A 72,089-nucleotide genomic window follows, 5' to 3' on the forward strand; every position below is an offset into this window, starting at 1 on the left:
TTGTGTTGCTTGATTCAGTTTTGTACTGAGTGGAGCTGTTTTTTCTTTTAATTAAAATGGCAGGCAAAAACTTTATACATGGAAGAGAAATGTCAACATTAGCAATGGTCAGTAAATGCTGTCAGGTACCTCCCAAACGTTTGCACATGAATCTACTCTCACGTCCATTTCTATCCAACTGCTTCAAAATCCACATCATTTCCCATCATAAATATATGTAGCTGCATGTGCATACATGAATATATTTTGATATGATATTCTTTCTTGTTTAATAGTCACATTAAATTTTAATTAAATTCAAAATTAAGTTAAATTGAATTCTTAAATAAGACTCAAAATTTTTCTAATATTTTTTCTTTATTTATAATATTCCAACTTAATTTAATTGATTTATGTGATGTTTGCGACTTATTTAAATACATGAAATAGTTGTGGTGATAAGAGAAGTAAGTAGGATGCCCCACTTAACAAAGCTACAAATGGAAGAGGAAATGTTATGATTGTGTGAAATATATGGTAGAAGTGACCTGAAATTCTTGTGCACACACGAGGGGGCTATAACTAAAACTAAAGCTCATGTCAAATCATTAATATCTAATAGGAAATAACAGCAAAATGTAGGAGAAAGTTGGGGGTTGGTAATGGAGTGGGGAGGATTGCTTAAACATAATTTCGATATATATTACTTTTTTATTATTATTATAGGTATGATATAAATATACATATGATCAGCATATCTATGACTTCAGTTCATATATATTATTGGAAAAATTAGCAAAGATATATAGATATATTAATCAGGTAATGGAAGGCTTTTCTTAGGGGGGTGAGAGGCTTTGTTGTTTTTGGTGCTTGCTCAAGAAGAAAGGAATTTGGAGGTTGGTGTTTTCCATTAGTAGGATTGACAGTAAGTAAACAAAGTAGATGTCAAAAAGTGTTTTAGAGAGAAGATTATAAAATCTCAAAAGAAATTTAAAAATAAAAAAATCACAAACGATTCATGTATTTATATTGTATCCATATTTAATAAATTTGTATTTTTTATAATATTAATAACTTCTAAAATCCAAAAGGAAAATTACAAATACAACTGTACCATATTGGTAGTGTTTTTGTAGTGTGTCAAAAATTCAAAATCACAATCAACAATAGAACCAAAATAATAATAATAATCATCACAATCAACACACATAAAAGTAGAAGTTTTGTTTTCGGAGTGCAAAAGTTGGATGTAAAAACATTCAAAATGTTTGAAGATTATTAAGGCCCTCATTGAGGTCATGACAGTATATAGCTCCTGCTGGAAAGATTGGTACTTTTTATAGCTAAATTTAAACAAATGGTGGCCTTCTAATTTTGGGTTTTAACTGTTCTCTGTCACTGCCGTGTTACAAGTAGTTAGTCATTAATTTGCAACTTACAATGTTGGGTGCAACATCTATGGCCTAAATCTAAAACTAGAACTTTGATTAAGTCAATAAGTGGTGTGTGCATTAACACAGAAGCACTACATCAACTGTGACAGCCCTAAATTGACCCTAGTCGGAAAGTGGTCTCGGGACCACTAAACCGAGTCATAAAAATAATTAGCCGTCATAGTTGATGCTCATTATATGTACATATGCATGTGTGAAAAATTCATGTTTGAATTTTGTTAATTGTAAGTGAATTTTATCAAATAGGACTTATGTGAGAAAATTTAGAAATGTGCTAGGCAAATGTAAAGTGGCCTATTAATGCATGATGTGAAAATGATGGGCTTGCATGTCAAATTTCCCTAGATTAAAGCCTAGTGGCTGGCCATGACAAAGGGGGATGGGCAAAACATGTCATAAAACATGTTGTGTAAGTGGTTTATGTTGGAATAAATAAAATAAGGTGTATGGGTAATAAAGAAATGAAAAAAAGGAAAGAAGGTGTGATCCCCCCATTGCCGTGAGTTGAAGAAAAGAGAAAAAATTTGTTCATCCTTTTCATTTTCTTTTGGCGAAAATTCTAAGGAAGAAGGAAGGAATTCTTGCTCCATGTTTGGTTTAGAAGAGGATTAGGAGGAGGTTCGCCATACTTGTATCAAGATTAAGGTATGTTTGATGTTGTGCCATGAGATTCATGCATGTTTTAGTTGCTAGCTTGATGTTCTTATTAGCCCATGGTTCAAATCTTTGCTATGTCATGGGGATGGTATTCGGCCAAGGTGGATTTTGTGTTGATGTCATTGCATGCTAAATGTGAAGCTTGTTAATGATGCATGTGATGGTGGATTGATAACTCTTGAATCTCCTTTTTAGCATCCTTGAGTGAGACATTAAGTTCCTTGTTCAACCATGACCAAAAATTGAAATGGTAAGGTGTTGTGATGCATTCGGCCATGGTGGGATATAGAAGAGAAATAAGGTTGTTGTTAGATGAAGTAGAGTCTAACAAATGAGCTCGTATGTGCATTGGTTGCTAGATGGAGAAGAATCGGCTAGCAAGTTGTGTGCTAAGGCCGAATGTAATTTGGCATATTATGGGTAATGCATGTGTTGAATTAGTGTAAAGAGAGAGGATGCTTTAATAGTGTATATATGTGTATTAGCCAAGTTTTGAACTTGAAACAAATGGTGTTTAGTCAACACAAGTGACCATACTTGTAGAATGTATTAAGTGTTGCAATCGGCCTTAGCATAGATGTGTATGTTCGGCCATTGGTAGCCTATTGATGGCTTTAGCTTGACTTAGAAAATTCGGCTAAGGGGAAATATTAGCTAGTATGTTGAATTCGATTCGTGATTTCGTACATATGTGACTCTAATGTCTAATGTATATATATGGGCTAAGTACCTTGAGCTTCTCTTTTGATGTTCGAATGAATTGTATTAAATTGTTGATGTGATTAAAAATGCGTATGATCATTGTGTATTTGAGCTAAAGGGTGGCCACATGACCTATCAAACTCGTTGTCATATTCGGCCATAAGCTAGCAAAATGAGACTTTGATAAGTTAAATTTGTTTGAATTAGCTCAAGAGCTTAGGGGACCATAGTTGGATAAGGGAAAGGAAAAAGTGATCGAATAGCCGTTGAAGCCGTTCGACAACATCCGAGGTAAGTTTTCGAGTAATGGAACTTAAATTATGATTCGATTAGATTATGTCTTAAGTAAATCAAAATCATGCCCTTTGTATGTGGCTATTGAGCCGAAATTGTAAATATGATAAGTGTCTTGTGTTGAGCTTTGGTAATGAAAATGAAATATGGATGTGTCATGATTTATTGATATATGTGTGCATGGTTCTTCGAATGATGTCCGGGCTAAGTCCCGAAGGCTTTGTGCTAAGTGACTAAATCCGAACTAAGATCCGAAGGCATTTATGCGAGTTACTAAATCCGGACTAAGATCCGAAGGCATTTGTGCGAGTTACTAAATCCGGACTAAGATCCGAAGGCATTTGTGCGAGTTACTAAATCCGGGATAAGTCCCGAAGGCATTTGTGCGAGCTACTATAATCGGGCCATGTCCCGAAGGTATTTGAACGAGTGGCTATATCCGGTTAAACTCCGAAGGTACGTGATTCGGGAATGAATGAACTTGCTGTAAAAATTTCAGTTAATACGCTTGTGAAATCCCGACAATGAGGTATGTTTCGTATGTGCTTTGAATTAGTCGAGCCCTTACAAATAAGTATTCGCTCAGTTGATAAATGAGCTACGGGCCTTTGGCTAAGTTTATCCTTTGTGTATGAGCATAAGGGTTGGTAATGTGAAGTAAGTATGATATTGAGAAATTGTGCATATGAAATTATCCGTTTAGCTATACGAATGCTATGCTTTTGTTGTGCTGGAATCCCTTGCTCAAAACTTACTAAGCATAAATTGCTTACTCCGTTTCTTTGTTTCTCTGTTTTATAGATTTTGGCTCGTCACCATCGGACTCGGGATATTTGGAAGTCCAAGTCTCCCACACTATCAAAGCCCCTTTGGTACAATTTTGATTGAACTTTGAAATGGCATGTATAGGACTACCCTTTTGTTGTTGGTCATGTACCCATGGATTTTGTGTAAATTTGGATAGCCATGCGAAAATGGCTTATATAATTTTTAGCATAGTACTATAATCGTTTTGTATGTTGATCACTAGGAGGTATGGAAATGTTTGGAAACGATTAGCCATTGGAATGGTTAATCATGATTATACTTTGTGCTATGTATGCAAAAAGGGCTAATTGAATCATGGAAACTATGAAATAGGTAAAGTCTACCTTAAAGGCAGATGCTGACAGCAGCAGCGATGTGGATGTGAAAAATCACTAAAAATAGTAGGAATGGAATTAAATAGTGAAAAAATTATGTAAATGAACCTTGATGAATCTACTTTCATATGGAAGAAACGAAACGGTCATATGAGTTGTATGTTAAGAGATATTTAGGTTTTCGTGAAACAGGGCTAGAACGGTTTCTGGATTCCCTGTTCCGACTTTGGAAATTAATTATAAATTAACCAGAGATAATTAGAAGTCATTCCATATATGTATAGACTCCTCTTTGAGTCTTGTTTCTATAGAAACAAACGGCATCAGTATTGAAGCCCTGTACAGGGAGATATCCAGGTCGTAATGCATGAAGGTCAGTGTAGTCGCACCCTGTAACAGGGGAGATTTTAACTAATAAACTGTACAAATTGGCCTGACCAAAAATTCTAGAAAAAAATATGTAGATGGACATATGAGTCTAGTTTCAGGGAAAAATTACGAAACTGATTTTTGAGCTTTAAAACTCAAGATATGATTTTTAAGGCGACAGTGACGCAGTAACCAGCTTGCCTGGAAATTTTTAAATGGACTGTGAAAATAATTAAGTTAAGTCTGTACGCACCTTGTGTTCGACTCCGGTAACGGACTCAGGTACGGGGTGTTACAATTTTATTGGTATCAGAGCTACGGTTTAGTCGATTCTAGGACTACCGTAATGCGTTGGGTTTAGCTATACATGCCATTTTATGAGATTATTTGATAGTGTGGTGATTTCTGACATTTGCAAATATGTTTATTTATAGTAATGGATCCCGATCCCGACCGAGCGATGGTGATGATCTTGAGAGTGTAGCGCTGCTCCCTTTGACAAGGGACAGCGCCATGGACTCTGAACCTAATGCTAGTAATCCAAACGATGAAGCTAGACAAGCTTTCTATAGCGTGATGAATGATTGGTTCAACCAATACATTCGAACTAATACTGGTGTTCCACAACCTCCATTCCCAACAAACACAACCCCGCACCTACAATGCCTCCGATGGCCCGACCAAATAAGGTGAAATAAGCCCCAGTTGATAGAATCCAAAACACGGGCTACTGAATTTAAGGCTACGGATAGTGATGATGCCGAGCAAGCTGAATTTTGGTTGGACAACACTATTCGGTACTCGATGAACTATCTTGCACACCGATGAGTGCCTAAAGTGTACTATCTCCTTGCTACATGATTACGCCTACTATTGGTGGAATACGTTGACTTCACAGTGCCTAGAGAGCAAGTAACTTGGGAGTTCTTCCAAACCGAAGTTTGAAAGAAGTATATCATCGAGATTCATTGACCAAAAGCGGAAGGAATTTCTTGAACTCAAACAAGGTTCCATGTCGGTATCGACTATGAACAAAATTTGTGAGGCTTAGCCAGACGCGATGCGAGAATGCATTTCTTCGAAGTGTGATGTGTAAACGCTCAAGATGGACTGATTGATGATATAAAGTCTGTATGTTGGCATTTTGAAATCAGAGTTTGTGGCTCTTGTCGAGCGGCGTGCAAAGCCGAGGAGCTCGAAGATGGAGAAAAGAAAAGTGAAGTGGGAGCAAGGAGTTTCAGAAGAGGTCTTGGGAAGCCCTTACCACGATCATCAAAGAAATTTAGAGATGGCTTAGGCCGTCTAGAGACACTTCGGCTTTTCTAGACGAGATCGCGATCGACCCCTGTGAGCACACGAGTCACTTGATCGCCGATGTTGGAAATGATCGTCGAGACGAATCGGAGTGCCCATATTGTGGCAAATGGCATTCTCGAGTTGTAGGTTCTGTGACCGCTCTGTTACAAGTGCGGATCGATCGACCACTTCATTAAAGATTGCCCGAGGTTGCTGAATGTAATATAAATCGAGTGGGAAACCGGTGCTACCACCGCCGAGGTAGACCATCTAGAAATAGGGGCAATGCTAGTGGTGGTCGAGAGGATCTAGAGATACGCAACCGGATCCGAGGCCCGTGCTCTGCTAGGGCTTATGCTATCTGCCGCGCGAGGATGCTTCCTCGCCGGATGTTATTACCGGTACCTTTACTCTCCTTGATACTAATGTGATTGCTTTGATTGACCTGGTTCTACTCATTCTTATATATGTGAAACCTTAGCATCTAGTAAGACTTTACCTATTGAGTCTCTCGAGTTCGTAATTCGTGTCAAATCCTTGGGTCGTTACGTGCTTGTCGACAAAGTGTGTAAGAAATGTCCCCTAGTAATTCGAGGTTCCTGTTTTCTGGCGGACTTGATGCTTTTTCCGTTTGATGAATTTGACGTTACCCTCGGTTTAGATTGGTTGACCTTGCATGATGCGGTTGTGAATTGCAAAAGCAAGACTATTGATCTGAGGTGTGCAAATAATGAGATAATCCAGGTTGAGTCTACGGACTTAAAGGGGTTACCAGCTGTAATATCAGCAATGTTGGCCCAGAAATATGTAAGAAAGGGGTGCGAAGCATACGTTGCGTATGTACTTGATGATAAGGAGTTAGAAATAAAACCCGAATCTGTGCTGGTGGTTTGTGAATACTCGGATGTTTTTCCTGAAGAATTACCGGGTTTGCCACCTGTTCGAGAGATAGAGTTTGGTATTGAGCTTGTACCTGGGACTACGCCGATTTCAATAGCTCCGTATCGTATGGCACCAACCGAGTTAAAAGAGTTGAAAGCTCAGTTGCAAGAATTGACGGATAGAGGTGTCGCTCGACCAAGTTTCTTACCTTGGGGTGCACCAGTATTGTTTGTGAAAAGAAGGACGAACCATGAGGTTGTGCATTGACTATCGTCACCGAATAAAGTGACGATAAAGAATAAATATTCGCATCACGTATTGATGATTTGTTTGATCAACTAAAGGGAGACTCGGTGTTTTCAAAGATAGATTTGAGATCCGGTATTACCGATTCTTGAATTCGAGATTCGGATGTACCCAAACCGCTTTCGAGCGAGGTACGGTCACTACGAGTTCTTAGTGATGTCGTTTGGGCTCACTAATGCCCCTGCGGTATTTATAGATTTGATGAATCGGATCTTGAGACGATTTTGGACCGGTTCGTAGTTGTGTTCATTGATGACATCTTGGTCTATTCAAGAGATGAGACCGAACATGCTGAACACCTGAGATTAGTGTTGCAAATTTTACGGGATAAGCAGTTATATGCTAAGTTCAGCAAGTGTGAGTTCTGGTTAAGAGAGGTTAGCTTCTTGGGTCATGTGGTATCTGCATCGGGTATTCGAGTCGACCCGAGCAAAATTTCAGCCATACTTAACTGGAAGCCTCCGAGAAATATTACTGAGGTTCGGAGCTTTTTGGGACTTGCCGGTTACTACCGACGATTTGTAAAAGGTTTCTTGATGATAGCCACACCCATGACGAAGCTACTTCAAAAATATGTTAAGTTTGAATGGACGGAAAAATGTCAGAAAAGTTTTGATCAACTGAAAACTTATTTGATGAAGCTCAATTTTAGTGCAGCCGAATCGTGCAAAGAGTTTGTCATCTATAGTGACGCCTCCCTACTTGGGTTAGGTTGCGTATTGATGCAAGAAGGTCGAGTTGTGGCCTATGCGTCGAGACAATTAAAGCCACATGAGGAAAATTATCTGACCCATGATCTCGAATTAGCTGCCATCGTATTCGCCTTGAAAATATGGCGACATTACTTATTTGGTGAGAAGTGCCATGTATTTCCGGATCACAAAAGTCTCAAATATTTGATGACTCAAAGAGACTTGAATCTGCGACAAAGACGTTGGCTCGAGTTGTTAAAAGATTATGAGCTTGTCATTGATTATCACCCGGGAAAGGCTAATGTGGTTGCGGACGCCTTAAGCCGGAAATCACTGTTTGCTTTACGAGCGATGAATGTACACTTGTCTATTCTATCCGACAATGTGTTAGTAGCCGAATTAAAGGCCAAACCATTATTGATTCATCAAATTCGTGAAGCTCAGAAAGTCGACGATGAGTTGGTTGCAAAACGGGCTGAATGTGTTCCGAATGTGGAATCGGAGTTTCAAATTGATGATGACGATTGTTTGAGGTATAGAAATCGGTTGTGTGTTCCAAGAAATTCAGAACTCATTTCGATGATTCTGAACGAAGCTCATTGTAGCCGAATGTCAATTCACCCGGGGAGTACGAAAATGTACAACGATCTGAGATGCCAGTTTTGGTGGCATGGTATGAAACGAGACATTTCTGATTTTGTTTCGAAGTGTTTAATATGTCAGCAAGTGAAGGCGGAACATCAAGTGCCTACGGGTTTACTCCAACCGATCATGATACCTGAATGGAAATGGGATCGAGTAACGATGGATTTTGTATCTGGGTTGCCAATGTCGGCAAGTAAGAAAGATGCGATTTGGGTCGTTGTCGATAGACTGACTAAGTCGGCTCACTTTATCCCCTTACGTACAGATTTTTCATTGGATAAACTAGTTGAATTGTATGTTTCTCAGATTGTGAGATTACACGGGGTACCGATTTCTATTGTGTCGGATAGAGATCCGAGATTCACCTCGCGATTTTGGAAGAAATTGCAAGAAGCTTTGGGTACCAAAGCGCATTTTAGCACTTTTCATCCACAAACAGATGGTCAATCCGGCGGATAATTCGATACTTGAGGATATGTTGAGATGTTGCATCCTCGAGTTTAGTGGTTCATGGGAACGGTATTTACCTTTGATTGAATTCGCACAACAATAGTTTTCAGTCAAGTATTAAGATGGCACCTTACGAGGCTTTATGCGATCGAAAATGCCGTCGCCATTGTTTTGGACCGAACTCGGTGAAAGTAAAATTTTCGGAGTGGACTTGATTAAAGATGCTAAACAGAAAGTAAAAGTAATCCGTGAAAGTCTAAAGGCAGCCGCAGATCGTCAGAAATCGTACGCAGATTTGAAACGAAAAGACATTGAATATCAGGTAGGAGACAAAGTGTTTCTTAAGGTCTCACCTTGGAAAAAGATACTCCGATTTGGCCGTAAGGGCAAACTGAGTCCGAGATTCATCGGGCCATATGAGATATCCGAACGAGTCGGTCCAGTTGCGTATCGTTTGATTTTGCCCCCTGAACTTGAAAAGATTCACGACGTCTTTCATGTTTCGATGCTTGACGTTATAGATCGATCCGTCGCACGTAATTAGTCCATCGAGGTTGAAATTTAAGCCAATATGAGTTATGAAGAAGAACCGATTCGTATCCTAGCACGTGAAGTGAAAGAGTTGCGAAACAAAAGGGTTCCGCTAGTGAAAGTGTTATGGCTCAAACACGGGATAGAAGAAGCTACTTGGGAACCCGAGAACTCTATGAAAAATCGATACCCAAACCTATTTACCGGTAAGATTTTCGGGGACGAAAATTTCTTAAGTGGGGGAGAGTTGTGACAGCCCTAAATTGACCCTAGTCGGAAAGTGGTCTCAGGACCACTAAACCGAGTCATAAAAATAATTAGCCATCATAGTTGATGCTCATTATATGTACATATGCATGTGTGAAAAATTCATGTTTGAATTTTGTTAATTGTAAGTGAATTTTATCAAATAGGACTTATGTGAGAAAATTTAGAAATGTGCTAGGCAAATGTAAAGTGGCCTATTAATGCATGATGTGAAAATGATGGGCTTGCATGTCAAATTTCCCTAGATTAAAGCCTAGTGGCCGCCATGACAAGGGGATGGGCAAAACATGTCATAAAACATGTTGTGTAAGTGGTTTATGTTGGAATAAATAAAATAAGGTGTATGGGTAATAAAGAAATGAAAAAAAAAAGGAAAGAAGGTGTGTGATCCCCCCCCATTGCCGTGAGTTGAAGAAAAGAGAAAAAAAAATTTGTTCATCCTTTTCATTTTCTTTTGGCCGAAAATTCTAAGGAAGAAGGAAGGAATTCTTGCTCCATGTTTGGTTTAGAAGAGGATTAGGAGGAGGTTCGGCCATACTTGTATCAAGATTACGGTATGTTTGATGTTGTGCCATGAGATTCATGCATGTTTTAGTTGCTAGCTTGATGTTCTTATTAGCCCATGGTTCAAATCTTTGCTATGTCATGGGGATGGTATTCGGCCAAGGTGGATTTTGTGTTTATGTCATTGCATGCTAAATGTGAAGCTTGTTAATGATGCATGTGATGGTGGATTGATAACTCTTGAATCTCCTTTTTAGCATCCTTGAGTGAGACATTAAGTTCCTTGTTCAACCATGACCAAAAATTGAAATGGTAAGGTGTTGTGATGCATTCGGCCATGGTGGGATATAGAAGAGAAATAAGGTTGTTGTTAGATGAAGTAGAGTCTAACAAATGAGCTCGTATGTGCATTGGTTGCTAGATAGAGAAGAATCGGCTAGCAAGTTGTGTGCTAAGGCCGAATGTAATTTGGTATATTATGGGTAATGCATGTGTTGAATTAGTGTAAAGGGAGAGGATGCTTTAATAGTGTATATATGTGTATTAGCCAAGTTTTGAACTTGAAACAAATGGTGTTTAGTCAACACAAGTGACCATACTTGTAGAATGTATTAAGTGTTGCAATCGGCCTTAGCATAGATGTGTATGTTCGGCCATTGGTAGCCTATTGATGGCTTTAGCTTGACTTAGAAAATTCGGCTAAGGGGAAATATTAGCTAGTATGTTGAATTCGATTTGTGATTTCGTACATATGTGACTCTAATGTCTAATGTATATATATGGGCTAAGTACCTTGAGCTTCTCTTTTGATGTTCGAATGAATTGTATTAAACTGTTGATGTGATTAAAAATGTGTATGATCATTGTGTATTTGAGCTAAAGGGTGGCCACATGACCTATCAAACTCCTTGTCATATTCAGCCATAAGCTAGCAAAATGAGACTTTGATAAGTTAAATTTGTTTGAATTAGCTCAAGAGCTTAGGGGACCATAGTTGGATAAGGGAAAGGAAAAAGTGATCGAATAGCCGTTGAAGCCGTTCGACAACATCCGAGGTAAGTTTTCGAGTAATGGAACTTAAATTATGATTCGATTAGATTATGTCTTAAGTAAATCAAAATCATGCCCTTTGTATGTGGCTATTGAGCCGAAATTGTAAATATGATAAGTGTCTTGTGTTGAGCTTTGGTAATGAAAATGAAATATGGATGTGTCATGATTTATTGATATATGTGTGCATGGTTCTTCGAATGATGTCCGGGCTAAGTCCCGAAGGCTTTGTGCTAAGTGACTAAATCCGGACTAAGATCCGAAGGCATTTATGCGAGTTACTAAATCCGGACTAAGATCCGAAGGCATTTGTGCGAGTTACTAAATCCGGGATAAGTCCCGAAGGCATTTGTGCGAGCTACTATAACCGGGCCATGTCCCGAAGGTATTTGAACGAGTGGCTATATCCGGTTAAACTCCGAAGGTACGTGATTAGGGAATGAATGAACTTGCTGTAAAAATTTCAGTTAATACGCTTGTGAAATCCCGACAATGAGGTATGTTTCAGATGTGCTTTGAATTAGTCGAGCCCTTACAAATAAGTATTCGCCGGTTGATAAATGAGCTACCGCCTTTAGCTAAGTTGATCCTTTGTGTATGAACATAAGGGTTGGTAATGTGAAGTAAGTATGATATTGAGAAATTGTGCATATGAAATTATCCGTTTAGCTATCTGAATGCTATGCTTTTGTTGTCTTGGAATCCCTTGCTCAAAACTTACTAAGCATAAATTGCTTACTCCGTTTCTTTGTTTCTCCGTTTTATAGATTTTGGCTCGTCACTATCAGACTTGGGATATTTGGAAGTCAAGTCTCCCACACTATCAAAGCCCCTTTTGGTACAATTTTGGTTGAACTTTGAAATGGCATGTATAGGACTACCCTTTTGTTGTTGGTCATGTACCCATGGATTTTGTGTAAATTTGGATAGCCATGCGAAAATGGCTTATATACGTTTTAGCATAGTACTATAATCGTTTTGTATGTTGATCACTAAGAGGTATGGAAATGTTTGGAAACGATTAGCCATTGGAATGGTTAATCATGATTATACTTTGTGCTATGTATGCAAAAAGGGCTAATTGAATCATGGAAACTATAAAATAGGTAAAGTCTACCTTAAAGGCAGATGCTGACAGCAGCAGCGATGTGGATGTTAAAAATCACTAAAAATAGTAGGAATGGAATTAAATAGTGAAAAAATTATGTAAATTAACCTTGATGAATCTACTTTCATATGGAATAAACGAAACGGTCATATGAGTTGTATGTTAAGAGATATTTAGGTTTTCGTGAAACAGGGCCAGAACGGTTTCTGGATTCCCTGTTCCGACTTTGGAAATTCATTATAAATTAACCAGAGATAATTAGAAGTAATACCATATATGTATAGATTTCTATTTGAGTATAGTTTCTATAGAAACAAACGGCATCAGTATTGAAGCCCTGTACAGGGAGATATCCAGGTCGTAATGCATGAAGGTCAGTGTAGTCGCACCCTGTAACAGGGGAGACTTTAACTAATAAACTGTACTAATTGGTCTGACAAAAAATTCTAGAAAAAAATATGTAGATGGACATATGAGTCTAGTTTCAGGTAAAAATTACAAAACTGATTTTCGAGCTTTGAAACTCAAGATATGATTTTTAAGGCGACAGTGATGCAGTAACCAGCTTGCCTGGAAATTTTTAAATGGACTGTGAAAATAATTAAGTTAAGTCTGTACGCACCTTGTGTTCGACTCTGGTAACGGACTCTGGTACGGGGTGTTACATCAACAGAATAGAATTATTAGAATGCCATCTCAATCTGGAAAAAATTAATCTTATTAAACCAAAAAAAAAACACCAGACCAGTATTGAAAAAGATGTCTAATTAAAGAAAAAGGCATGAAGGAATTAAGGCTTTACTATTAGTATTTTGTTTTTTCTTTCTTTTGTGAGAAGATTTGATGCTGAATTATTATTTTGTACACTAATTTATAAATTCCAAAATAAAAGTTGGCATGCCTTTTTATATAATAAAAGAATAAATCAATATAGTAAATAACTAAGTTAGAAAAACAAAATAGGACATGCATATTTAAGTAAGTTTAGTGTATGTTTAAGTAAGTTTCGGGAAAAAAGAAAAAGGTCGAAATGTTTGCATATTTAAGATATTTTATGTGCCAAAGCTATTTTGCTGGATAGTGTCCCTGTTATGTGCCAAAGTTTAAACCGCAATGTATTGATCTCAAGAGAACAAAATGAAGCTCTGAGAATTTGATTTTTTTCTTCTTTAATAATTAATCTTCTCTTTCTCTTTTTAAACTGCAGATATAGAAATTTTGAACGGTTGCATCGACATCTGAAAGAAATTCCCAATTATTCATTACATTTGCCCCCCAAAAGGATATTTTCATCAAGCACATAGGAAGCTTTTGTTCATCAGCGGTGCATTCATCTTGACAAATATCTGCAAGTACTTTATGTCCTAGTCTTTCATTTTTTTAGGATGGTTACTTTTGAACCTGTTTCTTCAACTAAGCCACCTCTTTACAGGATCTATTGTCTATACCCAATGTGGCTGAACAACATGAAGTGTGGGATTTTTTAAGTGTTTCCTCAAAGGTGCGTGTCTTCTTGGAATTGGGTGCTTCCTTATTTTCTATGGATAGAATGAATGACATCCAACACTAATTGTGCTTGTAATTTTCTTTTGAAGAATTACTCTTTCGGAAAATCCTCATCCCACGTCGCAGTCATACGGCCTTGCTAAGATTGTTGAGAAATTAGCTAATCGTTTGACCCCAGAGGAGTCCTTGTCCACCACCGTACGAGGTTGGCCTTCTTCCGAGTATTTCATCAAAGGTAATTTCAATTATCTAATTCTTAGCAATATGAATCCACCTTCCGCCTTTCAATTTTACGGTGGATTTGGATTTTTTTAAATTTGGGGGAAAAGTTTGCACTAACTGTGACAGCCCTAATATGACCCTAGTCGGGAAGTGGTTTCGGGACCACAAAACCGAGTCATAAAAATAATTAGCTGTCATCTTTGATGCTTACTATATGTATATATGCATGTGTGAAAATTTCATATTTGAATTTTGCTAATTGTAGGTGAATTTTAGTAAATAGGACTTATGTGAGAAAATTTAGAAATGTGCTAGGCAAATGTAAAGTGGCCTATTAATGCATGTTATAGAAGTGAAGGGTTTGCATGTCAAATTGCCCAAAAATTGAGCTAGTGGCCGGCCATGCTATGGGTCATAGCATATTTTAAGCATGGTGTGCTAATGTTCATGTTGGAAAGAATAAAATAATGAGTTAGTAATAAAATAAGGGGGATGAAGGGTGAAGGAAAGAAAAAAGGGGTATCACCTTGTTCTTCTTAGCCGTACAAGAAGAAGAAGAAAGAGGAGGGGGCATTCGCCTTTTGAATGAAGAGAAGGTTAGAAAATTTTGTTAATCTTTCTTTTGAAATCTTAGTTTGTTCAGGTTAATCATCATGTTTTTCTTACCTAGCCATACTAAAATTTTGAATTTAGAGTGTTGGATGGAACTTTCGGTTATAGTATGTGTGAGAAGAACTTGATTTTTTTTTTCTTACCTTTAAGTTTTGATGGATAAAGAAACAAAAAGATTGTTGATGAAAGAAATTAATGTGTTAAGTGATTATATGAAACTTATTCATGTTTATATGTGTTATATGCATTGAAAATGGTTGATGATTTTGGATGTGATTAGATTGAATCGGCCATGGTATATCCATAAGTATGATTTATGCTTGTTATGTTACTCACGGTTAAAATGATTCAGCTATGGTTCATGTAAAAATAAAATATACATGATTTGGTATTAAATGATATTAGGTTATATTAGAACATAGAAAGAGTTTATTTTGGTATGCTTATTACATGGTAGGTAAGATTTGTGTTTTGGATATATGTTTATATTTGGTTAATGATTTGTTCTTGTGAATTATAAATTTGTAACATGAATTGAGTTGGAAGTTATTATAATGTACTTGTGCATTCAGGTATATGATGAAAATATATGAGGTGGTTATAATCAACTTTGTGATTCGGCTCTTGCACATATATATATATATATATATATTTGCACATGATGTATTGGTATGACATATATATTATCTCAAGGTATATATTTATATATGATGGTGTTTCAGTTATGGAGTAAACGATGGATGCGTATTTAGTTATAATATGTAATGCATTAGTTAGTAAAATGTATGCCATTTATATGTGGTATTAAGTATATAATTGGCCTCAACATAGACTTGCATATTCGGCCACATGAGATGGATTGGTGTTGCATGTATTCGGTTAGAGGCAAGCATATTGATGCTTTTATCTTGGCTTAGATAATCAGCTAAAAGAGAGCGTTGGCTAATATGTTGAGTTTGATTCATGATTTCATACATATGTGACTCTAATGTCTAATGTATACATGGGTTAAGTACCTTGAGTTTCTCTTCTTGATGTTCAAGTGATTAAATCAATTTATTTGTTAAATTAATCTCAAGAGCAAAGGGGAACTAAATCCGATAAAGGGAAGGAAAAAGTGGTCGAATAGCCATCGAAATCGTTCGACAACATCCGAAGTAAATTTTCGAGTAACGAGACTTAGTTTACGATTTGATTAAGTCATGACGTATGAGCATAACAAATATACGGTGATATGATGATTCTACTTGAATTATATGTTGAGTTAATTAGTCTATACGTATGACGGGTAGTCGTATGTGCATAGAGATCGTGTCATAAAGAAAACTAAACCATGCTGTTTGTATGTGGCTAGTGAGCCGAAAATGAGATTGCTTAATACGTGACTTGTGTTTGAACTCTAATTATGAAAATGAAATATAGATGTGTCATGATTTATTGATATGTGCATGAATATTTGGATGATAAATGGACTAAGTCCCGAAGGCATTTGCACTAGTGACTAGTTCCGGGCTAAGTCCCGAAGGCATTTGTGTGAGTTACTATATCCGGGCTAAGTCCCGAAGGCATTTGTGCGAGATACTATATCCGGGCTATGCCCCGAAGGTATTCGAGCGAGTAGCTATATTCGGTGTACTTGGCTTGGGAATGAGCGACCTTGCTGTAATAGTTTCAATTAATACGCTCGTAAAATCCCAGCGATGAGGTATGTTTCGTGTAACACCCCGAACCCGAGACCGTCGCCGGAGTCGAACACGAGGTGTTAACAGACTTCAAACCACTTATTGATAATTTCCCAGACAAGCTGCCAATCTGCGTACTAGTCGCTTCAAAAATCATAACTTGAGTTTTACAACTCAAAAATCAGTTTCGTAATTTTTCCCTGAAACTAGACTCATATGTCCATCTAAAGATTTTTTTCTAGAATTTTTGGTCAAGCCAATTAGTACAGTTTATTAGTTAAAGTCTCCCATGTTACAGAGGTCGACTACACTGACCTTAGTGCGTTACAACTCGAATAACTCCCTGTGCAGGGCTTCAATACTGATGCCGTTTGTTTCTATAGAAACTAGACTCAAAGAGGAATTTATAAATATATGGTATGACTCCTAATTATCTCTGGTTAATTTATAATGAATTTTCAAAGTCGGAACAGGGAATCCAGAAACCGTTCTGGCCCTGTTTCACGAAAACCCAAATGTCTTTTAACATACAACTCATATGACCGTTTCGTTTCTTCCATATGAAAATGGATTCATCAAGGTTCATTTAAATAATTTATTAACTATTTAATTCCATTCCTACTATTTTTAGTAATTTTTCACATCCACGTCACTGTTGCTGCCAGCATCTATTTCTAGGGTAGACTTTCTCTAACACATAGTTTCTATAATTCAACCACCCCTTTTTCATATATAGTCCAAGATATAATCATGATGACCCATTCTAATGGCTGGTCGTTGCCAAACATTTCCGTGCTTCTTAATGAGCATATACATACCAAATGATTATAACATTATGCTCAAAACATTTATAAGCCATTTTCGCATGGCTATTCAAAATTTTACATACCAAGTTCAAACAAAACATAATAGCCTATACATGCCGAAATGTACTCCAAGACCAACTACGAAGAAAATACCAAAAGTTGTTAGCCGGTGTAATGACTTCGATGACGGTCCCGAATACGCAAAAAGTCGAGTCCAAGAAACCTAAAATAGGTGACAAGCAAACACCGAATGAGTATATAACTCAGTAAGTCATAAGCAATGCACTAACAACCATTAATAACATTATCGCAAGAGGAAACAAAATGGAACGAGGCTAATTACTCCATTCAAACCGAACTATACCATAGTTCCTTAGACCTTCGATTCAATCATACATCTACATGACCTTTCACTCATTCCGCGATAATTCTTATGTACGTGACTTCAATTTACATTGTCACATAGGTTCAAACTTACCAAGCTCGACCCCAAATATAAACATAGCGCCTATTAGCCATGAACTCAAGGTACTTACCCGATCCGCTGTCCGTGATGAACTCAATAGTGTTGCACACTCAGTGTCAATAGTGATTCAAAAGCATATAGTGAGTCCGCACACTTAGTGCTATATAATCAACCCGCACACTTAGTGCTACATGATCAAACTCGCACACTTAGTGCTGTACAAGTTTTAAACCCGCACACTTAGTGCCATTCTCATGATCACAAATGTTTATACCCGCACACTTAGTGCCGAAATCAACAACTCAATACATCTCACCTCTTTTCCTTCCATTCAATACTTCCATCACCACATACACACATGTATATAAATTCATCATTCCTTTCGGCATAATTACATAGACATTATGTCTATTCAAACCAACACAAAATATATGCTTAGTGACTTACCTTGTGTTGGGTAAAACAGTCCAAGTCGGCTACTCGACCTTCGTCTTTCCCTTGCTTGACTCTCCTTCTTTAACTCCTTGAGCTTAATCAATAAATTAACTAGTTTAACCATCTTGCTAAACATTCATAATTCAATTACACATGCATATGTATGTTTGTATATTCGGCAACCATCCTCACTTATTACCCATTTAGTCAATTATCTAAGCCAAGATAAGGCTTCAATACGGTTGCCTCTAACCGAATACATGCACACCAATCTACTTCATTTGGCCGAATATGCATGTCTATGTTGAGGCCAATTTTACACTTAATACCACACAAAAAAAACAGCATACATTTTACTAACTAACGATTACATATTGTAGCTCAATACACATCTCTCATTTACTACATAACCAAACATCATCACAAGCAAATATACACCTTGAAATAGTATATATGTCATACCAATTCATCATGTGCAAACACATATTCATGTAGGTGCAAGGGCCGAATCTCAAGTTGTTTATATCCAAATATAAACACATATCCAAAGCTCAAATCTTACCTACCATGCAACATGCATGAATCACACTTATGGATATACCATGACCGAATACATCACAACACCATAATTTTGGTCATGATTAAGCAAAGAACTTAATGTCTTACTCAAAATACTAAAAAGAAAGTCCAAGAGCCATCAATCCCCATCACATATACCATTAACAAGCTTCATATTTAACATGCAATGGCATTAACACAAAATCCACCTTGGCCAAATACCATCCCCATGATATAACAAAGATTTGAACCATGGGCTAATAAGAACATCAAGCTAGTAACTAAAACATGCATGAATCTCATGGCACAACCTCAAACATACCTTAATCTTGATGCAAGTATAGCCAAACCCTTCCTAATCCTCTTCCAAACCAAACATGAAGCAAAAATTCCTCTTCTTCCTTAGGATTTTCGGTCAAGAGAGAATGAAAGGATGATCAATTTTTTTTTTTTTTTTTTCTTCAATACACGGCAATAGGGGTTCACTCACACATTTTTTTTTTCATTCTTTATTACCCATGCTTATTTGTTTATTTCTTTTCTCCCTAATGCACCAACAAAACATGTCTATGACATGTTTTGCCTATCCCTCATTGTCATGGCGGCCACCTCTTATAAAAGAGGGATATTTGACATGCAAGGCCATTGTTTTGCATGCATGCTTTAATTAGTCATTACATTCCCCATCATACTTCCAAAGTTTTCTACTAGGTCCTTTCTAGTGAAATTCACATTTATAGCTCTAAATCAAAACATCAAAAATGTCACACATGAGTTAACAAATATTATAGGCAAAAAAATAAATATTAAATTATTTTTATGCCTCGGTTTTGTGGTCCCGAAACCACATTCCGACTAGGGTCGTTTTAAGGCTGTCACATTTCGTATATGCATGGAATTAGTTGATCCCTTACAAATAGTATTCGCTCAGTCGATAAATGAGCTACCGGCCTTTGGCTAAGTTGATCTTTTGTGTATGAATATAAGGGTTGGTAATGTGAAGTAAGTATGATATTGAGAATTTGTGCATATGAAATTATCCGTTTAGCCATATGAATGTTACACTTTAGTTGTGTCAAATTTTATGGCTCAAAACTTACTAAGCATTAAATGCTTACTCCGTTTCTTTGAATCTCTGCTTTATAGATTTTGGTTCGTCACCATCGGACTCGGGATTGTCAAGTCAAGTCGTCCACACTATCAAAGCCCCTTTTGGTACACTTTTGGTTGAACTTTGAAATGGCATGTATAGGACTACCCTTTTGTTGTTGGTCATGTACCCTTGGGTTTTGTATAAATTTGGATAGCCATGCGAAAATGGCTTATATACACTTTGAGCATAGTATTATAATCGTTTTGTATGTTGTTTATTAAGAGGTATGGAAATGTTTGGAAATGATTAGCCATTGGAATGGTTAATCATGATCATATTTTGGGCTATATATGCCAAAGGGCTAGTTGAATCATGGAAACTATGAAATAGGTAAAGTCTACCTTAAAGGCGATCTTGACAAAGAATAAAGTGATGTAAATTTGAAAAATCACTAAAATTAGTAGGAATGGAATTAAATAGTGAATAAATTATGTAATCGAACCTTGATGAATCTAATTTCATATGGAAGAAACGAAATGATCATATGAGTCATATGTTAAGAGATATTTAAGTTTTCGTGAAAGCGGGCTAGAACGGTTTCTGGATTTCCTGTTCCGAATTTGGAAATTCATTATAAATTAACCAGAGATAATTAGAAGTCATGCCATATATTTATAGATTCCTTTTCGAGTCTAGTTTCTGTAGAAACAAACGGCATCAGTATTGAATCCCTGTACAGGGAGATATCCAAGTCGTAGTGTGTGAAGGTAGAGTAGTCGAACCCTGAAACAGGGGAGACTTTAACTAATAAACTGTACTAATTGGCTTGACCAAAAATTCTAGAAAAAAATTTTAGATGGATATATGAGTCTAGTTTCAGGAAAATTTACTGAAACTGGTTTTCGAGTTTTGAAACTCAAGATATGATTTTTAAGACGACAAAGGACGCAAAGAATCAAATTTTGTCCGAAATTTTTAAATGGATTGTGAAAATAAATGTATTATGTCTGTTAGCACCTCGTGTTCGACTCCGAAAACGGTCTCGGGTACGGGGTGTTACAATTAAATTGGTATCATAGCTACGGTTTAGTCGATTCTAGGACTACCGTAATACGTTTGGGTCTAGCTATACATGCCATTATGTGATTATTTGATAGTGTGGTGATTTTTGACATTTGCAAATGTGTTTACTTATAGTAATGGATCCCGATCCCGACCGAGTGGTAGCTGATGATCTTGAGAGTGTAGCGCCTGCTCCCGCACAAGGGACAAATCGACGGACTCTCAACCTATTGCTAGTAATCCGAATGATGAAGCTAGACAAGCTTTCTATAGCGTGATGAATGATTGGTTCAACCAATACATTCGAACTAATACTACTGCTCCACAACCTCCATTCCCGACTAATACCACCCAAGACCTACAATACCTCCGATGGCTCGACCAAATAAGGTCAAATAAGCCCCAGTTGATGTAATTCAAAACACGGGCTATTGAATTTAAAGCTACTTGACAATGATGATGCCGAGCAAGCTGAATTTTGGTTGGACAACACTATTCGGGTACTCGATGTGCTATCTTGCACACCCGATGAGTGCCTAAAGTGTACTATCTCCTTGCTACATGATTCTGCCTACTATTGGTAGAATACGTTGACTTCTATTGTGCCCAGAGAGCAAGTAACTTGGGAGTTTTTCCAAACCGAGTCTCGGAAAAAGTATATCAGTCAGAGATTCATGGATTAAAAACGGAAGGAATTTCTTGAACTTAAACAAGGTTCCATGTCGGTTACCGACTATGAACGAAAATTTGTGAGGCTTAGCCGGTACGCGCGAGAATGCATTTCTTCAGAAGCTGTGATGTGTAAACGTTTCGAAGATGGACTGAATGATGATATAAAGCTGTATGTTAGCATTTTGGAAATCCGGGAATTTGTGGCACTTGTCGAGCGAGCTTGCAAAGCCGAGGAGCTCAGTATGGAGAAAAGAAAAGTTGAGGTGGGAGCAAAGGAGTTTCGTAAGAGGTCTTCAGGGAAGCCCTTCCAACAGTCATCGAAGAAATTTAGAGATGGCTTAGGCCGGTCTAGAGACACTTCAGGCTTTTCTAGACGAGATTGTGATCGACCCCCTGTGGGTACACGAGTCACTTCGATCGCAAGTGTTGGAAATGATCGTCGAGACAGAATGGAGTGCCAATATTGTGGTAAATGGCATTCGGGGAGTTGTAGATTCCATGACCGATCCTGTTATAAGTGCGGATCAGTTGACCACTTTATTAAAGATTGTCCGAGGTTGTCTGAACAGAATGTAAACCAGAGTGGGAAACCAGGTGCTACCACTGCTCGAGGTAGACCATCTAGAAACACGGGAAATCCTAGTGGTGGTCAGAGAGGATCTAGAGGCTACAACTAGATCTGAGGCTCGTGCTCTTGCTAGAGCTTATGCTATACGCGCACACGAGGATGCTTCCTCGCCAGATGTTATTACCAGTACTTTTACTCTCTTTGATACTAATGTGATTGCTTTGATTGACCTCGGTTCTACTCATTCTTATATATGTGAAACCTTAGCATCCATAGAAGACTTTACCTATTGAGTCTCATCGAGTTCGTAATTCGGTGTCAAATCCTTGGGTCGTTACGTGCTTGTCGACAAAGTGTGTAAGAAATGTCCCTAGTAATTGAGGTTCTGTTTTCTACGGACTTGATGCTTTTTCCGTTTGATGAATTTGATGTTATTCTTGGTTTGGATTGGTTGACCGTGCATGATGCGGTTGTGAATTGCAAAAGCAAGACTATTGATTTGAGGTGCGCAAATAATGAGATAATCCGAGTTGAGTCTACGGACTTAAAAGGGTTGCCAGCTATAATATCATCAATGTTGGCTCAGAAATATGTAAGAAAGGGGTGCGAAGCATACCTTGCGTATGTACTTGATGACAAAGAGTTAGAAAAGAAACCCGAATTTGTGCCGTGGTTTGTGAATACCGGATGTTTTCCAAGAATTACCGGTTTACCACTGCTCGGAGGTAGAGTTTGGTATTGAACTTGTACCGGACTACACCAATTTCGATAGCTCCGTGATCGTATGGCACCAACGAATTGAAGGAATTGAAAGCTCGGTTGCAAGAGTTAATGGATAGAGGTTTCGCTCGACCAAGTTTCTCACCTTGGGGTGCACCAGATTGTTTGTGAAAAGAAGGACGGAACCATGAGGTTGTGCATCGACTATCGTCACCGAATAAAGTGACAATAAAGAATAAATATCCGTTCACGTATTGATGATTTGTTTGATCAACTAAAGGGAGCCTCAGTGTTTTCAAAGATAGATTTGAGATCGGGTTATTATCGATTCATGAATTCGAGATTCGGATATACCCAAAACGCTTCGTAATCGAGATACGGCCACTACAAGTTCTTAGTGATGCCGCTTAGGCTCACTAATGCCCTCAGGTATTTATGGATTTGATGAATCGGATCTTGACACAGATTTGGACCGGTTCAGTAGTTGTGTTTATTGATCACATCTTGGTCTATTCAAGAGATGAGACCGAACATGCCGAGCACCTGAGATTAGTGTTGCAAATTTTACGAGATAAGCAGTTATATGCTAAGTTCAGTAAGTGTGAGTTCTGGTTAAGAGAGGTGAGCTTCTTGGGCCATGTGGTATCCGTGATCGGTATTCGATTTGATCCGAGCAAAATTTCAGCCATACTTAACTGGAAGCCTCAGAAATATTATCGAGGTTCGAGAGCTTTTGGGACTTGCTTTACTACCGACGGTTTGTAAAAGGTTTCTCGATGATAGCCACACCAATGACGGCTACTTCAAAAGATGTTAAGTTTGAATGGACGAAAAAATGTCAGAAAAGTTTTGATCAACTGAAAACTTATTTGACTGAAGCTCCAATTCTAGTGCAACCCGAATCAGGCAAAGAGTTTGTCATTTATAGTGATGCCTCCCTACTTGGGTTGGGTTGCGTATTGATGCAAGAAGGTCGAGTTGTGGCCTATGCGTCGAGACAATTAAAGCCACATGAGAAAAATTATCCGACCCATGATCTCGAATTAGCTGCCATCATATTCGCTTTGAAAATATGGAAACATTACTTATTTGGTGAGAAATGCCATGTATTTTCAGATCACAAAAGTCTCAAATATTTGATGACTCAAAGAAACTTAAATCTACGACAAAGACGTTGGCTCGAGTTGTTAAAAGATTATGAGCTTGTCATTGACTATCACCCGGGAAAGGCTAATGTGGTTGCGGATGCCTTAAGTCGTAAATCACTGTTTGCTTTACGAGCGATGAATGTACACTTGTCTGTTCTATCCGACAATGTGTTAGTGGTGGAATTAAAGGCCAAACCATTATTGATTCATCAAATTCGTGAAGCTCAGAAAGTCGATGATGAATTGGTTGCAAAACGGGCTGAATGTGTTCCGAATATAGAATCAGAGTTTCAAGTTGATGATGACGATTGTTTGAGGTTTAGAAGTCGTTTGTGCGTTCCAAGAAATTCAGAACTCATTTCAATGATTCTGAACGAAGCTCATTGTAGCCGAATGTCAATTCACCCGGGGAGTACGAAAATGTACAACGATCTGAGACGCCAGTTTTGGTGGCGTGGCATGAAACGAGACATTTCCAATTTTGTATCGAAGTGTTTAATATGTCAACAAGTGAAGGCGGAACATCAAGTGCCTACGGGTTTACTTCAGCCGATCATGATACCTGAATGGAAATAGGATCGAGTCACGATGGATTTTGTATCTGAGTTGCCAGTATCGGCAAGTAAGAAAGATGCGATTTGGGTTGTTGTTGATAGACTGACTAAGTCGGCTCATTTTATTCCCGTACGTACGGATTTTTCATTGGATAAACTAGCTGAATTGTATGTTTCTCAGATTGTGAGATTACACGGAGTACCGATTTCTATTGTGTCGGATAGAGATCCGAGATTCACCTCGCGATTTTGGAAGAAATTGCAAGAAGCTTTCGGTACCAAGCTACATTTTAGCACCGCTTTTCATCCACAAACCGATGGTCAATCCGAGCGGATAATTCAGATACTTGAGGATATGTTGAGATGTTGCATCCTCGAGTTTAGTAGTTCATGGGAGCGGTATTTACCTTTGATTGAATTCGCTTACAACAATAGTTTTCAATCAAGTATTAAGATGGCACCTTACGAGGCTTTGTACGGGCGTAAATGCCGTACACCATTGTTTTGGACCGAGCTCGGTGAAAGTAAAATTTCGGAGTAGATTTGATTAAAGATGCTGAACAGAAAGTAAAAATAATTCGTGAAAGTCTGAAGGCAGCATCAGATCGTCAGAAGTCATATGCGGATTTAAAACGGAGAAATATTGAGTATCAGGTGGGAGACAAAGTGTTTCTTAAGGTTTCACCTTGGAAAAAGATACTCAGATTTGGCCGTAAGGGCAAACTGAGTCCGAGGTTCATAGGGCCGTATGAAATATCCAAACGAGTTGGTCCGGTGGCATATAGATTGATGTTACCCCCTGATCTTGAGAAGATTCACAACGTTTTTCATGTCTCAATGCTTCGACGTTACAGGTCTGATCCTTCGCACATAATAAGTCCCTCCGAGGTCGAAATTCAAGCCGATATGAGTTATGAAGAAGAACCGATTCGTATCCTAGCAGGTGAAGTGAAAGAGTTGCGAAACAAAAGGGTTCAGCTAGTGAAAGTGTTATGGCTCAAACACGGAATGGAAGAAGCTACTTGGGAAACCGAGAACTCTATGAAAGAACGATACCCAAACCTATTTACCGGTAAGATTTTCGGGGACGAAAATTTCTTAAGTGGGGGAGAGTTGTGACAGCCCTAATATGACCCTAGTCGGGAAGTGGTTTCGGGACCACAAAACCGAGTCATAAAAATAATTAGCTGTCATCTTTGATGCTTACTATATGTATATATGCATGTGTGAAAATTTCATATTTGAATTTTGCTAATTGTAGGTGAATTTTAGTAAATAGGACTTATGTGAGAAAATTTAGAAATGTGCTAGGCAAATGTAAAGTGGCCTATTAATGCATGTTATAGAAGTGAGGGGTTTGCATGTCAAATTGCCCAAAAATTGAGCTAGTGGCCGGCCATGCTATGGGTCATAGCATATTTTAAGCATGGTGTGCTAATGTTCATGTTGGAAAGGATAAAATAATGAGTTAGTAATAAAATAAGGGGGATGAAGGGTGAAGGAAAGAAAAAAAGTGGTATCACCTTGTTCTTCTTAGCCGTACAAGAAGAAGAAGAAAGAGGAGGGGGCATTCGGCCTTTTGAATGAAGAGAAGGTTAGAAAATTTTGTTAATCTTTCTTTTGAAATCTTAGTTTGTTCAGGTTAATCATCATGTTTTCTTACCTAGCCATACTAAAATTTTGAATTTAGAGTGTTGGATGGAACTTTCGGTTATAGTATGTGTGAGAAGAACTTGATTTTTTTTTCTTACCTTTAAGTTTTGATGGATAAAGAAACAAAAAGATTGTTGATGAAAGAAATTAATGTGTTAAGTGATTATATGAAACTTATTCATGTTTATATGTGTTATATGCATTGAAAATGGTTGATGATTTTGGATGTGATTAGATTGAATCGGCCATGGTATATCCATAAGTATGATTTATGCTTGTTATGTTACTCATGGTTAAAATGATTCGGCTATGGTTCATGTAAAAATAAAATATACATGATTTGGTATTAAATGATATTAGGTTATATTCGAACATAGAAAGAGTTTATTTTGGTATGCTTATTACATGGTAGGTAAGATTTGTGTTTTGGATATATGTTTATATTTGGTTAATGATTTGTTCTTGTGAAGTATAAATTTGTAACATGAACTGAGTTGGAAGTTATTATAATGTACTTGTGCATTCGGGTATATGATGAAAATATATGAGGTGGTTATAATCAACTTTGTGATTCAGCTCTTGCACATTTATATATATTTGCACATGATGTATTGGTATGACATATATATTATCTCAAGGTATATATTTATATATGATGGTGTTTCAGTTATGGAGTAAACGATGGATGCGTATTGAGTTATAATATGTAATGTATTAGTTAGTAAAATGTATGCCATTTATATGTGGTATTAAGTATATAATTGGCCTCAACATAGACTTGCATATTCGGCCACATGAGATGGATTGGTGTTGCATGTATTCGGTTAGAGGCAAGCATATTGATGCTTTTATCTTGGCTTAGATAATCGGCTAAAAGAGAGCGTGGGCTAATATGTTGAGTTTGATTCATGATTTCATACATATGTGACTCTAATGTCTAATGTCTATATGGGTTAAGTACCTTGAGTTTCTCTTCTTGATGTTCAAGTGATTAAATCAATTTATTTGTTAAATTAAGCTCAAGAGCAAAGGGGAACTAAATCCGATAAAGGGAAGGAAAAAGTGGTCGAATAGCCATCGAAATCGTTTGACAACATCCGAAGTAAGTTTTCGAGTAACGAGACTTAGTTTACGATTTGATTAAGTCATGACGTATGAGCATAACAAATATACGGTGATATGATGATTCTACTTGAATTATATGTTGAGTTAATTAGTCTATACGTATGACGGGTAGCCGTATGTGCATAGAGATCGTGTCATAAAGCAAACTAAACCATGTTGTTTGTATGTGGCTAGTGAGCCGAAAATGGGATTGCTTAATACGTGACTTGTGTTTGAACTCTAATTATGAAAATGAAATATAGATGTGTCATGATTTATTGATATGTGCATGAATATTTGGATGATAACCAGGCTAAGTCCCGAAGGCATTTGCGCTAGTGACTAGTTCCGGGCTAAGTCTTGAAGGCATTTGTGCGAGTTACTATATCCGGTCTAAGTCCCGAAGGCATTTGTGCGAGTTACTATATCCGAGCTAAGTCCCGAAGGCATTTGTGTGAGTTACTATATCCGGGCTAAGTCCCGAAGGCATTTGTGCGAGATACTATATCCGGCTATGTCCCAAGGTATTCGAGCGAGTAGCTATATCCGGTTAAATCCAAGGTACTTGGCTTGGGAATGAGCGACCTTGCTGTAATAGTTTCAATTAATACGCCGTAAAATCCCATCGATGAGGTATGTTTCAGATATGCATGGAATTAGTTGATCCTTACAAATAGTATTCGCCAATCGATAAATGAGCTACCGCCTTTGGCTAAGTTGATCTTTTGTGTATGAATATAAGGGTTGGTAATGTGAAGTAAGTATGATATTGAGAATTTGTGCATATGAAATTATCCGCTTAGCCATATGAATGTTACACTTTAGTTGTGTCAAATTTTATGGCTCAAAACTTACTAAGCATTAAATGCTTACTCCGTTTCTTTGAATCTCTGTTTTAAAGATTTTGGTTCGTTAGCTATCGGACTCGGGATTGTCGAAGTCGACGTCGTCCACACTATCAAAGCCCCTTTTGGTACACTTTTGGTTGAACTTTGAAATAGCATGTATAGGACTACCCTTTTTGTTGTTCGTCATGTACCCTTGGGTTTTGTATAAATTTGGATAGCCATGCGAAAATGGCTTATATACACTTTGAGCATAGTATTATAATCGTTTTGTATGTTGTTTATTAAGAGGTATGGAAATGTTTGGAAACGATTAGCCATTGGAATGGTTAATCATGATCATATTTTGGGCTATATATGCCAAAGGGCTAGTTGAATCATGGAAACTATGAAATAGGTAAAGTCTACCTTAAAGGCAGATGCTGATAGCAACAGTGATGTAAATTTGAAAAATCACTAAAATTAGTAGGAATGTAATTAAATAGTGAATAAATTATGTAATCGAACCTTGATGAATCTACTTTAATATGGAAGAAACGAAACGATCGTATGAGTCATATGTTAAGAGATATTTAAGTTTTCGTGAAACAGGGCCAGAACGGTTTCTGGATTCCCTGTTCCGACTTTGGAAATATATTATAAATTAACCAGAGATAATTAGAAGTCATTCCATATATTTATAGATTCCTTTTCGAGTCTAGTTTCTATAGAAATAAACGGCATCAGTATTGAAGCCCTGTACAGGGAGATATCCAAGTCGTAGTGCATGAAGGTCAGAGTAGTCGAACCCTGAAACAGGGGAGACTTTAACTAATAAACTGTACTAATTGGCTTGACCAAAAATTTTAGAAAAAAACTTTTAGATGGATATATGAGTCTAGTTTCAGGAAAAAATTACGAAACTGGTTTTCGAGTTTTGAAACTCAAGATATGATTTTTAAGACGACAGTGATGCAGTAACCAGCTTGTCTGGAAATTTTTAAATGGACTGTGAAAATAAATGTATTATGTCTGTTAGCACCTCGTGTTCGACTCCGGCAACGGTCTCGGGTACGGGGTGTTACACTAACATTTAAATTGAATTTCGAGGATCCAATGCTATCAATTGCCCTGTAATTTTAACCTGTTTCCACTTTTCAATTTGATGGTGAACTTGATTATTTTTAAATTTGGGCAAACCCAACCAGTATGACCGGACATGGCCCCTAGAACGAGTAGAAAATTAATGTCTTTAAGCCATAATATTTAAAACCCAACAATTACTGTCTTTTAATATAACATTAAAAATTTTGCATTCATTTCTACCTTTTAATTTGTAATTGACTAATTTTCTGTCTCTATTATTTGACCCCCTAATTCAAACAAGTTTTTCAATGGCGATGCAGATGTGATTTGATGTCTATGCCCACTGCTTGGATTTAACCATACTATCAAAGTTAGGTGTGCTTGAATTGAAATTTATAAATTTTAATATTGTAAAATTAAATAATTTTATATTCAAGTGTAATGGATTTCGCTTATTATTATATACATTTAATATTTAAATTTAGTATATATTGTTAAAATAGATAATCGCAAACATTAAACATGAAATGTAAAATGAACCCAATAACTATTTTCAAGTTTAGTTCATGCTCAACTATATTTTTTTAATCTTTAAATAATAAATTGAATTATTGTATTTAGATAATTTAGTACAATTCTCAAATTGTAAATATGTAGATGATATGTCATCAATTCTACCAACACACCCAATGCACGGACATAGTAGCCTTGCCTTGCACATCCTTTACTGCTTGCAACTACATAGTTATGCAAAACTTTCTTATACACATGAACCTTATTAAGCTTACTATGTATAAAAGGCTAATTAACCTTATTAATTAAATTAAATTGTAATTAAAGTTTTATTTTGAAGATATTATTTTATTTTAATTTAATCACAATAAATATTTTGTCTACTTTTATTTTAATTTTAATTTACCTAATTAAATTAAATTGTATTAAAAATTTTATTTTATTTTATTTTAATCAGAAAAATATTTTGTCTACTTTTATTTTATTTTTAAATTACCTAATTAAATTAAATTGTATTTAAAATTTTATTTTAAATATTTTATTTTATTTTATTTTAATCACGAAAAATATTTTCACTACTTTTATTTTATTTTTAAATTACCTAATTAAATAATCATTCTTGAGCACATATGATGAAATTAATTCAAAATAAATAATTAACCCTAAACTTGTAAATTTAATCCAATGACCAATTCTTCACAATATATATCATATCTTACATAATTTACATAAGATAAATAACTTACATAATTTACATAACTTACATAACTTACATAATGACGTATCATATCTTACATAATTTACATAAGATAAATAATTATATGTACTATTATAATTTTAATCTTGGTCGTGATATATAATTTAACTATTTTATATGTACTATTATTGTTGTAATTTGTTACTAAAACTTTAACTATTTTATGTGTATTGCAGGAAAAATGCGAGAAGAAGATTACGAGATTTAAGTATTGTCCGAATACTCCAAATTCAAAGAAGCAAATAGTGAATAGCGATGCAGTTGTTGGATCTTCGAATGTGCCGGAGACACTTGACGAGCCTGAAGAATTTCAAAGTAATGTTAAGTTCATTTTCCATGTGTTGACTTTTATTATTAATTTTTTGTCAATTTTAATATAATAATAGTATGTCATTTTTCAGCTGAAAGTGGTGGGACGCGCAGAGTTCGAGGACGTACGCTGCTTAGAGATTTATACGACTTAGATCCTGTCGAGCGTGTCAAAGTAAGTAGAAATCCTCATGGTCAGCCTGTTGGATCTGAAGCTCGACTTTTAGCAGGCTATTTGGGCATTTTAGCACGAAATGGCAATATGTTGCCCATCAACTACGAATCATGGCATCACATGCCTGATAGCAACAAAAATCAGGCTCTCGCTAATATTAAGGTAACAAACTGTGAATGTAATTTATAATACTTTGGTTTAAGTTTCATTTATATTTACATTCTAAACTTGTGTTTTTTTAGGAAAGATTTGCTTTAGAAGTCTCCGATGATTATATCAAGAGGGCATTGGGTAAAAAATGGAGAGACAATAAAAGCACTTTAAAAAAACATTATTTTAAGAAAGACATAAGCCTCGAGGAAAAATTGAGAAATGTCCCGCCGGGAATGCTGAGGTACCAATGGGAAGATGCGGTTAGATTCTGGAATTCAAAGAAAGGAGAGGTATTGCGTATTTTCAAACTCTTATATATAGTGTTTACTATATACGTAATAATAATTTCATTATGTAGGACCGTGAGTGAGTTGGAGCAACCAGCAGGCAAAAATAAAAATTCACGCACACGGTAGGGTCGAGAAGTTTTGCTTCTGTAGCTGAGGCCGAGGTATTATGAATTTATTAATTCTTTCAAATATTAATAACTTTCTACTATTAAATAATATTTTTACTACTATATTGTAGGAAGTCAAATCTGGACAAAAAGTTGGACGCCTTCAGCTTTTTGAGATTACGCATAGGAAGAAAGATAGATCTCCTATGACATCCGAAGCTGGAGAAATTATGGTATATTTACTTAATAATATTTGATTTATTCTAAATATTTATAATGTTTAATTATAATTGTTTAATTATAATTGTTTAATTCAATTCATCATTACTAGTTTTAAATAATGTTAAGTTTTGTTGCATTCCTTTTTATTATATATTTCGTTTCTAACTGTTTAATTGATTTTTTAGGAGAAACTAAAGGAGAAGAAGGCGGAATATGAAGCGATTGCTTCGACTGATAGTTCTGTTAATCTTGAGAACATTGATAACAGAATTATCACTGAAGTTTTGGGTCCTGAAAAGTACGGTCGGGTTCGATTTCAAGGATCTGGTGTTACCCCGACCCAATATTTTGGATCCGGCTCCCAGCAATACATGCCTTCCGAAAGTCAAGCTCAAGCTGAAGTTCAGAGGTTAAGAGACCAGATGGCTCAGATGCAAGCGAACACGGTTGAGCAAATTGCCGAGGTTCAATGAAAGTGTGAAGAACTCCAGCAACAACTTAGAGCGGAGGCAAAGAAAGAGGGAGGCGAAGCGCAGAATGAGGCGGCAAAAGCAGTGATGGCAGCAGAGCAGAGCAAAAAGTACGATGACCTCCAGCTACAGCTTCAGTAGATGATGCAGATGTTTCAGCAATTGCAAAAGCCGCCATATTAGGCATTAATTTTCTCATTTTAAGAATGTTTTTAACTTTATCACGTTTAACATTATTGTAAGAATATTTTAAATTATACTTATTTATTAATTATATCATATATCTTTCGTTAAATTTGAAGTATGCTTTAGAATTAATGTTTTTGGTTGTATTTTTTATGCTAAATTTACTGTTTTTGGCTGCATTTTATACTATATTTGTTGTATTTGGTTGGATTTTAATGCAGGAAGGGCTATATATTGGTGAAAAAAATATATTTCAAATCTGCCAAAATTAGCGGCGTTGCCTTTAACTGCATTTTCTGCGGCATTTTCAAAAGTGCCGCTAAAGGCTAAAAAAGCGCCGCTAAAAGTCTATTTTCTTATAGTGTTTCAATTTTAGTATCATCCAAACCATTTTGTATTACTTATTGTTTTGTTTACGAGATATTCTCCTACATTATCAAATTGGATTAAAATATGCAGTAAATGAATTTTAATCTCCATATTATTATTTTAAGAATTTAGTTTTTTTATTTATCGATTTTAAATTTAAGTTTAATTGTTAATATCGTTAATTTTTTTTAACTTGGTGTGATATTTTGAAATAAGAAAACTACCCACTTAATAATCATGAAATTAAAAAAATAGTATTGTTATAAACTTGAATTTAACAAAAAATATTAATAATAATCTTTTAAATTCTTAAATTTTAAAAAGGTAATCTGCAAAATAGTCACTTTTATTCGCCTCAGGTTACATTTTAGCCACTTATGTTTAAAATGTTATGTTTTAGTCACTTATGTTATTATTTTGTTACGAAGTGATCACTCTACCGTTAAGTTCCGTTATCTCTCTAACGGTAGTTATAGGTGGCAGTCCAACTAGATTTTAGGTGCCAACTTAGGCTTCGTTTGGATGGGCGATTGACTGTGGTGCGGTGCGTTTAGCTTACTTTTTATCTCATGCTACAGTATCACTACAGTATTTAATCTCACCGCTACCACTGTTTTTACACTAACCGCAGCTAAACGCACCGCCCATCCAAACTCACCCTTAGATTTTTAAATGGGATGAAAATAAGTTTTTAATTAAAAAATTTAATTAATTAAAATTTTCAAACCTAAACCTTAACTAAAAAAACTGTTCATCTCCTCTTTTTAATTTTTCTTCTGTCTCTTTTTTTTTCAATGGTTTTTTTTTTCATTTGACTGGAAAAACTGTTATTAAGATAAAAATAGTTGAAATCAACAATAAGAAAGAATAGTCTGGAATACCCACAAAGAGATTGTGAACATACAAGTTGATTTAGATAAAAAAAATTGATTGAGAAACCAATTATTCAAGAACTGTGAAAGTAACAGCCGTTTTCTGAAAATTTTAAAATTAGCTTGAGTGAAACATGTTTCTGGTTGTATTTTATGGGATGTCTACTGACGCAAAATAAAATACATGTTTACAAATGATTTCAAAAAGTAGAAGAAAATATCAAGAATTTTAATTTAGGGTTTTCATTAAACAATAAAAAAAATCTAATCTTTTGTTTTTCAGCACTGAAGAAAAGAGATAGAGGAATACAAAGAAGACATACTTGAACCTTCCATTGAATCCATCTTTAGGAAGCAGTCAATTTGATTTCAACTATTTTGATCTTGATAATAGTTTTTCCAGTCAAATGAGAAAAAAAAAACCCATTGAAAAAAAGAAGAGATGGAAGAAAAATTAAAAAGAGGATATGAACAGTTTTTTTAGTTAAGGGTTAGGTAAAAATTTTAATTAATTAAATTTTTTAATTAAAAATCTATTTTCATCTCATTTAGAAATCCAAGTTGGCACTTAAAATCTAGTTAGACTGCCACGTAGAATTGCCGTTAGAGAGATAACGGAACTTAATGGTAGAGTGATCACTTCGTAATAAAATAATAATATAAGTGATTAAAACGTAATATTTCAAACATAAGTGACTAAAATGTAACCCGAGGCAAACAAAATTAACTATTTTTGTATATTACCCTTTAAAAATATGAAAAATAAGGATACTAAATTCTTAAAAATAAAAACACATGACTTAAATTCTAAATTTTAAAAAATATAAAACTTATTACATAATCTTTCTAATTCATTTTCTTTTGTTAGTGGTACAAACAATTATATAGAGCTCCTCTTTTAAGATTGTATTAAAGTTTCAATTATTATTTTTAGATGGTTAACTAGATTCATATTTCCTATTCGACATATGCCAAATCTTATTGAATTAAAAAAAGAGAGTAATAATATGTGCTTAAATTAAGATAAAAAAGTTGGAACACTAAAACTTGGCCCTTTTAGGTATCGAAGTTAATTCACAATCATGCTCTAAATTTCCTTTGTTTTTTTTTTCCTGCCCTAGTGGTATAGAAATTCAAAATGAATGAAAAGTTCAAAAGGAAGACATGCTTTCGATATTGATGCGCTAGGTTTTTTTTTTTTTTTTGGGACCTCCCTATCACTTTGCTGGTTTTGAACCCGTGTCACATTTTTTTCTTTTTCTTTCTTTCTTTCTTTTTTTTTTTTGTGATTTATCCTTTTAGAAATGTCTGATTTAAAAAAAAAAAACAGTTGTAGGACCTATGCTATGAGCTTTAGAGATCACCACATTGAAGAATTGTTTTTTTTTTTTTAAGGAAATTCAATTGTATCTTTTTATAGGATAAAAATATAATTTTATTATTTTGATAGTTTATATTTTATAATTTTAAAGAATTAAATTAAAATTTTAGCAATTTTAAAGAATTAACTGTAATTTTATTATTAATAATTTAAAATTTTCTAAATTATAAAAAAAATCTAGATGAGAAAATATCCATTTTAAAGGTTGATTAACTTCGCGGCTGACTACACCCTAAGCTTCTTCTTCCTCCCAATAACACGTGTTTCCCCACTCCATTTTCGATTCTCTTTGAATTGTTTGCATTAAAATCCCTTTATTGAAAAAGAAAAAACCTTAGGTAATTAGAAGATGCTCATGTTCAAGGAACCATAAGATAGTATCAACGCCATAACATAATAACGCGAATATAAAATAAATTTTTTATCAAATGGGAGAGAAGGGGATTGTGCTTTTTTTTTTTTTTGAATTAGGTTATCCAACGTTGGAACTTAAAATTAAATGTGAACTGAAAATGAAATTAATACAAATCTTCTATCACGGCACAAAAGCAATACATTCAACACAAAATGGAACTTTAAAACACAATATAAAACATTTTCATTATTAAACAGAAAAATACGGTAGCCTAACACGCAAACACCAATTATCGCTACAAAAGATAAAAATGCAAATAACATTAAAAAAAAAAAGAACACTTAAAATTATATTATTTCATTTGCATAGCCATTCGAATTGCGCCGAAGACATTGCGCAATTCATCGGGTGAGGGAAGGCTTTGCTCGACGCTCGGAACTTGCAGAAAGTTTTTGATCCATGCATCCAAACAAGGAAATTTGGTTGACTCCATTACTTTGAAACCTCCAATTTCTTCAATAAACTGAAACCAATATGCAACCCATCCCGCTACGATATCAAGATATCCAATTCCGTCGTCTCCACTGAAATATTTTTTTCCTTGAAGCTCTTGTTCCAGTAATTTTAAGCCCTCCATCGTCGACTCCATCGCCTTCGCTCTATCATCTCCGGTCGAAACAAATGCTTTCTTCGATGCTTCCATCAACTACACCCACAAGTTTCTCATAATGAAATTTTAATTAATTGTTAAAAAAGAGATTTTTTTTTCTTAAATTTGTTCATAAATTGAAATCAATATATATCATCACCTTGTCATCAATAAAAGCAGCCCAGAAACGAGCATTTGCTCTCTCCCGAGGATCTTCCGGCAATAAAGGCCTTTCTTTCCATGTTTCATCAATGTATTCGAGGATGATTTTGGATTCGGCAATGGGCTTTCCGTCATGAACGAGTACAGGAACTTTTTTGTGAACTGGGTTCAGTGCCAGAAGCAATGAACTCTTATGAACAAGGTCTTCTTCAATGAACTCATATTCAACGCCCTTCAACTTCAGTGCCCATACAACTCTTTGCGTAAACATGCTCTGCTTTGTCCCCAACACCTTCATATCTTCAGCAGCACCTGCCATGATTTTCTTGATTCTACTGACTAAAGAAAGCTAATCAGTTAATCACTAATTGCAGATATGAAAACATATATATAGATCCCTTTTAGTAAATTTACGTTTAGTAACTCAATTTAAAAATTATAAAATATTATTTAATTATTAAAAAGTTATTTAAATCTTTGATAATTTTTTTACATTATTAAACTGTTAATTTTTTCTTTTAATGTAACTATTAAAATTCGCTAATAAATACGGTAAATCAATATTCATAAACGAATAAATATTAAATATTAAATCTTTTGACCCTATACATATAGTTGAATCACTGTTTTATGAATTTTATTAATTGATCACGGAATGATATTTTAATAGATGGGTTGTTAAAGTTAATAATATTATTATATTTCTTCTTATTTATAAAATCTTGAATCAATTTTATATTTTATATTATATAGGTTCAGATTATTTTCTCACTGAATATACAATTAGTTTATAATTAATTAAATACGACGGTATTTTATATATAAATATATATTCCACCTCAACCGGTTGTTCAAATGTATACAGCTAGTTGTTTCAATTAATTTATTTAGGTTAAAATATTTCATCTATTATTTAAAAATTGAAACTTAATTCTATATTTTTATTTTTAGATTTTAAAATTTAAATTTAACTATTAATAAAATTAAGTTATTTTATTAATTTATTAGTGTAGTATTTTGAAATAAAAAAATACTCACTTAGTGATCATATAACTAAAAAAATGATGTTATAATGAACTTAAATTTAATAAAATAATTTTAACATTATTAATAATTATATATAAATTTTGAAATCTGAAAAAAATTCCTAAAAGTAATAATGACTAAATTTTAATTTTTAAATAAGATAAAAATTTATCACATATTTTAATCAATTATTTATTTTGAGAGGGCAAAGAGGAAAGAAAGAACACCCAAGACGATAAAATTTCTATAGCAATCTAAACCAATTCAAGTCAATAATTATTGATAAATAATATTGACCAAAAACATATTGATAAATAATGACTCATTATATGCGTCAGTTTAAGAATTTAGAATATTGATATTGGTGTATTATAATGCATAATTATTATACGCAGGTCTATTTTGGTTCAGTTGGACAGTGTAGTCATTCAGGGCGGCCCAAGGTTGGAAGAAGTTTAAATTTTTTTTCAGTTTTAAATGTGTAAAAAGAAATTTAAATTAAAATAAATTAATTAAATGTTTAGAACTTTTAAATGTTTTATCTTTTAAGGCTCAAAATTTTTTAACTTTTATTTTATTATATTTTATATTTTATAGTTTTTAAAAAATTAATTTATTATTTCGCTTAGAACCCAAAAATATAAATAAAAAGCCTAATTATATGCAAATATTTTTAAAATTATTTTGAATTTAAGTTGACCATGTGAATATATTTTTAGGTTTATTTTAGTATATGTTGGAATATATTTATAATTCATTATATTTTTGTATTAAGTTTTATTCTATCAAATCTTCTTTGTGTTAAGTTGAATTAATTGTAATTAATCAATTATGTATTTGTAACGAGTGATTTGTGCAATTGTATACAGTCGTTATCAAGCAATAAGTAAGTAAAAGAGTTATTATCTCCACAGGGACTGTGTATGTTAATCAATTAATTGTAAAATTAAATTTAACAATTTGGTGAGAAAAACACAATAATTTTTGAGTAATTGATGTAAAAATAAATTAATAAATGGAAGATGATCCCTAATGCAAATTAATCTAAATGCAAGGTATGAAATAAGTTTAGCAGTAAAAACACAAACTTCAACAATCAATAATATGATTAGGCAAGATTACATCATTCAATTCTGATTTATTTTTCTCATTTTTAATAGTGTTCGAAAAATATTCCATGACAACTCGATCTTTCATGGGCTTAAAACCAAATTAAGTCATTTCAGAATCTTTTACTTAGTAAAACATGCATTTTACTGATCATATTACACTAAGGCTTTCTTAGAATTCATGTGAAGTAACAAGGACTGGGCCAGTTTGAAACAATTTAATCACATAAACTTAAAAGTCATGCAAGGTAATAGAGCTCAGTCAAGTTATTACGAACCTTTAATTTATTCTAGGTCGAATATAAATTAAGCATGCACTTTTCAGTTATTGTATCTATTAGTTGTCGTCTAGTTCGGATCGCTCAACCAATTCTAATGCATCCAATTATGTATGAATGAAATACATGCTTGAGTTTAATTGAAAACATGAACGATAGAGGCACAAACACTATAAACATGATTTAAACAAACTTCATTGAATTGATGCAATCATCTTTGCTAAACAAATTTAAGCTACCATTCTTAATGACAAGATAACAAAGCACGTCGCAAAAATGATTTAAAAATGATTTAATTAAAGTAACAAAGTAAAGGAAAAATAACTCTGTTCAAATCAGTAGTCTCGTGAACTACGATGAAGAAGTTTCCTCCAATCCTCATGTTGTTCCTTTGCTAATGGCTTCTCAAGGTGGCCGACCAAGAGATAATCTTCCCAAGGTTTTGCTGGCTAAAAAGGAAAAGGAATATGGGATGCTATGCGTGGAGATGAAGAGAGGGGATAAGGGAAATGAATAAGGGATGTAGGGATGCTTTGAAATGGGGAATGTAGGTGAGTATTTATAGTGAAGGTTGGTGGATGAGTTTACTAAAAATAGTTTGAAAAATCTCCCCACTTACTCAATTTCTTGGCCGGCTACATGTTATGGAAAGTAATGGATGTTGGTTGCTTGATTCAAGCAAGGGTTGAACTGTTTCAAAGCCAAATCTTGTGGATTGAGTTTTGATTCATTTGCAATTGTAGGGACCTCTAATAAAATTCCTGAAAACTGGTTTCTGGGCTACTTACAAGTGTCATGCTGAATTGGGCTTGTTCTTCTCTTGTTGGACAGTTTGGTAACCCAACTGTTTACTAGACTTGTCCATCAATTAATCTATGTTCAATTGAATCAAAAGTAACTTATTCATGACACATTTGCATGTGTTTGCCATCCATGTTGAGTGAACTTGGGCATATCCATGTAACTTTATTTTGTAAATAAACCATGCATGATTTCCTTGGTTCAACTGTATTAAATAAAGTCAAAAATTAATATGTAACAAAACAATTAAATTATGCAATAATTTAATACACATTAACATAAAATTACATTCTTCCATAAATCATGTCCATTATTGAAATATGAACAAAATTCACTCAATTAATAATAAAATACTAGAGATTAATATTAATTTTAAGTAAAAATATTTTATAAACTACTAAAAAAACCTATATAAATTAGAGTTTACACACCCCCAAACTTAATGCATTTCTCGTCCCGAGTAATGCAAAGCAAAAATTTCGATAAAACAATCTCACAATAAGTTTAAATGAAATCATTAAGCATAATCAACTTTTGCACATACACATACTTCAACACAATCATGCTTACAAACTCTTTTTTACGATAAGTATCTCATATGCAAACATTATTTCAAAATTTTATTTTAAGTGCAGAAAAATGCTAGCATAAGTTTTAGAGTGCATGCTTTTCAAGATCATACATAATATTCACCATTCAATCAAAGTTTCCTTATCAATCAAACAAAAGGTTTAATTAATGGTCCTCATATGTTGAACTTAGTAATTCCTCTCCACTAATGTAATCGGCATAATTACCAAAATCAATAGGTCTTTTATAAGGTTGTAATGGGGCTAGGCTTAAGGTAGGGATAAAAAGAAGTGGATTTTAGGTTCAATAATCTTAAATCTAACTTAGCCTTGGATCAAATTGAGGTACATCCTTCCTACTAATGGGTTTTACCCCCTCCCCCCCCAAAACTTAATTTTGAAGCCTATGCCCAACAATATTTCTCAACACTTTGATTATTTATTTTGCTATTTTTGCTTGACATTTGAATAGAGTTTTCTTTTTAGCTAATCAAACGAAAGAATATGTACATCTTTTTTTGAATTTTTCCTCGATCTTTGCTCACTAAGACAAGTATAGTTAAGATGGGTGCAAAAATAAGATAATTTTTTTAAAAAAAATGGTAGCATGACTTATGATGTTGGTAAATGACAATAAAATGGACTTAAAGACTCAAATTAAGGTTTCAAAGGTCAAATTCATATGGTAGGCTTGAAAGGCTCAAACGATCCAAAGAAAATGTGCCTAAATCATGTTTAGACTCTCATGCCTTCTAGGATTTCACCTCAAGAAAGTTACTAAGTCAATTCTAAAAACTTAAACCTGTTGGAAAAACAAGTTTGGAAAACACAACGAAAAATAAATTTAGGGAAAAATCAGAGTTTTAAATTTTTTTCTAAAATAAGATCTTGGTTGTGATATCTGAAGTAATAAACACTTAATCAAAATCGTACCTTTACAATTCATTTAGGATGAGTGCTTCGATCGAGTAGTCTTCTGCTCTATCTTCAAGCTCACATCCTCAAGCTCATATCTCTACTCGTGGAGTCAACTACTTCGATAACCAAGACCAGCCGTGTGACAGCCTTAACTTGACCCTAGTCGGAATGTGGTTTCGGGACCACAAAACCGAGTCATAAAAATTTATTTTAAATTTAATTGCATATATTTTATGTATGATAGTGTATGTGTGAAAAATTTAATGTTTTAATTTAGTCTTAAGAATGTGAATTTTCTTGAAAGGACTTAGTTGAGAAACTTGGAAAATATGATAGGAAAATTATAAGGATCAAAAAACTACAAAGTGTGAAAGCTTGGGTTTGCATGTCAAAATGCCCATAATGCATGAAGTGGCTGGCCAAGTAATGATGTTCCTCCACTAAGTCTAATTAAATAAACTTTTATGTTAGCAAATGATTAAATAATCCAAATAAAAATGAATTAATAAGAAAATATGTGTAAAATAATTTATTTAGTAAAGTTATTAATATTATAAAGAAATAAGAAAAAGGTTTGCATGTCTTCATCCAAGATATTACCGAAAAAAAAAAGATGAAAGAAAGAGCTTCAAACTTTCGGTTATATGTAAGCCTAATCTAAGGTATGTTGGAGTTGGTTTTCTTATAATTTTTGCATATTTTGAATTGATGTTAAGTAGTTTATCTAGCCCAAGTGATAATTTTGAAATGGTTATAGATTTTGCAATCGGCCATTGATAGAATTTATGAAATCCTTGAGTTTGATAGTACAAATTTAATTATAAGTGTTAGATGAATATATTTTGGGTTGAAATTTTATATGATTTTTAGCATTTAAGGATTAATTGTAAATTAATTAATTGTGTAACTAAATTTCAAAAAAAAAAATTTGGGAGGACTCTTGTGAGCTAGAAGAGCATTTGGCCTAAGTGTGTCTTGGAAAATAATAATAATAATAATAATAATAATAATAATAATAATAATAATAATAATAATAATAATTGATGTTTTAAATGTTTTGGACCGATTTGTTTAAAGCATAAAATGAGAGGGGCAATTGCATAAATTAACCAATTAAGTATTTCTTTAGTCTATTGAGTTAGTTAATTAATTAAATAAGTTTAAATTTCTTTTAACTAGCTCAAGATCAAAAGAGAGTTGATTTGGATCGGGGGAAGTCGAAGCTAGTTGAGTAATCGTTTTTATCAAAAGTTAATACCCAAGGTAAGTTTTTAAGCAATTAAGTCAAATTGAATTTATCATTAATGAGGTTTATGAATTTATTGAAAGTATATATATGTATATAAAGGCTATTATCATAGTTGAATGTGATATTTAGGTGAATGTCTTATAACCGAATGTGATAGATACATGGATTGATATAGTTGAATATGATATATTTATATATGTGAGTAATTAGCAAGGGGTGGTTACCGTATATACATATATATATATATAGGTGTTTTATTGAAATATTGATTGGATTATGGAGAGTAATGTGGTCTTAGGTGATCAATAGCCGAATGGCTTAAAAGCCTAAGGTGAAAAAAAAATAAAAAAAATAAAAAATCAAGTTTTAGCCTTGTGATTCTTGTGATATGAAATCATTAATGTTATGGGATATAACTAACTAGCCATGTAATTAAATTAGTTAATTTATTTATTTTAGCTCAAGAACCCAAAGGAGGGGACTCAAGCAAGGGCAAAGCAAAGAACATCGAGTAGAAGATTGGAACTGTTTCATCCAACACAAAGTAAGTCTAAAATCCATTAAGCTTGGTTATTATATACATAATTGGTATGCATATCGTGAAAGAATTTCTCTCGTTTACGTATTCTTTTGATTGAAAGGCATGTGACCGATTATACTTAGTTAATTAAATAAATCACTTTGTTAAAGACGAATTGACTTCGGCACTATGTGTGCGAATTTGAATAGCACTATGTGTGCGAAATTGTATGGCAATATGTGTGCGGACTTGTATAGCACTATGTGTGCGGACTTGTATAGCACTATGTGTGTGGATTTAAATGTGAATACGTATGTGAATTACTAAGGCACTATGTGTGCGGGTTAACATGGCACTATGGGTGCGAATTTCCTTGTTTGAGCATTACATGAGCGAAATTAGTTGTTGATAAAAATAAGAGATTGGAGACATGAAAATTGAATCAGAGGTACTTGGATGCATCTATTTCATCATTGTTAAATATTATAGGAAGGAATTAAGGTATTCGGTTATATGATACTTTGAGTTAATGGTAAGACTTGACTAGTAGTTGAATTGATAATTTCTGTAATCTATGGACCTTTCTAGTTTCTAGATCGACATATTCAGTTAATTGTTTGCATTATATGGCTTACTACTTACTGAGTTGAAAACTCATTTGGTGTGCTTACTTGTCTCTTGTTTAGATTTCTTTTGATCCGCTTCATGCTCGGAACCATCCTCGGAGTCATCACACCTGTCTGCAACGTTTTGGTACCCCTTCTTAGTAATCCTAAGTTAACATTATGGCATGTATAGGATAATAGTTTGGGAGATTTTGTTGTTTTGAAAGCATTGTACATAAAGGCCATTAGAAAATGGCTTAATTGCTATGCTTGAGTTCGATGTTGGTTGAATATTAGTTTAAGTTTATTTTGATTATTATGTCGAATACCACGGTTGATTATAAGTTATGTTATGTGCTTGTATTCAGAAATGATATGGATTAATAGGTTATGTTATGTTTGAATGAATGAAATTTGGTTTGATTATTGATGGTTTAAAAATGTTAACGAGATACGTGGATGTTCGAATATGAATTGATTTTGTTGGTATGGTTTGCATGGTAAATATATGTATACTTAAAGTGATTTAATGTTTATGAAAGTTGTATAATGTATATGTTAGTACTTTAATTACAATTATAAAATTGATTGTACATGTTATAATGTACAAATGCGAATATAAGTTAATCAAATTGAGTGACTATGTGTATATGATTTGTGGGTTCTATTAATGTATAATTTTGGTATGCTTTTGTTCATGGCGTGGCAATGATATATATATATATATAAGTGCATGACTTCTAGATATCTATCTATCTATATATATATATATATGTATATAATATTCTTTGCACATATGTTTTGGTTATAAAATAAAAATATGCTTAATTATGTGGCTTGTTAATTAACCGAAATCAGTAAGTTTGTATAGGTAATTGCACAGTCGAATAAGTAAAAGATTAATGTGATTTTTGTTTTAGTTTAAAATAGTACATTATGTGTAAATTTTGTTTTAAGCATTGAATAGTTTAATTAGTTACTTTAATGATATATATATATATATATATGAGTATGAACTGTGTCAACATGAGGATGTTCGGAATTGTACTTATGTTCAAGTAATACTCTGTAACCCCAATCTGGCGACGGATACAGGTTAGGCGTGTTACATTTTATTGGTATCAGAGCTATGGTTTAGTCAATCCTAGGACTATCGTAGCACGTGTGAGTCTAGCAATACATGCCATAATGCTAGTATTTGATAGTGTGATGACTTCTGACAGTTGGAATTGTTGTTTTGATTAGTAAATGGAATCCAATACAGTAAGAGCATTAGCGGATGATGTTGAGAGTGTAGCGCCTACTCCTGCGCAAGGAACAGCGCTTGTCGAACCTCAACCATCTGTGAGTAATCAAGATGATGGGGCTAAACAAGCCTTCTTTACCATGATGAACGAGTGGGTTACACAGTATGCCCGAACAAACCCGGCTGCTCAATAATTCCCAAATCTAAATGATTCCCCTCTGGTTCCTACAATACCAGCAACTACCGATCCTTTGAGGCTGAGTAAACCTTCTGTTGATCTGATTAGGAAACGCAGGGCCAAGGAATTTTGAGCCACCGTTTCTGATGACGCAGAAAGGGCTGAGTTTTGGCTTGATAATACCATCCGTGTTTTTTTATAAGCTATCTTGCACACCCGATGAGTGTCTAAAGTGTGCCATATCCTTATTACGAGATTCGGCCTACTATTGGTGGAGAACCCTAATTTCGATTGTTCCAAAGGAACGAGTTACTTGGGACTTCTTCCAGATGGAGTTTCGTAAAAAGTATATTAGTCAACGATTTATTGATCAAAAGCGCAAAGAATTTTTAGAGCTTAAACAAGGCCGTTTGACAGTATCCGAATATGAGCGTGAGTTTGTAAGGCTCAGTCGATATGCTCGGGAGTATGTAGCTGATGAAGTTTCCATGTGTAAAAGATTTAAGGAGGGATTGAATAAAGATTTAAAGCTACTGGTGGGTATTTTAGAACTAAAAGAATTCGTAACACTGGTTGAACGAGCTTACAAGGCTGAAGAGCTTGGAAAGGAGAAAAAGAAAGCTGAAACTGAAGCTAGAGATTTTCGTAAAAGATCGATGGGTAAAACTTCTTTCTCGGCTACAAAGAAGTTCAGAGACGATAATAACAGATCAAAGACGACTGCAGGAATTTCTATTAAGGAGCGACCATCAACGGACTCTCGAGCTACTTCAGTTGCTAGCATTGGCAACAATCGGCAAGAAAAATCCAAATGTCCACAGTGTGGAAGGCGACATGTAGGTGAATGTTGGGGTAAGTCGATTAACAGAGCCTGTTATAGATGTGGTTCACGAGACCATTTCATTCGGGATTGCATGGAACCTGACGAGAAAAATAAGATGCAAGGTGCAAGATCGAGTGGTACAGCAACTAGAGGTAGAACACCGAGAAATACAGGAAGCAGGGGTGGTAGTCAGAGAGGGACTTCTGAGACAGCTGTTCGATTTGAGACTCGTGCTCCTGCCAGAGCTTATGCCATCCGCGCACGAGAGGAGGCATCCTCCCCTGATGTTATCACTGATACTTTCACTCTCTTTGATACTAATGTGATTGCATTGATTGACCCTGGTTCTCCTCATTCATATGTATGTGAGACTTTAGCATCCAGTAAGACTTTACCTGTTGAGTCTAATGAGTTCGTAATTCGAGTGTCGAATCCCTTGGGTCGATATGTGCTTGTCGACAAGGTGTGTAAGAAATGCCCCCTAATAATCTGAGGTTCCTGTTTCCTAGCTGATTTGATGCTTTTACCGTTTGATGAATTTGATGTTATTCTTGGTAAAGATTGGTTGACTGTACATGATGCAGTTGTAAATTGCAAAAAAAAAAGACCATTGATTTGAGATGTGCAAATAATGAGATAATCCGAGTTGAATCTACTGACCTGAACGGATTGCTAGCAATAGTATCCTAGATGTTAGCTCATAAATATGTGAAAAAGGGGTGTGAAGCACACCTTGCGTATGTACTGGATAGCAAAGAGTCAGAAAAGAAACTTGAATCAGTGCCAGTGGTTTGTGAGTATGCAGATGTTTTTCCTGAGGAATTACCAGGATTACCACCCGTTCGAGAGGTAGAATTTGGCATCGAACTTGTACCCGGGACTACACCAATTTCGATAGCTCCATACCGTATGGCACCAACAGAATTGAAAGAATTGAAAACCTAGTTGCAAGAGTTGACGGATAGAGGTTTCGCTCGACTGAGTTTCTCACCTTAGGGTGCACCAGTATTTTTTGTGAAAAAGAAAGACGAAACCATGAGAATGTGCATCGACTATCGTCAATTGAATAAAGTGACAATAAAGAACAAATATCCGTTACCGCATATTGATGATTTGTTTGATCAGCTGAAGGGAGCCTCAGTGTTTTCAAAGATAGATTTGAGATCGGGTTATTATCAGTTGTGAGTCCGAGACTCAGATATACCTAAAACTGCTTTCAGAACGAGATACGGTCACTACGAGTTCTTAGTGATGCCGTTTGGGCTCACTAATGCCCCCACGGTATTTATGGACTTGATGAATTGGATCTTCAGACAATATTTGGATCGGTTTGTAGTTGTGTTTATTGATGACATTTTGGTCTATTCGCATGATGAAATCGAACATGCCGAGCACCTGAGATTAGTGTTGCAAATTTTACGAGATAAGCAGTTATATGCTAAGTTCAGTAAATGTGAGTTCTGGTTGAGGAAAGTTAGCTTTTTGGGACATGTGGTATTCGCATCGGGTATTCGAGTTGATCCAAGCAAAATTTCAGCCATACTCGATTGGAAACCTCCGAGAAATGTTACTGAAGTTCGGAGCTTTTTAGGACTTGCTGGTTATTACAGACGGTTTGTAAAGGGTTTCTCGATGATAGCCTCACCAATGACGAAACTATTTCAGAAAGATGTTAAGTTTGAATGGTCAGGAAAATGTCAGAAAAGTTTCGATCAATTGAAAACTTATTTGACTAAAGCTCCAGTACTAGTGCAGCCTGAATCCGGTAAAGAGTTTGTCATTTACAGTGATGAGTCTTTACTTGGGCTGGGTTGTGTATTGATGCAAGAAGGTCGAGTTGTAGCTTACACGTCGAGGCAATTAAAGCCGCATGAAAAAAACTATCTGACCCATGATCTCGAATTAGCTGCCATCATATTCGCCTTGAAAATATGGCGACACTACTTGTTTGGAGAAAGGTGTCATGTATATTCGGATCACAAAAGCCTCAAATATTGGATGACTCAAAAAGATTTGAACCTGCGACAAAAACGTTGGCTTGAGTTGTTGAAAGATTATGAGTTTGTCATTGACTATCACTCGGGAAAGGCTAACGTGGTTGCCGATGCTTTAAGTCGCAAGTCACTGTTTACCTTACGAGCAATGAATGTACATCTGTCCGTTTCATCTGATAATATGTTAGTAGCAGAATTGAAAGCCAAACCGTTATAGATTCATCAAATACGTGAATCGCAGAAAGTCGACGATGAATTGGTTGCTAAATAGCTGAATGTACTTCCAATGTGGAATCAGAGTTTTAAATAGACGACAAAGATTGTTTGAGGTTCAGAAGTCGATTGTGTGTTCCAAGAAATTCAGGACTTATTTCGATGATTTTGAGCGAGGCTCATAGTAGCCGAATGTCAATCCACCCGGGTAGTACAAAAATGTACAACGATCTGAAATGTCAGTTTTGGTGGCCTGGTATGAAACGAGACATTTCTGACTTTGTTTCGAAGTGTTTGATATGTCAACAAGTGAAAGCGTAACATCAAGTGCCTTCAAGGTTACTTCAGCCGATCATGATACCCGAATGGAAATGGGATCGAGTTACGATGGATTTTGTATCTGGGTTGCCATTGTCGTCAAGCAGGAAAGATGCGATCTGGGTTGTTGTTGATAGACTGACAAAGTCGGCTCATTTTATTCCCTTACATACGGATTATTCACTGGACAAGCTAGCTGAATTGTATGTTTCTCATATTGTAAGGTTACACGGAGTACCTATTTCTATTGTGTCGGATAGAGATCCGAGATTCACATCACGATTTTGGAAGAAATTGCAAGAATCTTTGGGTACCAAGTTGCATTTTAGCACCGCTTTTCATCCCCAGACTGATGGTCAATCTGAGCGGATAATTCAGATACTCGAGGATTTGTTGAGATGTTGCGTCCTTGAGTTTGGTGGTACATGGGAACGATATTTGCCTTTGATTGAATTCGCTTACAACAATAGTTTTCAATCAAGCATTAAGATGGCACCTTACGAGGCTTTGTACGGTCATAAATGCCATACACCGTTGTTTTGGACCGAGCTTAATGAAAGTAAAATCTTCGGAGTTGATCTAATTAAAGATGCTGAGCAGAAAGTGAAGGTAATCAGTGAAAGTCTGAAAATTGCTTCAGATCGTCAGAAATCACATACGGATTTAAAACGAAAAGACATTGAATATCAGGTCAGAGACAAAGTGTTTCTAAAATTTTCACCTTGGAAAAAGGTGCTCAGATTTGGTCGTAAAGGCAAATTGAGTCCGAGGTTCATCGGGCCGTATGAAATATCCGAATGAATTGGGCCAGTTGCATACAGATTGATTTTACCCCCTGAACTTGAAAAGATTCACAACGTTTTTCATGTCTCGATGCTTCAACGTTATAGATCCGATCCATCACACATAATTAATCCATCTGAAATTGAGATTCAATCTGATTTGAGCTATGAAGAAGAACCGTTCCGTATCTTAGCTCAAGAAGTGAAAGAATTACGGAATAAGAAGATTTCTTTAGTAAAAGTATTATGGATCAAACATGGAGTAGAAGAGGCTACTTGGGAGCTTAAAGACTCTATGAAAGAACGTTATCCGAATTTATTTGCTGGTAAGATTTTCAAGGACGAAAATTTTTAAGTGGGGAAGGGTTGTGATAGCCTTAACTTGACCCTAGTCGGAATGTGGTTTCGGGACCACAAAACCGAGTCATAAAAATTTATTTTAAATTTAATTGCATATATTTTATGTATGATAGTGTATGTGTGAAAAATTTAATGTTTTAATTTAGTCTTAAGAATGTGAATTTTCTTGAAAGGACTTAGTTGAGAAACTTGGAAAATATGATAGGAAAATTATAAGGATCAAATAACTACAAAGTGTGAAAGCTTGGGTTTGCATGTCAAAATGCCCATAATGCATGAAGTGGCGGCCAAGTAATGATGTTCCTCCACTAAGTCTAATTAAATAAACTTTTATGTTAGCAAATGATTAAATAATCCAAATAAAAATGAATTAATAAGAAAATATGTGTAAAATAATTTATTTAGTAAAGTTATTAATATTATAAAGAAATAAGAAAAGGTTTGCATGTCTTCATCCAAGATATTACCAAAAAAAAAGATGAAAGAAAGAGCTTCAAACTTTCGGTTATATGTAAGCCTAATCTAAGGTATGTTGGAGTTGGTTTTCTTATAATTTTGCATATTTTGAATTGATGTTAAGTAGTTTATCTAGCCCAAGTGATAATTTTTGAAATGGTTATAGATTTTGCAATCGGCCATTGATAGAATTTATGAAATCCTTGAGTTTGATAGTACAAATTTAATTATAAGTGTTAGATGAATATATTTTGGGTTGAAATTTTATATGATTTTTAGCATTTAAGGATTAATTGTAAATTAATTAATTGTGTAACTAAATTTCAAAAAAAAAAAATTTGGGAGGACTCTTGTGAACTAGAAGAGCATTCGGCCTAAGTGTGTCTTGGAAAATAATAATAATAATAATAATAATTGATGTTTTAAATGTTTTGGACCGATTTGTTTAAAGAATAAAATGAGAGGGGCAATTGCATAAATTAACCAATTAAGTATTTCTTTAGTCTATTGAGTTAGTTAATTAATTAAATAAGTTTAAATTTCTTTTAACTAGCTCAAGATCAAAAGAGAGTTGATTTGGATCGGGGGAAGTTGAAGCTAGTTGAGTAATCGTTTTTATCAAAAGTTAATACCCAAGGTAAGTTTTTAAGCAATTAAGTCAAATTGAATTTATCATTAATGAGGTTTATGAATTTATTGAAAGTATATATATGTATAGAAAGGCTATTATCATAGTTGAATGTGATATTTAGGTGAATGTCTTATAACCGAATGTGATAGATACATGGATTGATATAGTTGAATATGATATATTTATATATGTGAGTAATTAGCAAGGGGTGGTTACTGTATATACATATATATATAGGTGTTTTATTGAAATATTGATTGGATTATGGAGAGTAATGTGGTCTTAGGTGATCAATAGCTGAATGGCTTAAAAGCCTAAGGTGAAAAAAAAAATAAATAAAAAATCAAGTTTTAGCCGTGTGATTCTTGTGATATGAAATCATTAATGTTATGGGATATAACTAACTAGCCATGTAATTAAATTAGTTAATTTATTTATTTTAGCTCAAGAACCCAAAGGAGGGGACTCAAGCAAGGGCAAAGCAAAGAACATCGAGTAGAAGATTGGAACTGTTTCATCCAACACAAAGTAAGTCTAAAATCCATTAAGCTTGGTTATTATATACATAATTGGTATGCATATTGTGAAAGAATTTCTCTCGTTTACGTATTCTTTTGATTGAAAGGCATGTGACCGATTATACTTAGTTAATTAAATAAATCACTTTGTTAAAAACGAATTGACTTCGGCACTATGTATGCGAATTTGAATAGCACTATGTGTGGGAAATTGTATGGCACTATGTGTGCGGACTTGTATAGCACTATGTGTGTGGATTTAAATGTGAATACGTATGTGAATTACTAAGGCACTATGTGTGCGGGTTAACATGGCACTATGGGTGCGAATTTCCTTGTTTGAGCATTACATGAGCGAAATTAGTTGTTGATAAAAATAAGAGATTGGAGACATGAAAATTGAATCATAGGTACTTGGATGCATCTATTTCATCGTTGTTAAATATTATAGGAAGGAATTAAGGTATTCGGTTATATGATACTTTGAGTTAATGGTAAGACTTGACTAGTAGTTGAATTGATAATTTCTGTAATCTATGGACCTTTCTAGTTTCTAGATCGACATATTCAGTTAATTGTTTGCATTATATGGCTTACGACTTCATCGAGTTGAAAACTCATTTGGTGTGCTTACTTGTCTCTTGTTTAGATTTCTTTTGATCCGCTTCATGCTCGGAACCATCCTCGAGTCATCACACCTGCCTCGCAACGTTTTGGTACCCTTCTTAGTAATCCTAAGTTAACATTATGGCATGTATAGGATAATAGTTTGGGAGATTTTGTTGTTTTGAAAGCATTGTACATAAAGGCCATGAGAAAATGGCTTAATTGCTATGCTTGAGTTCGATGTTGGTTGAATATTAGTTTAAGTTTATTTTGATTATTATGTCGAATACCATGGTTGATTATAAGTTATGTTATGTGCTTGTATTCGAAATGATATGGATTAATAGGTTATGTTATGTTTGAATGAATGAAATTTGGTTTGATTATTGATGGTTTAAAATGTTAAAGAGATACGTGGATGTTCGAATATGAATTGATTTTGTTGGTATGGTTTGCATGGTAAATGTATGTATACTTAAAGTGATTTAATGTTTATGAAAGTTGTATAATGTATATGTTAGTACTTTAATTACAATTATAAAAATTGATTGTACATGTTATAATGTACAAATGCGAATATAAGTTGATCAAATTGAGTGATTATGTGTATATGATTTGTGGGTTCTATTAATGTATAATTTTGGTATGCTTTTGTTTATGGCGTATAATGATATATATATATATATATATAAGTGCATGACTTCTAGATATATATATATATATATATAATATTCTTTGCACATATGTTTTGGTTATAAAATAAAAATATGCTTAATTATGTGGCTTGTTAATTAACCAAATCAATAAGTTTGTATAGGTAATTGCACAATCGAATAAGTAAAAGATTAATATGATTTTTGTTTTAGTTTAAAATAGTACATTATGTGTAAATTTTGTTTTAAGCATTGAATAGTTTAATTAGTTACTTTAATGATATATATATATATATATATATATATATATAGAGTATGAACTGTGTTAACATGAGGATGTTTGGAATTGTACTTATGTTCAAGTAATACTCTGTAACCCCAATCTGGCGACGGATACAGGTTAGGGGTGTTACAAGCCGTCTCCCCAATTGGAATTGTAGACGACATAATAATCCTTACCAATATTTGAATCAAATACTCACATTGATTCTTTTATGGGATTACGGGCTCATTTAGATTATCTACTAAAGTAAGTTATCTTTCTCACAATGTAAATGTTCTTTACAATGCCACTTATCTTTAGTTTGAACTTTAGACAATCAATGAGCTAATATTTGCTTGTCATAATTTCGCTATGCATGCAAAATATAAAAGACAGAAAATAAAAAAGACACAATAGTGAAATGTGAAATTAACTTTATTTATTTATTCATCGTTCAAATAAATAGAAAACAATTACATGTTCACTATAATATGGACACATTTCCCAACAAAACCTTCATGTATGTCTACTTCTAAGGAAGTTCAATTTTCATGGCAAAAAGGATACATAAGACTTAAGAACATACAAGCATTCCATAACTCAAGATAACATAAAAAATCTCAGATAAAATCAGTGAATCATAATTGCATTTGAGCTACCTTATGAACAAAAATTTTCTGATTATGAAAATAGAAAACAATTACATGTTTAGTAGAATATAGACACATTTCCCAACAAAACCTTTATGCATCTCTACTTCTAAGGAAGTTCAATTTTCATGGAAAAAAAGGCTACATAAGACCTAAGAACATACAAGCATTCCATAATTCAAGATAACATAAAAAAACTCAGATAAAATCAGTAAATCAATGCAATATTGCCCTACCCCCACCTTAAAAAGAAGCAATGTTCTGATTGTGTAAGTAAAATAATGAATAAGAACTGAACACCAGGTAGGATAGTAAGAAAGAGAGGTGAGTCATGAAGACTGCTTAAATACCAAGTCTTTCTCAAAAATCCAATTCTAGACATGTTCATTCACATTACCACATTACTTCTCTTTTTGTTAGAAAAGAAGCATTGAGCTTATTTTATTCATGTTTGCAATTTTTACTGTGCGTATGCAAAATACTAACTATGAAAGAAATATAAATGCTTAAAAATAAATAAATGCTAAGAAAAAGAAATTTCTCCTCTTGTTATTCGTGTCATCCCCCATGTCTTTTTCCTTTTCCCTTCTTTGTCGTACTTGATCCCACAATCTTCTCTGGCCATGTCTCGAAGATATGATCTAAAAACTCAGGAACAAAAGTGTTAAAGATATTCTTAAAAGTATTTTGTAACACCCCTAACCCGTATCCATCGCCGAAATAGGTTTACAGAGCATTATCAGATTTATCACTTAAACAATCATACATTTCATATTCATTTCTCATATTCAAACAAAAGTCATTCAAATTCAGTCACAGTCCTTAACACGAGTCCTCGAGGTCCAAAACAAGTATTAAAAACAATTTGGGACTAAATTAAGAACTTAAGAAAATTTTGGGAAAATATTGAAAATTTTCAAAATTTAGGGGACACACGCCCGTGTGGCCAGGTAGTGTGTCTCACACAGCCAAGAGGCACGCTCGTGTCACAAACCGTGTGGGCATTCAAAATGGGATCACATGGCCATGTCTTAGCCCGTGTCTGACCCCGTGTAACTCATTGACTTGGGTCACATGGCCAGATCACACACCCGTGTATACCATTTGAAGTGGCCTCACACACTCGTGAGCCAGGCCGTGTGCTAGGCCTTGTGAAAATTGGAGGGTATACAGACTTGTGCCACATGGCCAAGCCACACGCCCATGTGCTAGGCTATGTGAAGCTACTGACTTGGTTTCTAAATAAGTATCAGGGGACACACGCTCGTGTCACCTGGCCATGTGTCACACACTGCTGAGACACACGCCCGTGTAGAAAATAATAGGCCATTTTCCAAGCCTTATTTCTCACCCAATTTGGTACCAACCTACACATACCAAATAGCATATGACCATATCATCAATAGGCATTCAAACCAATCAGAACCAGGTCTATATCATGCAATTTCATTACCAACAATCCTAAGCTCTTACGCATCTCAAATGATCATTTTAAAAACATGCCAAAATCACCTCCAAAAACTACCAAAATGGTCAATTACATATATGCACTATCTTTCCTAAATATAACATGCATACCATGTAACATCCTGAATTAGGGCCTAATCAGAATAGTGGTTTCGAGACCACAAATTCGACTTTAAAATAATTATGTCACGATCATTATAAGGTCTAGGATATGAAAATAAGCATGTGTTAAAATTTCATAAAGAAATTTTGTAACACCCCAAATTCTCCCCATTTCACACATTTATCATTCATTTTACAACTTATGCAAAATAGTCCCTTTAGGTGTTTTCATGGTAACTACTTTCACAAAAGTTGTCTATTACACAACTAAGACTCATATTCTTCAATAAAATTTTAGAAAACACCCTAAATGCTCTCATGGAAAAACCCTAGACCTTCAACCATTTTGCAAGATATACCCCTCATTTGAAAGCTCAAGCTACAAGGGTCTCAAACAATACAAAAATCATTAACAAAGGGTATGGAAATCACTTACTTGTGAGTGCTTCAATTTGCTGAAAATTTTAAGCTCTCAAACCCCTAATTTTTGCTGAAAATTTGGTGGAGAAGAAGATGGGAAAAAGATGATATCTTTTTCCTTTATTTTATTTTTAATCTAGTCAAAATTAGTCACCAACTCACCTAATTTTGACAATTTTGTCTCCTCTTTGACTGTATTGCTTGTTATGCCTTCTTCCAAGGGTCTATTTGCCTTTTAAATACCCCTAATTTGGTTATCTAAATATTTAACACATTTAGCTATCAATTCAAGACTTTTCCACTTTATGCGATTTAGTCCTTTTTCACAATTGGGCTCATAAACGCTAAAATTAATCCACCAAAATTTTCATGCACTCCTATGATCATACTATGGCTCTAAAATAATAATAAAATAATTTTTTTTGACTTTGAATTTGTGGTCTCGAGACTACTATTGTGAATAGCCCCAAAATTGGGATGTTACATTTCTCCCCCTTAGGGATTTTCGTCCTCGAAAATCTTACCGGTGAATAAGTTCGGGTACTAATCTCTCATAGTCTTCTCTTGTTCCCATGTGGCTTCCTCGACTCTATGTCTATGCCACAAAACTTTCACAAGCGTTATACTCTTATTTCTCAACTGTTTGACTTCTCGGGCTAAAATCTTGACCGGCTGTTCTCCAAAAGTCATGTCTGGATGAATCTCAACTTCTGACGATGCAATCACATGCGACGGGTCTGATCTATATCAACGTAGCATGGATACATGAAACACATCGTGAATCTTTTCCAATTCCGGTGGCAAATCTAATCGGTAGACAACTGGGCCTATTCACTCGGTAACCGCATAAGGTCCTATAAAACGATGACTCAACTTGCCTTTCTTACCAAATCTGAGGACTTTCCTCCACGGAGATACTTTTAAAAATACTTTATCTCCAACTTGAAACTCAATTTCTTTTCATTTCAAATCCGCATAGGATTTCTGTTTATCCGAGGCGGCCTTCAAGTAGTCACGAATCACTTTAACTTTCTCTACAGTCTCTTTGACTAAATCGACCCCCTGAATCTGACTCTCTCTGAACTCAGTCCAATATAAGGGCGTTCGACACTTTCGCCCATACAAAGCCTCATAAGGCGCAAATTTCAAACTTGTCTAATAACTGTTGCTGTAACCAAATTCAACCAATGGCAAGTATCTTTCCCAACTTCCTTGAAACTCGAGAACACAACACCGCAACATGTCCTCTAAAATCTGAATCACTCTTTTCGATTGTCCATCGGTTTGTGGGTGAAATCCCATGTAACGCCCCCACACCCGAAACCGTCGCCGGAGTCGAGCTTGAGGAGTTACCGAACATAATTTATCAAATTAAGAACTTCAAATCTTTTGTTTCTACATTCACAGCTTTCTAGCTACTCGCGTCACAGTTACAAGAAAAATCATATTTCGAGTTAAAAAACTTGAAATCAAGATCCGTAAATTTTCCATAAATCTAGACTCATATATCTATTTACTAATTTTTTTATAGAATTTTTGGTTGGGCCAATTAGTACAGTTTATTAGTTAAAGTCTTCCCTGTTTCAGGGTTTGACTGCTCTGACATCTGTGTATTACGAATCAGATATCTCTCTATACAGAATTTCAATGACTACGAGGTTTGTTTCTATTAAAACTAGACTCGATAAGGAATCTGTAAATATAAAGAATGACTTCTAATTATATTTTTACAATTTATTATGAATTTTTAAATTCAAAATAGAGGATCCAAAAATCACTCTGGCCCTGTTTCACAAGGTTTCAAATATCTCATAAAGTATAATTTATATGCCTGTTTTTTTTTATCCATATGAAAATAGACTCATTAGGCTTAAATTTCATAACTTGCTCATCATTTAATTCCATTTATACTATTTTTAGTGATTTTTCAAATTCATGTCATTGCTGCAGCAATATTCTGTTTTAAGGCAAATTTCATCTTTTCATGAGTTGTTATGAACTAGATAACCTATTAAACTTCCATGATATCAAACATGATCTAAATTTAACCATCACCATGACTTATCAATATCAAACATTTTCTCAACCAATCATGGCCATATCATAAAATTATTTACACAAAATAAATATATTGCTATACATGCCATACTTAAGTTTTACAAGCCATTTACCCAGATGAAAGTCCTTTGGATAGTGTGATCGAACCTTCGACCCGTCCCGATTCCCGAGCTGGCTTGTTCAAAACTACAGTAAATAAAGAGGAGGGAGTAAGCATAAATGCTTAGTAAGTTCATATGTAAATAACAAGTAACATAACAATACAAATATACCAAACAACTTTAGCATGGTATCACCAAAACATATATCATATTTCTAAACATCATTCATCATCTTACTACCTTATCGTTGTTGTATCTATTATCAACCCGAGGGTTAAGAACATACCTGTCCAAAGTGTCCATTTCACAACACTTACCAAAACGTCTCTTGCATCTTAAGTGTTCTTTCATTTCACTAGAAATTTCACCCGTTGAACACATCGGAATACAACTCGGATACACGGATAATTTGCACATAAGTGCCTCATATGTAATCAAGAAATCATGTAACCTGCCCCTAGGTGAACTCAGACTCAACTCAACGAGTTCGGGCGTTCGCATCCATAAGTGAACTCGGACTCAACTCAACGAGTTCGGACATTCACATCCATAAGTGAACTCGGACTCAACTCAATGAGTTCGGATGCTCAACCATCCTAGTGACATGTCACTTGTATCCTAATCTATTCCTAAGGTTCAAACGGGCTTTTTCCCTCGATCTCACATTTGCCGTCTTCCATGGAATATCGGAACCGATACTCGGTAGCAATTCATATTTATCAAGTAGTAAACATAATTTGCATATTACTCAATATTAACCACAAAGCATAATATTTCACGATTAAAAATCAGCGTATCATATAATTAACATCAATAACTTAAAAATAACAATTATACTACATTATTTACACATGAACTTACCTCGTATGCGAAAATTGCTACTTTTACCATTTCGTCCACAACTTGGTATTTTTCCATTTTAGCCCGAATTTCAGTTTTCCTTGCTCTATCATTTAAAATATAGTCTAATTAGGACTCACATTATTCAAATTGACCCAAAATCATATTTTGGCAAAATTATAGTTTTGCCCCTAAACTTTTGCATATTTACACTTTTGTCCCAAAGCTCGTAAATTAAACTTCAGCCTATTTTCTTATGTTTTATGACATGCTGATCATTTTTCCCTTCTATGGAAACATCAAATTCTCAGTCTAACATGTACTTATGACTATTAGGTATTTTTACCGATTAAGCCCTTTTGCTCGTTTTCACTTAAAACCGGGTAGTACACGTTGTCTAACATAATTTAAAACCTCATATTCTATCATAAAACACCAAAATACACAAATTTCACCTATGGCTATTTTTCCAAATATGAACCCTAGGTTGAATTATTGCTAGCATAAGCTTAATTGAGCTACCGGGACTCCAAAAACGTAAAAATCATTAAAAACGAGGCTAGAACGGACTTAAAATCGAGCTTGGAAGCTTGAAAAACCCTACCCATGGTTTCTCCTTGCTATATTCGGCCATGGGGTTGAAGATGAGCAAAATTGGCTTTTAATTTTGTATTTTAATTCATTTTACCCTTAAATAACCAAAATGCCCTTACTACTAAACTTTCCAAAAATTCCATCCATGTCCAATTTTTGTCCCTAGACTTAGAAATTGATAAAATTTCTATTTAAGACCTCCTAATTAATATTTCAAAACAATTTCATACTAGAAATTTCTAGAATGCAAGTTTTACAAATTATTCGATTTAGTCCCTAATTTCAATTTAAGCACTTTATGCATAAAATTTCTTCACGAAATTTTCACACAATCATGCAATCATATCATAGACCTAAAAATAATCATAAAATAATTATTTCTATCTCGGATTTTGTGGTAACGAAACTGCTATTCCGACTAGGCCCAAAATCAGGATATTACATCCCATGCTAAAACTCAACTTGGTTTCCAATGCCTCTTGTTACTTCTTCTAAAACCTCGAGGTAAACTATAACACCCCCTACCCGTATCCGTTGCCAGAATAGAGTACGAGGCATTATTGAGGAGTACAAAACACTTACAGATAATTTAAATATATTTTCATAACAACTTGTCTCGATGTCATACTATTTCATATTTAAGCTTTACTCACCAAAGTATTTGAAATATCATCTTTATGCAAATAGCACACATGAGGTACATAATTCCATAATTAAGAATGAACACATTTATCAAACATATTCCACATTCATATATCAATGTCTCACGTTTCCATATATCAATAACTGTCATTTTTCTTGTTTTTCAGATAATTATGTGTAATCATTGATAAGCATGCAATTTACTGTTTCTTCCCGTCAATCACAATTTCAAATGACAAATTCGTGTGAATAAGCTCAACCTCATTAGGTGTTTAAATTCTGTCACTTTTATTCACATACTCATAATTTACTAACATATCCTGTCAAACACAATCTCTGAATGACAAAATCACATAATTGAGCTCAATAATAATAATGATAACATTACTTACATTTCTTTTTCCACACATTACATTTACGACTTACCAACTTGTCCATTCAAGGAACGGCTTATGAATTTGAGTACATCGGGATCTGAAGCCCAAAGTCTAGCTGAAGTACATAAGTGCTAAACGGAAGCCCGAAGGATAACTGGAGCACATAAGTGCTAAACGGAAGCCCGAAGGCTAACTGAAGCTCACCAGAGCTGAACTGGAACCCCAAAAGGGTTGACTGAAACTCATATGAGTTAACGGAAGCTCATAAGAGCTAAATAGAAAGCAAACACGAGAATTCGCAACAAATGCTGAATCTCGGTTTACTTGGGTAATTTACCGTCAATTCATCTTTTTCACTGAAAGATCGTACTCATTTCCTGCGTTCCGTTCCTCCAAAATTCTCAGTTCAATTTCATAACTTTTGTACATAATTTACTTATTTTCAACAATTAACATACATAAATATTAATCACCATTCATAAAATAATATTGAAATTTAATAATATTAACAAATGGTCACTAAATTTAGTTATATAAACTCACAAGTTCGATTTTTGTATTATAGCAATAATCATAATTTTATAATAAATATTCCAAATAAAACATTATATCGTTTCTAATTCAACACTTATCGATTATAATCGGGAATGTGATCAATTTATACACAAGTCATTCATATATTTTTCCTCCTCCTCCTCCCCATCCACATCCTTGGTATAAATAACACACTTGTAAGTAACTTTATCCATAATTTTCACTAATTACTTATGTGAATATTCAAGCTATCCACCCATGTCATAGTCACTAAATTATTTATATTTGAAGCTACGAAGCTCCAAATTAAGATACACTAATTTTCCCTAAAACTATATTTACATATCTTCTTCCCATAAAATTTTCATAATTTTTGGTTGGGCCAATTAATATAGTTTATTCATTCAAGTCTCCCCTGTTCTGCTGTCTGACAGTTCCGACCCTTCTTCACTAAAAATTAATTATCTCCTCATACAGTATTTTAATGATGTTTCAGTTTGTTTCTCTTGAAAATAGACTCATTCAGGATTCTAAACATATAAATTTAAGCCCCTAATTATTTTTATCCAATTTTTGATGATTTTACAAAGTCAGAACAGGGGAACCCGAAATTATTCTGACATTGTCGCACAAAATTTATCGTATCTCATGATTCACAATTCCATTTCTTACATCATTTCTTCTATAAGAAACTAGACTCAATAAGATTTAATTTCATATTTTATACATCCTCTAATTCCATATCTACAATTTTTTGTGATTTTTCAAAGTTAGACTACTGCTGCTATCCAAAACAGTTTTAATGCAAAATGTTGATTTCCATTTTGCCCCAAATTTCACAATTCATACAATTTAGTCCTTGCTCAAGTAACCCCTCAATTAAGATAATTTTCTAAATTAATACCTTTCCTAAACATTATAGATTATTTCATAACTATTTAAATTCAGAATTTTCACATAAAACTCTAACTTCAAACTCTTTTACAATTAGGTCCCAAACATTCACTTTCTATTCAATTCTTTCAATAAAATCAACATATAAACAATTTAAAGCTCTAATTCCATGCCAAATCATCATATACTTCCAGCACATATGCATAGAAACTTTCAATTTCTTTCATAGAATCAAAAACTAATGAATTCAACAAGTGGACCTAGTTGTAAAATGCACAAAAACACAAAAATTTCAAGAAATAATCAAGAATTGAACTTACTTGAAGTAAAAATATGAAAAACCAGCTTAATAGAACTCTTCCATGGCATTTTTCTGATGAGAATGCAGAAAAATAAAGAGAAATCTAGATAATTCCATTTTAGTCCTAGCTTTATTAAGTAAATTTTGCAATTTTCCAATTTTGCCCTTAATTCTCCTTATTTTCTTGCTGATTTCATACCCTTGCCGTCCAGCTCAAATAGAAATTGGGTCTATTTTCCTTTTAAACCCTCTTTCTTTTATCAATTAAGCTATTTAATCATTTCCCACAATTTTGCATTTGATACAATTTAGTCCTTTTTGTTCAATTAACTATCAGAACTTTAAAATTTCATGACGAAACTTTAATACTAACATATTAACACTCCATAAATATTTATAAAAATATTTATGGCTCGATTTAAAATTCCCGAGGTCTCGATACCTCGTTTTCGATTCTAATTATTTTAATATTTATTTTTAGTACACTATTCACTATTTCAAAATTTTTCCTAACTTCACAATTAACTTATACTCACTAAATTAATAATATTTCCTACTCATTTGTTGGATTTAGTGATCTCGAATCACTGTTCTGACACCACTGAAAATTAGGCTGTTATATAAACCTCGGGTCTCGATTTGAGATAATTGACAACGGCACTCCATGAAGCCTCACAATCTTGGAAAAGTACAAGTCGGCTAATCTCTCAAGGGAGTAGTCGGTACATACTGGTATAAAATGTGTCAACTTAGCCTATCCACAACCACCCATACTGCATTCTTTTTCTTTGGGGTTACTGGCAAACCAATAACAAAATCCATAGTGATCTGATCCCACTTCCACTCGGGGACCATGATAGGCTGAAGTAGACCCGAAGGTACTTGGTGTTCAGCCTTCACTTGCTGACACATTAGGCACTTAGACACAAACTCTAAAATATCTCTTTTCATACCCGACCACCAGTACATTTTCTTCAGGTCGTTATAAATTTTCACACTACCCAGATGGACAGACAAATGACCACTATGTGTCTCTCTTAGAATCTTCTAAATAAGCTCATTGTCCTTGGGTGCACAAACTCTATCTTTAAACATTATACATCTATCGGTACCAATGCAAAAATCTGATTCAATTCCCGACTCACACTGAGTTCTCTTGGCTTGCAATTTCTCATCACCTTTCTGAGCTTCACGGATCTCTTGAAGAAACGTCGATCTAGCTCCCAACTCTGCTAGAACCGAACCATTATCTGACAAAGCCATATTAGCATTCATTTCTCTCAGCGCAAATAATAATTTTCTACTCAATGCATCGGTGACGACGTTCGCCTTTCCCGGATGGTAATTTATTACCATCTCGTAATCTTTTAACAGCTCTAACCATCAGTGTTGCCGCAAATTCAATTCCTTTTGAGTCATCAAGTGCTTTAAGCTTTTATGGTCGGTGGATACCCGACATTTCTCGCCATATAAATGGTCTCTCCAAATTTTTAGCGTGAACACAATGACTGCTAGCTCTAAATCGTGCGTCGGGTAGTTCTTCTCATGTGGCTTTAGTTGCCTTGAAGCGTAAGCTATGGCCTTACCTTCTTACATAAACACATACCCCAAACCAATTAATGAGGCGTCGCTATATATCACAAACTCCTTACCCGACTCTGACTGTACTAACACCGGGGCTTCGGTCAATAAAGCCTTCAGTTTCTCGAAACTTTGTTGGCACTTTTCTGTCCATTCAAACTTGAAATCTTTTTGCAGCAATCTTATCATCGGTGTAGCTATCATAGAGAATCCATTTACAAACCGTCTGTAGTACCCGGCCAAACCCAAAAAGCTTCGGACCTCAGTCACATTCCTCGGTGGTTTCCACTCTACAATAGCTGACATCTTGCTTGGGTCAACTCGGTTCCCGTCTTCCGACACAATGTGTCTTAGGAATCTGACCTCCTTAAGCCAAAATTCACTCTTACTGAACTTGGCGTATAAATGCTTGTCTCTCAAGGTTTGCAACACGACTCTCAGATGCTCCGCGTGCTTGCTTTCATCACGTGAATAAACTAATCTGTCATCGATAAAGATGATGTCAAACTTATCTAGATACTGTCAGAAAATGTGATTCATTAAATCCATAAACACCTCGAGGCATTAGTCAGACCAAAAGGCATGACGAGAAATTCATAATGCCCGTATCTTGTCCGAAATGCAATCTTTGGCACATCTTGCTCTTTCACTCTTAACTGGTAGTATCCAGAACTCAGGTCAATCTTGGAAAATATAGTGGCTCCCTTTAACTGATCAAATAGGTCGTCGATCCTTGGCAAAGGATACTTGTTCTTCACTGTTACCTTATTGAGCTGTCTATAGTCGATACATAACCTCATCACCCATCTTTCCTTTTCATGAAGAGTACCGGAGGGAAAACCTTGATCTTGTAAAGCCCTTGTCCATTATCTCTTGCAACTAGGCTTCTAACTCTTTCAACTCCGTTGAAGCCATCCTATACAGAGCAATCGAGATGGGTGTCGTACCGGGGGCCAATTCAATTTTAAACTCAACTTCCCTCACTGGAGGTAATCTGGGTAATTCTTCCGGAAACATGTCTGTAAACTCACAAACTACTGACACTAATTCAATCTTCAACTCAGACACTTGAGTATTCTGCTCAAAAGCTAGGTAAGCCTCATATCCTTTCCTCAAATATTTCTCGGTAGTCGAAGACGATATTACTACAGGCAGATTATTTGGCTCATTTAGTCTAGCTTGAAGAACATTCCCGTCTTCACATCTCAACTTAATAACTTTTCTCCTATAGTCCACTACAACGCTATGAGCAGTCAACCAGTCCATCCCAAGGATTACATCAAATTCATTAAACGATAATAACATCAAGTTAGCCGGAAACCAATAACCCCTAATTGTCAAAGGAAAATTTATACATACTTGATCAACTAGTACATATCTGCTTGAAGGATTGGACACTTTTATTACAAACTCAGTGGACTCTACTAGCATACTCATATGAGGCATCAAATCTATACATATATAAGAGTGAGTAGATCCCGGGTCAATTAAAGCAACAACAGGTATTTCATGGATAGAAAAGGTACCTGTGATCACCTCGGGAGACTCTGCCTCTTCCTGAGCTCGTATAGCATAAGTCCTTGCAGGTGCTCTACCTTCGGACCTCACCACAGCATCTCTTAGCATGCTTCTACTGCTAGCCTCACTTCTGAGGTTTTTCTATGGCCTACCCCTCAAAGGGGCACCATTCGCTTTCACATCTTATTTTCTCTCTCTCTCATCCTATTCAGGACAATCACGGATGAAGTGTTCCAATGATCCGCACTTGAAGCAGCCCCTTTCATTCCCTCAGAACTCTCCAAAATGACGCCTACCATATTGTGAGCATTCTAGCCTATTTGGCCGAGTCCTACCAACACTTGTGATCAAAGTGGTCTGGGCTTTAGAAGTTGTGTCCTACAGGTTCTTGTTCCTATTTGAATACCTTGTCGAAGCATTCGATCAGGTAGCGAACTCTCTCGATCTTTTGGATGAGGACTGATGTGATTTCCCCATCTATCTTTCCTTTGAATCCTATGACTCAAAAGCCATTTTCCTCCTTTCTTTAATCAACTCTTCAGCCTTACAGGCTCTTTCAACAAGTGCTACGAATTCCTATAGCTCTAAGATGCCGACAAACACTCGGATATCTTCATTGAGGCCATCCTCAAACCTTTTACACATGGTGGCTTCTGTAGATATGCACTCCCATGCATACTTGCTAAGCCTCACAAACTCATGTTCATATTCCGTCACTAACATTCGGCCTTGCTTTAGCTCTAGAAATTCTTTCCTCTTTTAGTCTATGAATCTTTGGCTAATATACTTTTTTTCAGAATTCTTCCTGGAAGAATTCCCACATGATCCTCTCTCGGTACGACAGACACTAGAGTGTTCCACCATTGGTAAGTCAAATCTCATAGAAGCGACACTGCACATTTCACACACTCTTCAGGTGTGCATGATAGCTCATCAAATACCCTAATGGTATTTTCTAGCCAAAACTCTGCTCTTTCCAGGTCACCATCTATGCTAGCCCAAAATTTTTTGACCCCTTATTTTCAGATCTTATCTACCGGAGGCTTCTCTCTTCTAAAAATGTCTGTGCCTTGCAGAGCTACCGGGGCATACTGAGGAACCGGAGGAGGTGGGGGAGGTGGAGTGTTCGGATTCGCACGAACAAACTCTGTGTACCAAGCGTCCATCATTTGGAGGTAAGCTTCTCTAGCCCCTTCGCCTTGGCCTATATTCACGGGCTCACTCTTAACTGGCGCGGTCCTTTCGACGGGAGCCGGCATGTTACTTTCTACGTCATCCGCCGTGGGTCTATCAGGATCCATTTACTATATAAAAACATAATTTATAATCGTTAGAAATCGTTACACTATCAATATACAGTTATGGCATGTATAGCTAGACTCATACTCTTGCTGGGTTAGTTCTAGAACCGACTAAACCATAACTCTGATACCACTAAATGTAACACTCCAAATTCTCTATACTTCACACATTTATCATTCATTTTACAACTTGTGCGAAATAGTCCCTTTATGTGTTTTCATGGTAACACCTTTCACAAAAGTTGTCTATTACACAACTAAGACTCATATTCTTCCATAAAATTTCAAAAGACACCCTAAATGCTCTCATGGAAAAAACCTAGACCTTCAACCATTTTGCAAGATATACCCCTCATTTGAAAGCCCAAGGTACAAGGGTCTCAAAAATACAAAAATCATTAATAAAGGGTATGGAAATCACTTACTTGTGAGTGCTTGAAGTTGCTGAAAATTTTAAGCTCTTAAAACCCTAATTTTTATTGAAAATTTAACTGAGAAGAAGATGGGAAAAAGATGATATCTTTCCTTTTATTTTATTTTTAATCTAGTCAAAATTGGTCACTAACTCACCTAATTTTGACAATTTTGTCTCATCTTTGACTCTATGGATAGCTATGCCTTCGTCCAAAGGTCCATTTTCCTTTTAAAGACCCTTAATTTGGTTCTCTAACTATTTAACACCTTTAGCTTTCAATTCAAGACTTTTGCACTTTATGCGATATAGTCCTTTTTCATAATTGGGCTCATAAACGCTAAAATTAATCCACCAAATTTTTCATGCACTCCTATGATCATAATATGACTCTAAAATAATAAAAAATATTTTTTTAACTTCAAATTTGTTGTCCCGAGACCATTATTTTGACTAGCCCCAAAATCGGGCTGTTACAAATTCTATGTGTAAGGTGTCCAATTGGAAATTAGGGACCAAATTGAATAAATTGTAAAACTTAGGTTCTAGAAGCAATTTGTATGAAATTGCTTTGGAATGTTAATTAGAGGTCCTTAAAGAGTAATTTACCCAATTTCTAAGTTTTTGGACAAAAATGGGCATGCATGAAAAATTTTGGAAGTTTAGTAAGGAAAGGCATTTTGGTTATTTGGTAATAAACTAAATAAAAAGGAAAAAATCAAGCTAAAATTAGCTCATTTTCTTCTCCATGCTGTCGAAATTCTAAGGGTCTCCATAGCTAAGGTTTTCAACATTTTCAAGCTCAATAGTAAGTGCTCCCTAGCCCCGTTTTTAACGTTCTTCGTATTTTTGAGATCCTCGTAATATGCTCTCTCTATTTCTACCCAAATTTCAAGCTAGGGTTCATGTTCAAAAAAGTTACCCATGCATGAGATGTTTATGTTTTGATGATTTATAAAGGGATATAAGAGTTTAAAAGGATGTAAACAACTTTTACTAAGTGGTTTTTCATGGAAATGGTTTAAAGGACTAAATTGTAAAATTTGTGGAAATGGGTAAGAAAATATTGAATGAAGGGAAAACATGGCCTGCTATGAGTGTGAATAGCATTTAGCTAGGCTTGGGTAGCCACGGAATTTCATGCATTTCATTATATGAGCCTTAGGACTAAATTGTAAATATTGTGAAAGGTTAGGGGGTGAGTTTTAGGCCTAAAATGAATAATGTGATGTATTAATAATCTAATTTTATTGATATAGACCCCGAGGAACCAATTTCAGAGTCGATTGTGAAAAATGAAAGGTTTCAGAATAAATGAGACACGAAACCGAAGCAATTACCAAGTAAGTTTGTATAACCCAAAGTAAACTCTTAATATACTTAAACATGCATGTTCTTGAATGTATGAAAATTTAGATATTCATTGCATGATAATTGATGAAATGTGCTTGTGTAAAAGAAAAATAATAAATGTCCCGGTTGAAATAGAGAAGGGAAATCTAATAGGTAAACTATGACTTACATGACATGAGATCTTGCATGTGTTGCAGAAAAAGATTTAGCTCGGACGGGTAATCCTATGATCTCAAATAGAAAGGATCTAGTCCGGACGGGTGTTCCTTAAGTCATCAAACCTCTTGAAGAATATGATGCATTAAGGATTTATCCAGGACGGGTAATCTAATTGAGGACTGAATTTAGCCTGGACTGGCAATTCAGATCCGAGCTTATGAGAGCAATTGTCATTAAAAAGGGATTTAGCCTGGATTGGTAATCCCAACATTGCTCTATGAGTTACTATTATGGGGGATTTAACCTGGATTGGTAATCCTACCGTACGATATAATGTTCACTGGAGTGCGTACTCGAGATGATCACTTGTATGATTTGACGGTAAATGGCTATCCATCGAGATTTTTTGAAAAATTCAACGGGATTACCATGCTGAAATAAAGAATGAGAATATTGAATTGATGACCTCATCTAAGACTAATGACATGATGTATTGTTATGAGACTAACTTGATGATTGAGTGCATATGATAGGCAAACTATTTCATGCTTGTTGGAATTAATGCTTAATATGGTTGTATTCTAATTAATCGGTAAGTTACTTTCAGTTATCTGGACTTACTAAGCATATAAATGCTTACCCCCTTTTTTTTTCCTTTCCTTGTCTTACAAAGCTCGTGGACTCGGGAAGATTGGAAGACGGATGGAGAATCAACACACTATCGACTGGTCCTGCTTTGGTATATAGATACTTTCATTTTGTTTAATGGCATGTATAGGGGTTTTGGTTATTTTGTTATGTGTGTGATTTGGCTAGCCAATGTAAGGGCCTAAATGGTATACTTATTCTTTTGTATATGGCCATGAGATATGGCTCATATTGATATAGGTTGTAAACCTACTAATGATGCATATTTATGTTTAAATGTTTCATAAGATATGATGATGAGGTTTATCATGAATGGATGCTGGAAATGGAACCTAATATTTTGGCAATGGACATAGCATATAATGGTATATGGTTATAATATGGCCTAAGTATAAAATGTGCTATTTTAATCCCTAATGCAAAAAGGATAATTTAGCATGTACTAAACTGATGAGATGAGGTTAGCATGCAATGAGTTATGTCAAAGTTGTTCAAAAGTATAATTAGGCTATGTTACATACCATTGAAATCTCTAAGTGTGTATGGATGATAGAGGGTGACCAAAGGCTTGGAAAATAGCCCTAAAAAGGTCCACACAGGTAGACACACGGGCATGTGTCTAGGCTGTGTGTGACAAACGGTCAGCCCCCCATGAGTGTGTTGTTTGGCCTTGTGTGCCTTGCACCTAAAATTTTAAGTCAGTTTGCATGGTAGTAAACACACAGGCAGAGACAAGGCCGTATGTCTCAACTGTGTGGAGGACACGGCCTAGCAGACGGGTGTGTGCCTTGGCCTGTGCCTCAAAGTGAATGATGACATCATAAACTGAATGTCCGGGTTTTTGGACACAGGCATAGACACGGGCGTGTCTAGGCCATGTGAGGGACACAGGCCAAGGACACGAGCATGTGCTTGGCTGTGTGAAAACCCCAACAGGTTCAAAGTGAAAAATAAATCCAAATAATTCAACACGGGTGGGACACACGGGCGTGTCCCTAAGCACATGGGCATGTGCTTTGCCTCCACACGGGCGTGTGAGGCATAACCTTAGTAATTTTACTAAAATTTTCTATAGTTCTCTATTTAGTCCCAGATCACTTTTAATGTATGTTTTGGGCCTCGTAGGCCTATAATAAGGACACTATGATGTTGTTTGATTGGTTTTAAATTAAAATGAAATTTTGTAACCTGTATTTTCTGAAAATGTCTGAGTATATGTCTGGAACCGCCTTGTACCTTGTTCTAGTCTCGGGTATGGGTAAGGGGTGTTACATTTAGTGGTATCAGAGCTACAATTTAGTCGATTCTCAGACTAATGTAGCATGTATTAAGTATAGCTATACATTCCATTATACAAGTTATGATAGTGTGACATCTCTTAACCATTTTTAATTGTATTTGAATATAGTAAATGTCTTCCAATCAAGCTCAAAATGAGTCTGAGGGAGTCGAGAGCCATGCTCCAGTTTTCGTTCAGCGAGCTACTACTACTAGTAGTAGAAGGCCTATGTCTGAAGGCCGGGAAGAGGTAAGAGCTGGTTTCTTCGAGATGATGGATAAATGGTTTAGGGATTATTTGAGAAACCGCCCCAATATAGCACAACCTCCTCCGCCTCCTGCTCGGCCTAAAGGAGAGATACCGCAAGGTATGGCACTCGTGAGAATTGGTAAAGCCCTAGTGGACAAACTTAGAAAATATGGGGTTGAAGAGTTTAGAGCTAAAGTTGATGATGCTGCTAAATGAGCCGAGTTTTGGCTCAAAAACACTACTCGAGTTTTGGATGAGTTGTCATATGCTATTGAGGAGTGTTTAAAGTGTGCTGTATCTCTTCTAAAAGATACTGCATACCATTGGTGGAAGATGGTATCCTCAGTGGTACCGAAGGAAGACATTACATGAGAGTTCTTCCAAGCTAAGTTTAAAAAGAAATACATAAGTCAAAGGTTTTTGGACTTGAAGCGAAAGGAGTTCTTGGAACTTAAACAAGGAAATAAGACTGTGTAAAAGTACAAAAGGGAATTCGTAAGGTTAAGTCAGTATGCAACAGAGTGGGTCCAATCAGCGATAGAAATGTGTAAGCGCTTCGAAGAAGGCTTGAACGAGGAAATTAAATTACTGATCGGGATCTTTAAGATATGAGAATTTTCCGCATTAACTGACCGAACTAAGAAGGCCGAAGAGCTAAATAATGAAAAAAAGCAAGCTAAGAGAGAAGCTCGAGTTTCGAGTAAGAGGTCTAGCGGTAGAGCACACTCCTTCCCCATAAAAAAATCGAGAAGTCATCAAGAACGCTCCACTTCATCAGTAGGATATTCGGGTACAGCAAGGAGCTCCAAGGGACATAACCCAAAGTCTTCTTCCTCTATGGTAACTAGTGTGGGAAGGTAGATGATCAAAAGCCGAAGTGTAAAAGCTACAACAAATTCCATTTTGAAGAATGCCGAATGAAGAGTTGTGCATGTTTTCAATGTCGGTCTCTTGACCATTTTCTCAGAGACTGCCCGGAGCAAGCTAATAAAGAGGTTGAATTAGCTCCATAGCCAAATGCTCCTATTTCTTGAGGCAGATCTCTGAGACATCCCGGAAGTGCAAATGACAGTCGAACTATTGCCAAGCATGCTACTGTAAAATCCGAGCCCCGGTAAGAACTTATACAATACGTGCTCGAGAGAAAGCTTCTGCTCCTGATGTCATCACGAGTACATTTTCTATTTATAATACTCGTGTCATTGCCTTAATTGATCCAAGATCAACCCATTCATACATTTGCATGAAATTGGTGTCTAGCATGGATATGCCTGTAGAGCCTACAGAATTTGTGATTAAGGTGTCAAACCCTCTAGGCAAGTCAGTCCTAGTTGATAAAGTCTGTAAGAATTGTCCCTTGACGATTCAAGGTCATTGTCTTTCGGCCAACCTTATGTTATTTCCATTGGATGAGTTTGATGTAATACTTGGCATGGATTGGCTAGCTGTGCATGATGTGATTGTAAATTGTGGTAGCAAGTATATTGAATTGAAATGCTCAGATGGTGAGATTCTCTGGATTGATTCAAGCGAGTTGGATACTCCACTGGTTGTGATTACCTTAATAATGGCTCAAAGGTACATGAGAAAAGGATATGAAGCCTACCCTGCTTTCGTGTTGAATACTAAAGAATCTGAGTTGAAATTGGAATCGGTACTGACAGTATGCGAGTATCCGGATGTGTTTTCGAAAGAGCTACCCAGATTACCTCCTGTTAGAGAGGTAAAGTCTGGTATTGAACTGGTACCTGGGACAGCTCCTATTTCTATTGCTCCGTATAGGATGGCACCAACCGAGCTAAAAGAGTTAAAAGCACAGTTGCAAGAACTGACGGATAAAGGTTTTACAAGACCAAGTTTTTCGCCTTGGGGTGCTCCAGTATTATTTGTAAAGAAGAAAGATGGTTCTATGAGGCTATGCATAGACTACCGACAACTTAACAAGGTAACCATCAAGAACAAGTATCCGTTTCCAAGAATCAACGACTTGTTCTGTCAATTGAAGGGAGCCACTGTGTTTTCTAAAATAAATCTGACATCCAGTTACTATCAGTTACGAGTAAAAGAGTCAGATGTACCAAAGACTGCTTTCAAGACAAGGTATGGTCATTTGGAGTTCTTGGTCATGCTTTTTGGTCTAACAAACGCCCCAACTGTGTTTATGGACTTAATGAATCATGTTTTTCGACCGTACTTAGACAAGTTTGTTGTTGTGTTTATTGATGATATCCTAATTTATTCTAAGGATGAGACTGAGCATGCGGAACATTTGAGAATGATTTTACAGGTCTTACGGGACAAACAGTTGTATGCTAAATTTAGCAAGAGTGAGTTTTGGCTCCGAGAGGTTGGATTCCTCAGTCACATTGTGTCGAGTGATGGCATCCGAGTTGATCCAAATAAGATATTTTCTATTATTGAG

The 72,089-nt window shown here is 35.1% G+C and overlaps 1 protein-coding gene and 1 long non-coding RNA gene across 2 annotated transcripts; one reads left to right on the forward strand and one right to left on the reverse strand.

Annotated features, from left to right (window-relative positions):
- Window positions 1–31,332: 31,332 nt before the first annotated feature.
- LOC128286558 (uncharacterized) lies at window positions 31,333–31,674 on the forward strand. Its single transcript, XR_008277165.1, has 2 exons — window positions 31,333–31,460; window positions 31,538–31,674. It is a non-coding gene; the product is annotated as an uncharacterized LOC128286558 (long non-coding RNA).
- Window positions 31,675–35,436: 3,762 nt separating this feature from the next.
- Window positions 35,437–36,463, reverse strand: LOC108463354 (probable glutathione S-transferase). The gene is made up of 2 exons (XM_017763299.2): window positions 36,071–36,463; window positions 35,437–35,967 (listed from the first exon to the last, which is right to left on the reverse strand). The coding sequence occupies exons 1-2, from the start codon at window positions 36,389–36,391 to the stop codon at window positions 35,614–35,616; spliced, it is 675 nt and encodes a 224-aa protein (XP_017618788.1). The 5' UTR covers window positions 36,392–36,463; the 3' UTR covers window positions 35,437–35,613.
- Window positions 36,464–72,089: the final 35,626 nt, after the last annotated feature.

Source organism: Gossypium arboreum, chromosome 13 (genome assembly GCF_025698485.1).
Source record: "Gossypium arboreum isolate Shixiya-1 chromosome 13, ASM2569848v2, whole genome shotgun sequence".
NCBI lineage: Eukaryota > Viridiplantae > Streptophyta > Magnoliopsida > Malvales > Malvaceae > Gossypium > Gossypium arboreum.

Coding starts and splice junctions, on each gene's coding strand:
- LOC108463354 (XM_017763299.2), bottom strand. CDS start 36,391: ATGGCAGGTGCTGCTGAAGATATGAAGGTGTTGGGGACAAAGCAGAGC. Junction 35,968..36,070: donor CTGCTTTTATTGATGACAAG/GTGATGATATAT, acceptor TTGTGGGTGTAG/TTGATGGAAGCATCGAAGAA.